This window comes from Haematobia irritans, chromosome 1 (assembly GCF_050003625.1).
Source record: "Haematobia irritans isolate KBUSLIRL chromosome 1, ASM5000362v1, whole genome shotgun sequence".
Classification (NCBI taxonomy): Eukaryota; Metazoa; Arthropoda; class Insecta; order Diptera; family Muscidae; genus Haematobia; species Haematobia irritans.
In genome coordinates this window covers 29316541-29388629 of record NC_134397.1, presented here as the reverse complement: position 1 = coordinate 29388629, position 72089 = coordinate 29316541, and the positions used below count along the sequence as shown (strand labels likewise).

The window sequence follows — 72089 nt, the reverse complement described above, 5'->3', positions numbered from 1 at the left end:
TTACTGCTGTATATACTTGTTTTTATTAACATTGTGGTCCGCCCCGGTCATTAACCAACTTAAGTTTTGAGTCTAGAGATTTTATAAAAGTTAAAAAAAATGTCCAAATTGCTTCATATTTAAATATTTGTATATGGGAATATAAAACTTTATATAGCTCCCAACAAATTTAAAGGTGTTAAGATGGTATCAAAAATTTTGGTAGACATAGTGGTGAAGGGTATAATATAGTCGGCCCCGCCCGACTTTAGACTTTCCACTTGTTAATTAATGAAATTTGTTCATACAATTTATGAATGTCACCATTGGAATTTTTTTATGAACACTATTCATAAAACAAATAAATAATTGTCACCATTTATATTTGTACCCTTTCGACATTCAATTCAATGGATGGACATATGTTCATAAGAAAAATCTCTTGTCATTACTTTCCAATGAACCATCGACTACGACAAATGACGCAAAAACCATCCTTATTTGAAATGTCTGTCCTAATTGTAGTCTATATTCGTACAACTTGTTACACAATGTGACTGAAATGCTTTATTGGGTTAATAGTAGTGAATTTTCGTATTTTTTTTTCCTTCCTTGAACCATGACAAATGTCTAACATTTTCTCTCTAACTAACAATAGTCGTGTGTGTTAGCCTATGAATGAATTAATTCTTGACTATGATTTAATGGTCTGCAAACAGATTAATATGTACTATGGTATGCTATATGTTATGTATATAATCTCATGCATACACACATATGGACAATATATGTGTGTGTGTATAGTTTATATGTCATCCTTTGAAGAAGATCTAATGAAAGAGGAAGAACAAAAATTTATTTGAAATGCCTCCTACTTTTGCGGTATGTTCTCCAATACTTTGACTCACACTTGAACTCGATGTCTGGCATTGTCACCAAAGTAGAAGTCAATGTTTTTGATATTTATTACGATATGCATATGTATGTGTGTGTGTATGAGTGAATATATTAGTGACAAAGAGTCTCCATGAAAATCAATTGAATATGAGAGTATGCATTTTAACATATGTATATTAGGGCGGGTCGATTGAAGACCGCAAACAATTAAATTAAAATTAAATTCTGAGTCGATTTAGCGATGTCCGTCTGTCTCGATTTATATTATATTTATATTCGATTTATATATTTTAGAAGTGTAAAAATTTTTGTGCAAATCACTTCAGATTTATATACTTGTATATTCCAATTTAGACCTTTATACATCTCCCAAAAAATTTTATGGATTTGACATGGTACCAAAATTGTTGGTCTACAGCGTCTATAGTCGGCCCTGTCCGACTTTTGACTTTACTTACTTTTTTACCACTACTGTTGTACATGGTATGAGAAGTTTGTACATTTGTATGTAACGCTAAAAAAAGGACCAGTTTTAGACAGATCATCTTAGAATTAAATTCTGAATCGAGTTAACGATGTCAGTCTATCTGTCTGTCCGCCTGTCTGTTTTTGTATTTTTGTGTCTAAAGTACAGCTCGCAGTTTAAGTCCGATCATTCTGAAAAAGGGCAGAGGGCCTTAATTTGACTGAAAGATCATCCCTGTTGAGTTTTAAAAAAATGTGTTCAGATTGAGATATATGTGCCATATATATTTATCACTGATGTGGTCATAATTGACGAGATTCGTCTTCAAAATTCATACATCCGAAAGTTTTGTGAGTCTCATAAAACATACTATGTATGTATGTATATAAGAGCCAAATCGGTTCAGATTTAGATATAGCTCCAAAATTTATCTTACTCCCGATATACACTTACATTGATCTTAGAGGCCAGATTTTCACCTTAGGTTAGGGTATAATGGCAGCCCTATATTTCAGGCTCACTTAGACTATTCAGTCCATTGTGATACCACAGTGGTGAACTTCTCTCTTATCACTGAGTGCTGCCCGATTCTATGTTAAGCTCAATGACAAGGGACCTTCTTTTTATAGCCGAGTCCGAACGGGGGTTCCACATTGCAGTGAAACCACTTTGAGAAGCTTTGAAATACTCAGAAATTTCACCAGCATTACTGAGGGAGGATATCCACCGCTGAAAAACCTTTTTGGAGTTTGGTCGAAACTGGGTTTGAACCCACGACCCTGTGTATGCAAGGCGGGCATGCTAACCATTGCACCACGGTGGCTCCCTTAATTTGGATTAAACTTTTGCACAAAGGGCTGGTATCGTCAATTATGTCAAATATTGATGAAATCGGCTCAGATTTAGATATAGTTCACATATGTATATATCTTACAGCCGATATAGATTTATATGACCACCGGAAGCCAAAATTTTAAATTTACTTGAAATTTGGCACTAAGAGTCCGAGCAAAAAATTGGGAAGTTGTTATACCCTCCACCATAGGATGGGGGTATATTAACTTTGTCATTCCGTTTAAAACACATCGAAATATTGCTCTAAGACCCCATAAAGTATACACAGTCTCACACAAGTTTACATATGATTAAAGAATTTGTATTTTATTTATATAATAAAATATTATAAACTATGCATATACATGCTTTAATTTTTGTAAAATAATTTGAAAAACAAAGTAGTTGTTAATTTTTAACAAAAATTGTTTAGTGTGGTTTATAAACAACAACAAGAAACATGTTTAGTTAGAAGGTTAAAAACTTAGGGGTATGTAAACTTGTGTAAGACTGTGTATATATTCTGGGTCGTGGTGAAATTCTGAGTCGATATGAGCATGTCCGTCCGTCTGTTGAAATCACGCTTACTTCCGAACGAAACAAGCTAACGACTTGAAACTTGGCACAAGTAGTTGTTATTAATGTAGGTCGGATGGTATTGCAAATGGGCCATATCGGTTCACTTTTACGTATAGCCCCCATATAAACGGACCCCCAAATTTGGCTTGCGATTACTCTAAGAGAAGAAAATTTCATCCGATCCGGCTGAAATTTGGTACATGGTGTTAGTATATAGTCTCTAACAACCATGCAAAAATTAGTCCATATCGGTCTACTTTTACGTATAGCCCCCTTATAAACGGACCCCAAATTTGGCTTGCGATTGCTCTAAGAGAAGCAAATTTCATTCGATCCGGCTGAAATTTGGTACATTGTGTTAGTATATGGTCTCTAACAACCATGCAAGAATTGGTCCATATCGGTCCATAATTATATATAGCTCCCCCGATTTGGCTTGCGGAGCCTCTAAGAGAACCAAATTTCATCCGATCCGGCTGAAATTTGGTATATGGTGTAAGTATATGGTCTCTAACAACCATGCAAAAATTGAAACACATCGGTCCATTATTATATATAGCCCCCATATAAACCGATCCCCAGATTTGACCTCCGGAGCTTCTTAGAGGAACAAAATTCATCCGATCCGGTTAAAATTTGGTACGTGGTGTTAGTATATGGTCTCTAACAACCATGCCAGCATTGGTCTATATCGGTCCATAATTATATATAGCCCCCATATAAATCGATCCCCAGATTTGACCTCCGGAGTCTCTTGGAGGAACAAAATTCATCCGATCCGGTTGAAATTTGGTACGTGGTGTTAGTATATGGTCTCTAACAACCATGCCAGCATTGGTCCATATCGGTCCATAATTATATATAACCCCCATATAAACCGTTCCCCAGATTTGATCTCCGGAGCCTCTTGGAGGAGCAAAATTCATCCGATCCGGTTGAAATTTGCAACGAGGTGTTAGTGTAAGGCCGCTAATAACCATGCCAAAATTTGTCCATATCGGTCTATAGTTATATATAGCCGATCCCCAATCACACAAAAATTGGTCCATATCGGTTCATAATCATGGTTGCCTAAAATTTGGTACATGGTGTTGGTATATGGTCTCCAACAACCATGCAAAAATTGGTCCACATCGGTCCATAATTATATATAGCTCCCATATAAAGCGATCCCCAGATTTGGCTTGCGGAGCCTAAAAGAGAAGCAAATTTCATCCGATCCGGCTGAAATTTGGTACATGGTGTTGGTATATGGTCTCTAACAACCATGCAAAAATTGGTCCACATCGGTCCATAATTATATATAGCCTCCATATAAATCGATCCCCAGATTTGGCTTGCGGAGCCTCAAAGAGAAGAAAATGTCGTCCGATCCGGCTGAAATTTGGTACATGATGTTGGTATATGGTCACTAACAAACATGCAAAAATTGGTCCATATCGGTCTTTAATTATATATAGCCCCATATAAACCGATCCCCAGATTTGGCTTGCGAAGTCTCCAAGAGAAGCAAATTTCATCCAACCCGGTTGTAATTTGGAACATGGTGTTAGTATATGATCTTTAACAACCGTGCCAGAATTGGTCCATATCGGTCCATAATTATATATAGCCCCCATATAAAACGTTCTCCAGATTTGACCTCCGGAGCCTCTTGGAGGAGCAAAATTCATCCAATCCGGTTCAAATTAGGAACGTTCAAATTTTTGTTCAAATTTTATTCGGTTCATAATCATGGTTGCCACTCGAGCCACAAATAATCTACCAAGATTTTATTTCTATAGAAAATTTTGTCAAAAGTTTATTTCTATAGAAAATTTTGTTAAAATTTTATTTCTGTAGAAATTTTTGTCAAAATTTCCTTTCTATAGAATATTTTGTCAAAAATTTTATTTCTATAGAAAATTTTGTGAAAATTTTATTTCTATAGAAAATTTTGTTAAAATTTTATTTCTGTAGAAAATTTTATGTCTACTTTTTTAAACTGAATTATATACGTATTGGATCGATCTTTTTGATTTAATATATACCACGTATGGACTTACATACAATTTAGAAGATGGTGTTAGGAGGTTTTAAGATACCTTGCCATCGGCAAGCGTTACCGCAACTTAAGTAATTCGATTGTGGATGGCAGTGTTTAGAAGAAGTTTCAACGCAATCCATGATGGAGGGTACATAAGCTTCGGCCTGGTCGAATTACGGCCGTATATACTTGTTTTAGTTTAATATATACCACGTATGTACTACGTGGTATATGTTACGGTGTTAGGAAGTTTTAAGATACCTTGCCATCGGTAAGTGTTACCGCAACCCAAGTAATTCGATTGTGGATGACAGTCTTCAGTAGAACTTTCTACGCAATCCATGGTGGAGGGTACATAAGCTTCGGCCTGGCCGAACTTACGGCCGTATATACTTGTTTTAAAGTCACACCTTTAAAAGCCCTTCCACGAATGTTCTCCCAAAAGATTCTTTGTTTTAACTACAGTGGAATTTTTTATACCCACCACCATAGAATGGTGATGGGGGTATAATAAGTTCGTCATTCCATTTGTAGCACATCGAAATATCGATTTCTGACTATATAAAGTATATATATTCTTGATCAGGGAGAAATTGTAAGACGATATAAGCATTTCTGTCTGGCCGTCTGTCCGTCTGTGTAATCAAGCTACAGTCTTCAATAATGGCGCTATCGTTCTGAAATTTGGCACGGATTCGTCTTTTATCTGCACGCAGGCCAAGTTCGATGATGGGCTATATCGGTCCAGGTTTTCCTATAGCTCCCCTGTAAACCGATCCCCCGATTTGGGGTTTAGGCTTCTAGAAATCGTAGTTTTTATTCGATTTGCCCAAAATTGGAAATCTAGAGGTATTTTAGGGTTATAGAAACCGTAGTTTTTATCCGATTTGTCTGAAATTGGAAACTTAAAAATATTTTGAGACCATAAATAGGTGTGCCGAAAATGGTGAGTATCGGTCCATGTTTTTGTATAGCCCCCATATAGACCGATCTCCCGATTTTTTTTCTTGGGCATCTGGAAACTGTATTTTATATCCGATTTGCTTGAAATTTGAAATCTAGATATATTTTAGGAATACAAATAGGTGTGCCGAATATGGTGTGATCTATGACTTGATATAGCTCACATATAGACCGATCTCAGGATTTTACTTCTTGAGTTTCTAGAAACCGTATTTTTTATCAAAAGGACTATAAATAGGTGTTCCGAATATATTGTGTATCGGTGCAGAATTTTATATATCCCCCTTATAAACCCGCCCTCCGATTTGGGGTCTAGATTCCGTAGGGTTTTCAGAACCGCAATTAGGTGTGCTGAATTTGGTGGGTATCTGATCTCCCGATTTAAGTCTTTGGATGTATATAAACCGTCGTTTTTGGTAAAGCAGATTTCACTTCTTGATGGTATTGAAGGCGCACATGAAAATTGCATGAAACTGAATGAAAAATTTCCATATTTAACTTCTCATAATCATTTGAATAATGGGGGTAAAATCTACAGATTTTAGATTTCATATCAAGGTGTCTTGCACTTAGACGAGATGTCATACAAGCGTTAAAATTTAAAATCATAAAAACTTATAAAAATTATTTATTTGGCAAAATATCACAAAATTTTGTAATTCACATTAAAAACACTGACTTCGGGTCATACCTTAAGAAGTGATGCAAATTCAGTGCAACGGCTGTTGAAATGGTGGACATCCATCCTATGACAAGCCCATGTTAAATTCATCGCTTCTGCGCCAATTTTGCACCACATACGGTTCCAAAAAGAATATTTTCACTACTTTTTTGTCGACGCATTTTTATACCCTGCACCATAGGATGGGGGGTATATTAACTTTGTCATTCCGTTTGTAACACATCGAAATATTGCTCTAAGACCCCATAAAGTATATATATTCACCCCGAAATTCTGAGTCGTTCTGAGCATGCCCGTCCGTCCGTCCGTTCGTCCGTTCGTCCGTCTGTTGAAATCACGCTAACTTCCGAACGAAACAAGCTATCAACTTGAAACTTGGCACAAGTAGTTGTTATTGATGTAGGTCGGATGGTATTGCAAATGGGCTAAATCGGTCCACTCTTACGTATAGCCCCCATATAATCGGACCCCCAAATTTGGATTGCGAATCCTCTAAGAGAAGCAAATTTCATCCGATCTGGCTGAAATTTGGTACATGGTGTTAGTATATGGTCTCTAATAACCATGCAAAAATTGGTCCACATCGGTCTATAATTATATATAGCCCCCATATAAACGGACCCCCAAATTTGGCTTGCGAATACTCTAACAGAAGCAAATTTCATCCGATCCGGCTGAAATTTGGTACATGGTGTCAGCATATGATCTTTAACAACCATGCAAAAATTGGTCCACATCGGTCTATAATTATATATAGTCCTCATATAAACCGATCCCCCGATTTGACTAGGGGAGCCTTTAAGAGAAGCAAATTTCATCCGATCTGGCTGAAATTTGGTACGTGGTGTTAGTATATGGCCTCTAATAACCATGCAAAAATTGGTCCACGTAATTAGATTGCGGATGACAGTCTTTCATAGAAATTTCTACGCAATCCATGGTGGAGGGTACATAAGATTCGGCCTGGCCGAACTTACGGCCCTATATACTTATTTTTTTTTTTTTTTTGCACATCACAAACACATCATTACATATGAATGCCCCCATCGACCCATCTTAATGCCCATTCATTTGAATATATCCTTGTACAATTTTCACATGTAAATGTGTTAAAGGAAAATTCACTTGAAAACAATTCATGTGTGAATTATTGTCTGTTATGCTGTTGCTGCTGCTGCTGCTGCTGCTACGGCGTTTCATTATAATTTCCTTTTATATTCTTCCTCTTCTTCGCATTTCTTATAATTTAATACACATCATAGATAATGGATGTGTTACAATTGTTTACAGATTTCCGGAATTTCCAGGACATAACTACTACAGATTTTCTCTTTTGTATTTGGGTAATGGTGAATTTGATATCTTCAATTGAGTGCTTCTTTTCAATATGTAATAAAAATCAATTCTTAATATATGTTACGAGTATATACTCGTATCTGATTGCATATGTATGTGTGTATGTGTAAGTGTATGTATGTATATGTGTGTATTCCGATACAAATAATCGTATTGACTTTATGAAGGGGAAATAATAAAGTATATTGTGAATAAAGTACCTAATGAACTAGATATTATAATAAATATATAATCGTAGATTAAGATGACACTCTAAAATGAATAATAAATATTTTTGTTCATTGACCAAATCTCTTATGGATTTTTATGGTCATTTATGGGACAAATTGAAATAGATTTAAAAGAATTAAAGAGGGATGGAATTTGTTGATTGGTCTTGCCTTTACGTTTCCTATTCAGGTATATCCCGGCATCCATATGATAAGGATCCTGCCATATTTTGAGTATTTATTGATTTTGTGGTATCGTGTTAATTTTAAGCCAATTAACACGTTCTGTTATGGTACGCACTTCTGCCTACAGGATGGGAGAGTGGTCCGATAATCGGAATAGGATCTCGGTGTCTGGGTCATCCACATCCAGTCCCATCCCCTCACCATCTTTGATCCATTGGTGTAGCAGTTATGTTCCTCTGGTATCTGTTCTTGAGTCCCATTTCCCCAGGACCATCTTACTGCCGTCAGAATGTGACACTCAGATGTTTTCAAAGCATGAAGGACCATCATCTCATCGCAGTCATGACGATTTCGCTTATGATCTGAACTTCTATAGGTCTCCCAAGGTTGACGTGGTCTTTATTGCCCCAGTTATGTCAAAACAATATGTTCGTTGGACCCGTTGAAAAAATTTCTATGTTGCACTTCCTCTCTATTGATGTCCACCAGATTATCGGCCCGTATGTTTGGATTGAGTGCCCATAGCTCTTCTGCACTGTGCCCAACATCTGTAGGTTTTCTCAGTCCTCTCTTTGATGTGGCTCTTCCAATTCTAAGGTTATGCTTAAGTACTTTATTTTATCAGACATTGGTATCGTTTTGCCCAAAAAACTAGGTTCGATATATTGGGACATTTTAGTCCTTCTAGTGAATAGGAATTATTTTGTCTTTTCCGGGTCTATAATCAGCGCCTGGATCATGTCCAGCCATATGCCATGTTAAGGTCTCTTTCTGCCATCCTGCAGAGGCTTTTAGGATCGGTTACTGCAGAATATTATAAATTTGCCGTTATACACAAAGAAAATGTCATTAAAAGTCAGCCAACGAAAAATTTTCATTGATATAACGAAACATTTTTATTAATACAATGAAAATATTCGTTAAGAATACGAAACGTTACGTTGACTTGCGGAAAATGCGTTATATTAACGAAAAAATTCGTTGTATCAACGAATTCGTTTCATTGGCTGACTTTTAGCGACACATTTCGTTAATATAACGAAACTTTTTCTATTAGTGTATGGTCGCATCATATAATCCACAGCTTAACCGTCCATTCTTTGGCCTATGGGCTACCAGAATTTTGAAGTGTATGAAAATCCTGGATACAAAAATTTTGGGAATGTGGCAATCTCTTTTGCAATATAGTTTTCTTGGACCAACTTGATCCTCTAACTTATATAACTCGTTTTAATGTTTTTCAAGGCCTTCAAAAGATCCCCACATGCTCGGTTGCCACAGTTGATAGAATTCTACCAAAAATAGTAGATTTTTTACTGTTTGGTACATTGGTAGAATTCATGGTGTTATGGTAGATTTTGCAAAATATTCCTCTCTATTTTGACAAAATTTTCTATAGGAATAAAACTTTGACAAATTTTTCTATAGGAAAAAAATGTTTACAAAATTTTCAATAGGAATTAAATGTTGACGAAATTTTCTATAGGAATAAAATTTTAATACAATTTTCTATAGGAATAAAATTTTGACAAAATTTTCTATAGGAATAAAATTTTGACAAAATTTTCTACAGAAATAAAACTTTGACAAAATTTTCTATAGGAATAAAATTTTGACAAAATTTTCAATAGGAATTAAATGTTGACAAAATTTTCTATAGGAATAAAATTTTTATAAAATTTTCTATAGGAATAAAATTTTGACAAAATTTTCTACAGAAATAAAACTTTGACAAAATTTTCTATAGCAATAAAAGTTTGACAAAATTTTCTATAGGAATAAAACTTTGCCAAATGTTCTATAGGAATAAAATTTTGACAAAATTTTCAATAGGAATTAAATGTTGACAAAATTTTCTATAGGAATAAAATTTTTATAAAATTTTCTATAGGAATAAAATTTTGACAAAATTTTCTACAGAAATAAAACTTTGACAAAATTTTCTATAGCAATAAAAGTTTGACAAAATTTTTTGACAAAATTTTGTACAGAAATAAAACTTTGACAAAATGTGTTATAGTAATGAAATTATGACTAAATTTTCTATAGAAATAAAATATTGACAAAATATTCAATAGGAATAAAATTTTGACAATATTTTCTATAACAATAAAATGTTGACAAGAATTTTCTATAGAAATAAAATGTTGACAAAATTTTCTACAGAAATAAAACTTTGACAAAATTTTCTATAGCAATAAAAGTTTGACAAAATTTTCTATAGAAATAAAATTTTGACAAAATTTTTTACAGAAATAAAACTTTGACAAAATTTTCTATAGCAATAAAAGTTTGACAAAATTTTCTATAGGAATAAAACTTTGCCAAATGTTCTATAGAAATAAAATTTTGACAAAATTTTCAATAGGAATTAAATGTTGACAAAATTTTCTATAGAAATAAAATTTTTATAAAATTTTCTATAGGAATAAAATTTTGACAAAATTTTCTACAGAAATAAAACTTTGACAAAATTTTCTATAGCAATAAAAGTTTGACAAAATTTTGTACAGAAATAAAACTTTGACAAAATGTTCTATAGCAATAAAATTTTGGCAAAATTTTTTATAGGAATAAAATTATGACAAAATTTTCCATAGAAATAAAATATTGACAAAATTTTCTATAGGAATAAAATTTTTATAAAATTTTCTATAGGAATAAAATTTTGACAAAATTTTCTACAGAAATAAAACTTTGACAAAATTTTCTATAGCAATAAAAGTTTGACAAAATTTTCTGTACGAATAAAATTTTGACAAAATTTTGTACAGAAATAAAACTTTGACAAAATGTTCTATAGCAATAAAATTTTGACAAAATTTTTTATAGGAATAAAATTATGACAAAATTTTCTATAGAAATAAAATATTGACAAAATTTTCTATCGGAATAAAGTTTTGACAATATTTTCTATAGGAATAAAATGTTGACAAAATTTTCTATAGAAATAAAATGTTGACAAAATTTTCTATACAAATAAAATTATGACAAAAATTTTCTATACAAATAAAATTTTGACAAAAATTTTCTGTACGAATTAAATTTTTTATATTTAATTATTAATTTTTTTTTAAATTTTAACAACATTTTCAATAACAATAAAATTTTGACAATATTTTCTGACGCAATAAAATTTTGACAAAATTTTCTATAGGAATAAAATTTTGACAAAAGTTTCTATAGAAATAAAATTTTGCCAAAAGTTTCTATAGAAATAAAATATTGACAAAATTTTCTATACAAATAAAATTATGACAAAAATTTTCTGTAGGAATTAATTTTTTTATAGGAATAAAATTTTGACAAAAGTTTCTACAGAAATAAAATTTTGACAAAATGTTCAATAGAAATAAAATTTTGACAATATTTTCTATAGGAATAAAATGTTGACAAAACTTTCTATAGGAATAAAATTTTTATAAAATTTTCTATAGGAATTAAATTTGTTATAGGAATAACGTTTTGACAAAATTTTCTATAGGAATAACATTTTGACAACATTTTCTATGGGAATAAAATTTTCATAAAATTTTCTATAGGAATAAAATTTTGAAAAAAATTTCTATAGAAATAAAATTTATATGGGAATAAAATTTTCACAAAATTTTCTATAGGTATAAAGTTGAAAAAATTTTCTATAGAAATAAAATTTTGAAAAAAAAAAATTCTATAGGAATAAAATTTTGACAATATTTTCTATACCAATAAAATTTTGACAATGTTTTGTATAGAAATAAAATTTTAACAAAATTTTCTATAGAAATAAAATGTTTACACAATTTTTTATAGGAATAAAATGTTGACAATATTATCTATAGAAATAAAATTTTGAAAACATTTTCTATAGGAAAAATTTTTTTACAAAATTTTCTATATTAATAATAGGGATGAAATTTTGAAAAAATTTTCTTCAAGATTTGGTAGATTATTTTTGGATGGAGTGACAACTGTGCCCACATGGTGGTAATGACTTCCACGATTGAGTTATGTTCCCTGCAAATAATTTTGTTTTTCAATTGGGAAAAATATTTAAATCCAAAAGAAAAGCGTTTTTTCGATTCGATCTTTTACATTGTTTCTATTATTTCGTAGTTTTTTTCCTGCTAAAAATTATGTGACTATTGTTATCGATTGTTTAAATTTTACTGCCATAAGAAATATTAAGAAAAACTGTATTATTGACATACAACACGAATTTTCACCGAATCTGCATAGGGCTTAAGAAAAAGACTTTACCGACTAATCCATTAAACAGAAGGTGGTTGAATCGACTAAGAGTTAGTGCGCACAGACACCAAATCGCAATATAAATGTTTGTAACCGGACGTTTAGCTAACCACCGTGAGATGGCGCTGCTATATTTGCTAGATGTAACGATAAATAATTTTAACAACCCTGTGTTATTATGTTAGCTAAATTAAAACGCAAGTCAAGAAAACGTAATCAGTGTAACGAATATTATTTTATTTATATCCAGTACCCAAATAAAAAAAACTTTTGTAGTTAGAAGGAAAAATTTGGAATTAAAAATCGCAAGAATATCTTTAGCGCCATACAAAGTTCTAGATGGGCGCATTTGTTATAAAATTTTAGAAATTCTGGACTATTTTGTGGGAAGTACGAAATTTCTATAGGAATAAAATGTTGACAATATTTTCTATATCAATAACATTTTCTATAAAAATAAAATTTGACAAAATTTTCGATCGGAATAAAATTTAGATAATATTTTCTATAGGAATAAAATGTTGACAAAATTTTCTATAGAAATAAAATGTTGACAAAATTTTCTATAGGAATAAAATGTTGACAAAATTTTGTTAATCTTTATGCTTCATTTGTGTTTTTTTGCCCCTTTTAATTATTATTAGAATTCCATGAACCAAAATAGAGTTAAATTGGCCTTAGTTCATTATTTTGGATTTTTATACCCTCCACCATAGGATAGAGGGTATATTAACTTTGTCATTCAGTTTGTACCACATCAAAATATTGTTTATATATCTTGGGTCGTAGTGAAATTCTGAGTCGATCTAACGGTGCCCGTTTGTCTGAAACTTCGCACAAGAAGTTTTTATTGGCGACGGTCGGATGGTATTGCAAATAGAACATATCAGACCACTATTAAGTATATCTCCCACATAAACCGACTATTAAGTATATCTCCCACATAAACCATGTGCCTTGCGGAGCCTGTAAGAGCAAATCTCATTCCATCCCGTTGAAATTTGGGACGTGGTGTTAGTATATTGGTGTTAGTATATAATAGCCCTGCAAAAATTGGTCCATATCGATACCTTGCCATCGGGAACTTACAGTTCTTAGTAGAACTTTATACGCAATTCATGGTGAAGGGTATATACGATTTGGCCTGTGCGAACTTACAGCCGTATATACTTGTTATTCATTGGTGTCTTACCATCAGCGAGGTAGAAAGCGAACAAGAAGGTGTTGTTTTCATGAAAACATATAGGTGCATTAATGATTGATTTTTGAAATAAATCACTTTGTCTAAAGGCATCGGGTCTGTATGACTCTAGTTTTTCTTCATTGTGGTGCAATGGTTAGCATGCCCGCCTTGTATACATAAGGTCGTAGTTCCGATTCCTGCTTCGACCGAACACCAAAAAGTTTTTCAGCGGTGGATTATCCCACCGGTGACATTTCTGAGGGTTTCAAAGCTTCTCTAAGTGGTTTCACTGCAATGTGGAACGCCGTTCGGAGTATTACTGAGGTGGGATAATCCACCGCTGAAAAACTTTTAGGTGTTCGGTCGAAGCAGGAATCGAACCCACGACCTTGTGTATGCAAGGCGGGCATGCTAACCATTGTACCACGGTGAGCCTCTAAGAGAATCATGTTTCATCCGATCCGGCTGAAATTTGATACATAGAGTTGGTATATGGTCTCTAACAACCATGCAAAAATTGGTCCACATCGGCCCACTTTTACGTATAGCCCCCATATAAACGGACCCTCAGATATGGCTTGCGGAGCCTCTAAGAGAAGCATATTTCATCCGATTCGGCTGAAATTTGGTACATGGAGTTGGTATATGGTCTCTAACAACCATGCAAAAATTGGTCCACATCGGTCCATAATTATATATAGCCCCATATAAACCGATCCCCAGATTTGGCTTGCGGAGCCTCAAAGAAATACAAAGTTCATCCGATGTTGCTGAAATTTGGTACATGGTGTTGGTATATGGTCTCTAACAACCATGCATAAATTGGTCCACATCGGTCTATAATTATATATAGCCCCATATAAACCGATCCCCAGATTTGGCTTGCGGAGGCTCTTAGAGGAGCCAAATTCATCCGATCCAGTTTAAATTTGAAACGTGGTGCTAGTATGTGGTCTCTAACAAACACGCAAGAATTGGTTCATATCGGTGCATAATTATATATAGCCCCCATATTAATCGATCCCCAGATTTGACCTCCGTAACCTCTTGGAGGAGCAATATTCATCCGATTCGGTTGAAATTTGGTACGTGATGTTAGTATATGGCCGCTAATAACCGTGCCAAAATTGATCCATATCGGTCTATAATTATATATAGCCGATCCCCAATCACACAAAAATTGGTCCATATCGGTTCATAATCATGGTTGCCACACGAAAAAAATAGAAAATTTTGTCAAAATTTTATTTCTATTGAAAATTATGTCAAAATTTTATTCCTATAGAAAATGTAAAATTTTATTTCTGTAGAAAATTTTGGCAAAATTTCATTTCTATTGAAAATTTTGTCAAAATTTTATTTCTGTAGAGAATGTTGTCAAAATTTTTAATCTAGATTTTACTTCTATAGAAAACTGCTGTCAAAATTTTATTTCTACAGAAAATTTTGTCAAACTTACTACGGAATCAATGGTGGAGTGTACATAAGTTTCGGCCTGGCCGAACTTACGGCCTTATATACTTGTTTTAATCTGTTGTAATTAAAGATAATATTTGTTTTAAAACTTTCCATTCAACTCACTTCCAAATATTTTGCGTGAATTGGGTTTGAATTTAACTTCAAGGCCCCCTGTTCTGAACCAAAAACAGTCATTGTCTTCATCCATAAAATTGAATACGTTAGTAAATATTTTTTAATTCACTAATTTCTAAAATTGAAATTTATTACTTTCTTTGAAACATATGTTGAATTCATGTTGAAACTCGTCTTTAGTCTCAAAATGATATGGCTGTGCATTTGAAATATTCTCATGCAGTCCTTGCTATATTGTTAGAATTAAACTTGAACTTAGCAAATACAAGAACCTACATGTGACCTAGAATATAAAATGCTTTGAATTCAAATAAGTTTAAAATAATAATTTGTTTATAATATGAGTTGCATTTGTTGTAAAGACATCGCAGACACTACTAATTGTATTTGAGTTTATGTTTTAGATTATAGAGCTTTTCACCTCTATGGAAACGGGTAGACTTCAATATTTATGATTTATTCATATGCAGCGGTTATACTAAAGTGGAGAATATAAATAAACGAAATTCAACTTTCCTTAAAATTCTCTTATTTGGGAACCTAGTTTATCCTTCAAAGACATTTTAGAATTTGAAGGTGCCAGCCCCTTGGGAAATAATTGGCCTTCAAGTAAAATTCTTATATAAAATTCAAATTTAATTTCAAATGCTTTTCATGTATTTTAAATTTATTTCGGAATATCGATTTTATAGAAAATTATAAATTATTATTTATTCGCCTAAATGGATTCTGCTTTTTGTTAGATACTACAACATTTATTTCGTTAGACTTAACATTAAAAAAGGGTTTTATTTTTAATCATATTTCAGAGATAAGAATATTTACGTTTCGTATGTGTTACGTTTTTTTCTGACACATTATACTAATCAGTACATACATATTCTTCTTACATATCTAATAAATACTTAGAAGTAAGGAAATAATTTAAATAAATTAAATAATACAATAAGTAATCGTTTATCGTATTTCTTATTAATAATAAAAATACGAAAGAAAATAAATTAAATAGAAATTCCCAATGACACATGAAAATTTGAAAAGTGTTTGAATACGAAATCGTTCGGAATTCAAATAATTTTCAAATGTATGCATTTATTGGGTTAATTATATAAATAAATTAAAAATAAATAAATAAATACAGTGAAAATTTAAACCAGTCCTAAAGTTCAAATAGTTTAGCGGGTATGAGTAGAAGATTCCTGGGTATTTTTAGGTGTCAAACGACTTAAACTTCATTGCACTCCAAATACAGTTGCGAACAATCGAAACCGGAACGCCCTCTGCGGCCAGCATCATACATTTGTTCGAAATTACCTCCGCCATTGGTGCGGTCCAATAAGTAGCTGGTGGCATAGCTATATGGGATAAAATAAATTGTATAAATTAATGAGTTATATATAGCCAGCAAAATTCTTATAGACATTTGAGAAAAAGAAACCAATGGAAATAATATTCTCTATAAGTCTTTAAGATCTAAGTCTTGAATTGTGGAACCCAAGAACTGATGTCCTTAATGCAATACCACATTTATTGCCTTGGATATAAAGTGAAAAATCTCTGATGCCAAAGTCAATGGGATACAATAGTCGTGAAACCACTTTAAGGAAGCCTACTGTGGTGGATGGTTTACGGAACAACAACCGGAAATTATACAAATAAAATTTTGACAAAATTTTCTATTGAAATAAAATTTTGACAATTTTTTTTTTATATAAATAAAATTTTGACAAAATTTTTTATAGAAATAAAATTTTGACAAAATTTTCTATAGAAGTAAAATTTTGACAAAACTTTCTATATATTAAAATTTTTGACAAAATTTTCTATAGAAATAAACCTTTGACAAAAGTGTCTATAGAAATAAAATTTTGGCACAATTTTTTATAGACAAAAACAATTTTAGAAATAAAATTTTGACAAAATTTTCTATAGAAATAAAAATTTGACACAATTTACAAAATTTTTTATAGCAATAAAATTTTGACAAAATTTTCTACAGAAATAAAATTTTGACAACATTTTCTATAGGAATAACATTTTGATAAAATTTTTTATAGACAAAAAAACAATTGACAAACTTTTTTATAAACATAAAATTTTGACAAAATTATCTATAGATAAAAATGTTGACAAAATTTTCTATAGAAATTAAATTTTGACACAATGTTTTGTAGACAAAAAAAAAATTACAAAATTTTCCTTAGTAATAAAATTTCGATAAAATTTTCTATAGAAATGAAATGTTGGTAACATTTTCTATATAAACAAAAATTTAATAAGATATTCTATTGAAATAAAATTTTGACAAAATTTTCTATAGAAATAAAATTTTGACACAATTTTTTTAGACAAAAAAATTAACAAATCTTCTTTAGACATAAAATTTTGATAAAATTTTCTATAGAAATAAAATTTTGATAAAATTTTCTATAGAAATAAAATTTTGATAAAATTTTCTATAGAAATGAAATATTGTTAAAATTTTCTATAGAAATAAAATTTTGACAAAATATTCTATAGAAATAAAATTTTGATAAAATTTTCTATAGAAATGAAATATTGTTAAAATTTTCTATAGAATTAAAATTTTGACAAAATATTCTATAGAAATAAAATTTTGACAATATTTTATATAGAAATAAAATTTTGACAAAATTTTGATAAAATTTTCTATAGAAATGAAATTTTGTTAAAATTTTCTATAGAAATAAAATTTTGACAAAATTTTCTATTGAAAAAAAATTGACAAGATTTTCTATAGATATAGAATTTTGACAACATTTTCTATAGAAATAGAATTTTGATAAAATTTTATATAAAAATAAAATTTTGACAAAAAAAAAATTTTCAAAAATTTCTATAGAAATAAAATTTTGACAAAATTTTTATGGTAACAAAATTGTGCAAAATTTTCTATGACAATAAAATTTTGACAAAATTTTCTATAGAAATAAAATTCTGACAAAATTTTCTATAGAAATAAAATGTTGACAAAATTTTCTATAGAAATTAAATGTTGACAAAATTTTCTATAGAAATTAAATTTTGACACAATGTTTTATAGACAAAAAAAATTGACAAAATTTTCCTTAGGAATAAAATCTCGATAAAATTGACTATAGAAATAAAATTTCGATAAAATTGACTATAGAAATAAAATTTTGATAAAATTGACTATAGAAATAAAATTTGGACAAAATTTTCTACAGAAATAAAATTTGACAAAATTTTCTACAGAAATAAAATTTTGACACAATTTTTTTAGACAAAAAATTTAACAAAATCTTCTTTAGAAATAAAATGTTGATAAAATTTTCCACAGAATTTTGACAAAATTTATATTAAAAAAATTTAACAAAATCTTCTTTAGAAATAAAATTTTGATAAAATTTTCCACAGAAATAAAATTTTGATAAAATTTTCTATAGAAATGAAATTTTGTTAAAATTTTCCATAGAAATAAAATTTTGACAAAATTTTCTATAGAAATAAAATTTTGACAATATTTGCTAACTATAGAAATAAAATTTTATATAGAAATAAAATTTGACAAAATTGTCTATATAAATAAAATTCTTACAAAATTTCCTATAGAAATAAAATTTTGACAAAATTTTTTTTGAAATCAAATTTTGCAGAATAAGATTCTTTTGTTTGGTAGTTTGTTGGAATTTTTTTTTCCAAATTTTGGTAGATTATGTTGAGCTCGACATAGTCTTAAACCTGCTGTTGTGCAGTTCAGTCCAACTATCTTATATCACTTTCATAATCATTCCAAAATCTTCTTAAGAAATAAAATTTTAATAAAATTTTCTATACAAATAAAGTTTTGATAAAATTTTTTATAAAAATAAAATTTTGATTAAATTTTCTATAAAAAGAAAATTTTAACAAAATTTTCTAAACAAATAAAATGTTGACAACATTTTCTACAGAAATAAAATTTTGCCAAATTTTTCTACAGAAATAAAATTTTGACAATATTTTCTAAAGAAATAAAATTTTGACAAAATTTCTTATAGAAGTAAAATGTTGACAAAATTTTCTATAGAAATAAAATATGAACATTTTTTTTTTTGTTTTTTTGAGAAATAAAATTTTGCAGAATAAGATTCTTTTGTTTGGTAGTTTGTTGGTAAATTTTTTTCCAAATTTCGGTAGATTATGTTGAGCTCGACATAGTCTTAAACCTGCTGTTGTGCAGTTCAGCCCAAATATCTTATATCACTCTCATAATCATTCCAATCATCTTGAGTCCTGCATTATTGCCTTACAGCAAACAGTCCTTTGATATTTCTCTTTAGCGTTACCACTATAATTTCCATAGTCTTTTTGTCACCACAAATTCTCTTTGACGCCATCAAGTCGCAAGAACCTTAACAACAGTAATAAAATTTAAACACAATTTCATTTAAATTTCAACATTCACAGCCAATCAATAACATATATAGCCAATATCTACATTATATAAAATTGGAAAAAAATATTAAGTCATTTATGAAATTCAGACCTCCTCTCCATGGTAAAATTGTTAACCAATTTAATCACTTAAGTTTCTGTTAAATCCTTATTTTGGGTATATATATATTTTTTTTAATCATAATTGCATGGCTTTCGTTCGATGTTGTTAAAAAGTTTTCCTCTTCCCCTTTTCAGCAAATTAAATTTCCTCCCCATTACAGATTAAAAATCACTACTGGAGACAGGCAATCAAGACACACTTGTTTCGGTTTTACTCTCTTTACCCCCCCCTCCACTCGTTCACATACAAATCAAATTAAAATACTTACGATCCCAATTGGCAGAAAATGCTGGTGCCTCCGATTTCCCGAGTACATTCTGTATTAGCCTCGCACATATAACGTTGCAAGCACTTGTCATCTGAGTTGCGGTAGGTGCGTACGTAACCCTTCAACATGGAAATACTGGCAACAGCAGCATCACTGACAGAATCACGTTTACCCAAGGAGCGAGCAGACAGCGACCGGTGAGAGAATGAAGTCTTCAGGGCATCCAATAGATTCATAACAATTTGTATAAACTAAAAAGAAAATTTTCAAACAAAAGGAGAAAAAAAGGCCCGAAAGAAGGATGCCATCATTTCAAGTACATTTACGCAAAAACAAAACAAAAAAGGAGAATGTCACACTCCACTACACTCCATAGGCCAACTAGCTCAAGCAGGCAATGACTGAACTAATTAACATATTGATGCTTGTCTGGTTCACTCCCTCGCTTGTTGGCTGATAAGCTGCTCTATGGTCGCATAGTGGATGATGGTCTATTGAAGGGGAAGGGGGGGTTGGTTGGTTAACAGAAAGATAATCAAATGTAAATTTCTAAAGTGTTTGTTGTGGCGGGGGTGTTAGTGGAAAATGAAAGAATAAAAACAAAAAATAAATTCAAAGAAAGCTATTGAGGAAAAGCATTTGGTGAATGAAGATAGAGAAATGGAAATGTACAGTAAAGCTTATAACTACATGTTAAATTTTATTACTTTAAAAATAACACTGAAAGAAAATAAATAGCAAATATAGATCAAGAACATTGGTAGAATCTCATTTAGCATCGAAGCCAAATTTTAAAAAAATAACAATATTGGAACTTTTTTTCAATTTTGTTTTAAATTATAATAATCATAATATATAATTTTTTTGTTTATTTTATCTTATTTTTCTTTCAGTGCTATTTGTTTTGTTTCGATTTTATGTGGTTACTATTTGATGAAAAACTTTCTTAAGTTTTATTTTTTGTATATCTATAGATATTTTTATTCGTTACCTCTCCAGCTTGTTTGGCCATTGAGTTGACTTGTTCTGGATCTTTTGTACCAAGTACCGATGATAACACAGCCGCCAAGATGCCCTGTTTATTATTTTAATTTTTTTGCAAGCATTGTAACCACCATTTTTTTTTTCATTTTTTTATTGTATAGCATAAATCCAACCATAACCACATTAACCAGTAGTATTGTTTTAAAAAATTGTATTTTCAGTTTAAACATGAGTATGTATGTTTGTATGTTCAATAAAAGAAGCAAAAATACATTTTTGTTTTTTTTTTTTGGTATTATTGTCAATACAGCAATATCAACAACATGAAAATAAACGGAAAACATTTTTTTTTTGTTTTTTTTTTTTTTGGAAAAAAAGAAATAAAAATAGAATTTTTTAATTTAATAATATATGTGTGTGGATATTTTTATTTATATAGTAAATATAATATCATAGACTATGTATAGCAAAAACATATGTGCTTCCCAAAATGCTTCTTTACTATCAACATCCAGCTATCTTTAAGAAATTGTTGAATATCCTTGTCTATGGAGCTTTAGACTGTCTGAGTGAATGAATAATTGAAAGAGACACATACATATATGAATATGGGAATTTGTGAAATTGTCTATGTGTCTGTGGGTGATATAAATGTGTCAACATCTTCAGTTTTGTTGAAATTAAATCTTTATGTGGATTATTTCAATTTAAAATTCAAATAGCTTAAGTGCGAAAAAAGTTTCGTAATTGATTTATGAAGATTCATTTAAAGGATTTTTTATATGGAAATGTTTTCACAAATGACATTTATTTGTATATGCTTAACTAAAACAGAATATGGTATAAAAAAATAGAGTGCATATTTTTGCAATCAGAAAGAAAAATGTAGACCAGGATGTGTGATTGGTGGATGGTTCGATGGTAAATTCGATACATCATAATACCAACCGATGTATGTCGATGAAAGCAAATTGGTTTATAGATCTAACAAAACACTAAGTTAAAAATTTTGACCATTATCCGGCAAATTTTTAGCAGACAATTATTGAGCTATGATTCTTTGCCTTCTGCCGGGTCAATTTCGAAGATAGCTTATACGAATACATTTACCGGCTCCCGTATAAATATATCTCTTAATTTTACTCCTTGATGGAGACTGATGGAAATGAAATATTTCTCAATTTTACCCTGTGGTGGAAACCTTGTTCCGATTTGAGCAGCATTCTGTATATGGTGTGTCTTAGATCAGTTCCGGAAAGCGAATATTTTTTTATAATTTAGTTGCAACGGGCTCCAAGGTAAGATTTTTGAATTTGTAGACTTTATGAATAAAAAGCAAATCAAGGTCGCTACGAAGCTGAATGACAACTGTAGCTAGCGCCATTGTGATAGATTCAATGTGCTACATAAGGATCACACACGCAGTGAAGGTGGAAGCCTGGCTTTCATATTACACCGTTAAGTGCAGTATAGACCTATCACGCCTGTGCCAGACACTAGTGGACCCTACATGGAAAGGAGGGTAGCAGTCAACACTGGAGCTGTCGAAATAGAGTTACACAATGTATACATGTCGCCAGTTGGTAGCTGTACTCTAGGTCCACACCTTGAGTGGCTGTTATGTGGGCATAACCGATTGATTGAGAAGACCATGACTTTTGGCATTATCTCATAGAGGGATAGCTTTGGCGGAGTTAATCCATGACTCCACATTTTGCACATTTTGCACGTTGAACAAAGAGAGCACCCACGAGGATTATGGGTGATTACCGTAGATCGTTGGACATTTCCTAAGCGTCGTCTGATAAATGACGTGTCGTTATTTCACTGGGATCAAATCATTGACCAACCCTCCGATTTCCCTGAGTAATGCTGGTGACAATTCTGAGTGTTTCAAAGCTTCTCTAAGAGGTTTCACTGCAATGTGGAACGCCGTTCGGACTCGGTCATAAAAGGGAGGCCCCTTGTTATTGAGCTTAACATAGAATCGGGCAGTAGTCAGTGATAAGACAGAAGTTCACCACTGAGGTATCACAATGTCAATATACCTAACCTATGCTAAACCTCCGATTTCATAAACTCCGAACACCGGACGTTTATCTACCAAAGGAAAGCCAATTGGAAAGGCTTCAGAGAATACACAGACCGTCGCTGCAGTAATCTTCCGTAGTTCGCCAGATATTTTCTTAGCATCGATAAATGTCGTGTTCTGGCAACCCGTCATTTCACTGGAATCAGACCAGATTTCATAACCTCTGAACGCCGGATTAGGAATGCTTCAGAGAATACAAATATTTCCGCTTTATCTTCCGTTCCCCTCCGACACTCAGAGATGGAATATGGTCCAGAGGGTAGAGGTGTACACGTGACACGAAATTGGTGCCTTTGGAACAACATCCAATTTTTTTTTTGCTGGGTTACTTCAAAGCATACAGGGGAGGAACGGACGGAGGGATTTCAAAAATATTTATCCTAAATTTTATGAAACAAATTGACAAATAAATTTTTAAATATAATTTGTTTATATTAAAGAAATTTGTTCTTTCACACATTATGTGGGAATTTTTTTCAGTGTAGTATTAATAACAATTGTTAAAAATTTATATATTTTTTCTCAAGAGTATGTCTCTTTTAAAAATATTCAACGGAATGTGAAGATATCATGACGGGATTTGGGATTTCAAAGTATTGAATTCCGGGATCTCGGGATTTTTTCAGCAACCCGAAGGTTTTTTAATGCCATATGGAACTTTTATCATTGCTTTTTATTTCATGTGGGACGAATTCCATTTCACTGAAAGAAATTTCCAATTTATAAATTAAAAATTCTAGAAAGCCACTTAACCAACTGGTAGTATATATTCGGGATCCCGAAAAATACCGGGATTCAAAATAAAAAACCCTTTCCCGAAAATCCCGGAATTACGGGATATACTGAATGGAGGTGTGCACGTGACACGAAAGTGTGCGTGAGCGTGACTAACAAACCAAAATGTCGTGCGTGAGCGTGAGTCACGAAAATAATATCTTCGTGAGTGTGCGTGAATAACGAACTACGCTCACGAAAATAATCCCGCTCACCAACATAAAACGCTCAAGAGTTACATTCATTTACAATTTTAGTGACACCTACGATGTTAAGAGTTTAATAACGCTCTCGATTTTAATCGTGTTTTAATCGATTTTAATCAGACACGCCCCTCAGGCAAATTACACATAAAATTATTCGTGATTCACAACATTTTTCGTGAGTCACAATATTTTTCGTGAGTCATGATATTTTTCGTGAGTCACGACATTTTTGTGCGTGAGTACGAATTTTCTTTCCGTTCGTGAGACCTACCAAACAAAATCGTGCGTGAGTAGGATTTTTCCGTCATGAGTGTGCGTGAGTAAAATATTACTCACGTGCACACCTCTACCAGAGGGTCTTCCGGGGCTTCATGATTGCAGCAGCCGCTCGCTACATACCCATTGGTCGAATTGCCCAAGTGAGACCCCACTTCCCAGTAGACGATAGTGATGAAGGCCGTCGTGCTTACTCTGCTGATCCCAGAATCAGGGAACTGAATCTAGACGTTAGTAAGGTAGTCGACGGGCACAAGCGGATGATAGGGTTGGAGCACCTGAAGAAATGTAACCTATGCACCGGAACAGGTAAGTTGTGGTCAACAGTGAGAGTCCTCTCGAATTCCGCCACAAAGGAGTGATGGGATTATATTCACCTTTGGTGGTGACTGATCCGAAGAGGTGTGCGAGATTTTTCAACCGACATTTTGTAAAGCATCCAGAAAGTGATAAAACGAAAAGGATAACCATTCGGCTAATTTGTGGTCTTCATTGAAAAGCCGAAATTACCAATGCCATCAGCAGCGGGATTCAAGGCGCTGGGCCACGACAGAATCTCTGTGCTAATTGTGAAGCATATTGGAATACTGGGAGTTGATTACATGACTAGACTCCTCAATTTGTCCTTGGAATCGCTCATTATATCCGATGTCGGGAAAATGGGTAGAGTGATTCCACTACTAAAACTAGGCAAACAATGAAGCAACTGGAAATACTGGGAGTTGAGTAATTGACTAGACCCGTAAATTTATCATTTTACCCGATGTCTTGAAAATGGGTAGGGTTATTCTACTACTGAAACCAGACAAAGACTCGAGTAAGGGTGATCTACATACAGTTTTCCCTTCTCTCACCATTAGCCAAGACAAGGAGACACTACTCCTCCCCATCCGTGTAGAAACATTTCCAGCTGTCATTCATCATAATGGATTCCATAAAGTGCATAGCACCACGACAGCTTTGCATGCTATTTCAACATATATAAATAGAGGGCTCAATCAGGCTTTAACCTTAACCACCCCGTGTTGTAGAAGATTGTCATAAAGCTATGGTCGAAAATTCAGGTACATCTGACTCGTTTTTTTCCACCTTGTATTGTATTAAGGCTTTAAGCGAATTCTAAAAAATTGAGGAAGAACAATATGGGCCGGTAAAACAATTTTTAATTTAGGAAAGTAAATTGTACATTAAACTCAAAAAGGATTTGAATGCTGCGTACGGTGACTCTTCTCGGATAAATTTGACAAAGTGAAATCTTCAATTGGCAGAGCGCCGATTGAAAGTGAGACACCAGACTTTTCAAAAAATTGTATAGACTTTAACCGATTCGCATTGAAGATCAAGAAATATACAAACGTGCTCCGAAAAATTTGCAGATAGTCCAATCAGCCGGAAAGGTATTCTGGTATTCACAAGGTGTATACGACTACGTTTATATATCGAATTTTTAGTCTATTCGACGTTAAATGAAAGAAATGTAGCCTATGTTACATGGCAAATAAAAATGTAATCTTTCACAATGATAACGTATCACTATAAAATAATCTCGCATCACTTTGACCCTGGTACCGGTATAGTTGGTCGAATTGCGGACCCCTCCAATGAATAATCTATGTTGACTAGTAAGACTTTTATTGTCCAAGTTTAAAATCAAAACCACAACTCGTCGTCAGACAATGTGAATATCGGATGATATTAACATTTGACTTTTATTCCTCTGGCAATTATAAAAATTGGTCCACAATTAGGTAGAGTTATTTCAGGCTTACTAAGGCTGTTTATACCATAGTTATGTTATATCTCAATTCCTATTCTATGTTGAATTGAATGACAAGACACCTTCTTTTTATAGCCGAGACCAAACGGCATTTCACTTTATGGTGAAACCACCTAGAGAAATGTTTTCTGTCACTTGCATTAATGAGAGGGGACTACGGAATAATTTACTGCTGTTCGGCTGAAACTGGGATTAAACCCATTACCCTTTGTATGCAAAGCAGACATGATAACAATTGCACCACGGTGGCTCTCATCAGTTTATCTTATTTCACAAAATAGTTTTTCTTCAAATCTTATAACTTCTAGTGAAACTTAAAGTAGCATTTTGAAGCACATATGGAAGTTAGTTTACCAAAAAGATATATATACAACCAATATATAAAGAATATGGTGCACACTACTTAGAATTTTGAGAAAAAAGCGTCAAAAAGAAATAAAACATAATTTTTTCTAAAATAAATAAATTAATTTACCTGCATAGGGGAGCCACCATTATCGACCTTATCGATACCATCACTGGGAGCACCACCACCCAATAAAGTGTTGATGATTTTCAAACCTGGCAAAAAATATGAAAACAAAAATTAAATACCAAGTTTTCTACGATTCTAAAAATTTTCAACAAACCCATTGAAATAACATTAGCCCATGGAGAACCACCAAAGCCAATATTGTCCACATCATCTGACTTTGTAGGAGAATTAGCACCACCATTGAAGAACATAGTCAATACTGTGGACAACATATTTGACCATGAGAAACCGTTGGGAGCTTCTTGTATTTGATTTGTTTCAATGTCATCTTCAACAGCATCTAGAGCAACTTTTTTAGAGGCATTTGGTTTTACAGCATATTTACGAGCCTCCTCGGCAGCTGGATTATATACAGGTGATTGTAACTGTTGTGATCTACTGGTCAAGAGACGTCTGTGGGCAATTTCACTTTGGGGATAAGCATATGTCAGCAATATACAATTTGTGGCCACTATGGCCAAAACGAAGTAGGCATTCATTCTGCTTTGTTGGATCATGACTGTCTGAAATGATTGAGAAGAGAGGAAATAAATATTAAAGTTTGTTGCTTAAATCTTTTCCATGGTAGGTCAAGCAAGTTTGTTGCCTAAGTCTTTTGTTTTAAAGGTAATAATTATCTTTCACCATAGCCATTGAAAATTAAATTAATCAAATCTATATTCTTTTCATCTTTAATTAGCTTCAGTTTTGCATTTGCATGCTATTTAAGTTTAAACAGAACAAAAAAAAAAGATACTCTCAGTCATTCTTTGTGATCTTTTTGGTCTAAGCCACTAAGAAAAATTTTTGCACAAGTAATTTTCAATAGCATTTCTTGTTTTATATAATACCGTTGTAGCAACAATAATTTAGTAGCTTTTTTCTGCTCCTCTTTTCTACTTTCATTTGCCTTGCTAAGAAAATTTCATTGGTTGTATTATCACATGGTAAGTTAGCCAAACACTTGCCTCACACTAGAATCCAATCCTCTATGGTCCCATATAAAAGCAACTGTATTTAGAGGCAATTGCACATTGAACTTGGATATAAAACAAAATAAAATAAAAATTCTTTGAAGCAACGCGCAAATATGTAACCTGCTTAAAATGAATAGAATCATCAAAGTCATGTTGTCTAATTTTTCTTCTGGTTTCGTGAGAGCACTTCTTCTTTTCGACGCTTACTAGACTGGTTTGTTTTGATACGAACTACTGATGCAGCTCAATTTTTTTGTGCTTCATTTAAACATGCTTGTGTGACACAATTTACATTTTATTAGCCTGTAGTCTTGACCACACTTGTTTAAATGTCGGCCAAATGCAAGATATTTCAATTATTAAAACCATGTAAATTTAGAAAGCCGTTTCTTATGGTTGTGGAAAAATGTGGAAGAACCCAGATTTATATGGAGATGGAGTAATTTTTTGTTTGGTGTTTTTTTTTTGGACCTGTTAAGCATACAATTTTGGGTGGGAAATGGGGAAATTCGTTTCTTAAATGGGTTAAATTTTGGAGATATGTAAATCAAATCCATGACAGGAATTCTTGAGGTATTTGATTATTTGAAATTACTTATTGGAAACGATATAAATATGTTTGCAGTACTCATTAATTTTTCAGGCATATTTACTGTATAATTATTTTTATTAGATTATGGTGATTTTGATATGGTTGCTGATATCAGATACACAATTTCCAAGAAAATAAAGTGGTCTGGTACCGTAAATGGATCAATATAAATTATCGTATTTATTTATGTGTACAAAAAAGATCTTAATTTCAGATCTGATGCCAAATTTAAGGCAATGTCGGTCCTATGTTTAATAAATAAAATAATTATATACCCATCACAATATGAGCAGATACCAACAGTCTCCAGTATATGTATATAAGTAAAGAAAGTTCAAAGTCGGACGGGGCTCATTGTATTCCCATATACATGAATTTGAATCTGAATCGATACTAAATTGTATATACATCTACAAAATCTATGTACTTAAAATTTAAATTAAAATTAAAAATTTAAATCTAAAGTTATGGAACGAAACACATTTTTAGTAAAAAAACAAATCAGGAAAGTCTGTAGTCGGGCGGGGCCGACTATAATATACTCTGCACAACTTTGTATTTAGATCTACATTTCGATAAAATCTCAAATCCTTCAAATTTAATGAGTGCTTTATATAAAGGTTTATGTTCCCATTAACCAATATTTAAAACTGACCGGATGTGGACAATATATTTATAATTTTTTAGGCAATTTAGCTAAAACAAATGTATGATTCATCAGTCGCTATATATATATTGGAGGTATAGGAAAATTTGAGTGATTTTTACGAGTTTTCGACTTAGAAGTGAGTATCAGTTAGCATCAGTAAGAAATAAAATATTGAGAAATTTTGCTATAGAAACAAAATTTGGAGAAAATTGTCTATATAAATAAAATTTGGAGAAAATTGTCTATAGAAATAAAATATTGACAAAATTTTCTATAGAAATAAAATTTTGACAAAATTCTTTGTAGAAATAAAATGTTGACAAAATTTTCTATAGAAATAAAATTTTTAAAAACTTTTCTATAGAAATAAAATTTTGACAAAATTTTCTATAGAAATAAATTTTTGACAAAATTTTCTATAGAAATAAATTTTTGACAAAATTTTCTATAGAAATAATATCTTGACAAAATTTTCTATAGAAATAAAATTTTGACAACATTTTCTATAGCAATAAAATTTTGACAAAATTTTCTATAGAAATAAAATTTTAACAAAATTTTCTATAGAAATAAAATTTTAACAAAATTTTCTATAGAAATAAAATTTTGACAAAATTTTCTATAAAATAAAATTTTAACAAAATTTTCTATAGAAATAAAATTTTAACAAAATTTTCTATAGAAATAAAATTTTGACAAAATTTTTTATAGACAAAAAAAAATTGACAAAATTTTTTATAGAAATACATTTTGAAAAAAAAAAAATTCTGCCAATATCCACATATGTATATAGATAGGGATATGGTCTCAAAATAAAATTAAAAAAATAAAATCTATTGTTCGAAATATTTCAAATAACTTGTTATGGTAGTGGGCATTAAAATGGATCGATTCAGCCCATCTGCTGACGTAGTCTAACATTCTATGAAACATAAAATGATCTTCGTAATTGGAAGTTGCTTTTAATTTACAGTCATACCGTACATTGATCGAGTGAATAAGGCAATGGAAACTAATTTGCGTAAAATTTGTTTAATTACAACAATGTGAAGTGTTTTAAAAAAATTTAATTTAGCCGGTATCGGAGTCGAGCTAAATTTTTGCGACTCTGACTCCAGAAAAATCTTCAGACTCCGACTCCACATCCCTGGTCAGTACAAGGATTTCTTGCCGAATGCGGTTTTTTAGCATAAAAGACGCTTTTCCCTGATAGAAAATATTTCTCCTTGACAAAAAGTAGATATGAGGATTGCCTTTTATATTTCGAGATTAGAAAACAAAAACAAATATTAATCATCGAAAACGGCTTAATTGTTTTTCATCATATATTCCCATTAAGATTTATATACATTTGCATGCGTTTGAAACAATTTTGGCACTCTAATTAAAGTATCTCTTAAAACATGCATCCTGAACGCATCAAACGTTGACGTAGAAGGAATACACGGCGGATGACCGACCAAATCGATGTTCTGAACTCAAAACTGCAGTTGTTTGAGCTGATGTTTGAGACTGCGCATTGATGTGGTGAAGTGTGAAACATCATCGGTGGTTGGTTTTCCTGATTTCTTAGAAGACAACTGGCAAACAAACCCAGCAAAAAAATTTGGAAGTGCTTCCAAAGGCACAACTTTAAAATCAATTCCAGAAGATGCACTCCCATTGATGTTCTTTATTTTAATTACCCAGGAAGTTCTTTTGATTAAATTTTTATATCTTGGTTTTTTCATACTTTTCATGGGTAATTTTAACTTTTCTTGTTTCAAATAGGTTAAAAACATGGTAAAAAATCATAAAATGGTACAAATCATTTAAATTTTGTCGAAAAAATGCTAAATCCAATCTGAAAAAATTGTGAGTTTTTGAAAATATTTGAGGTCAAACGTTTCCGACAGGCGTTACAATCCATTAAAAATTAAAAAGAATTATAAAAATTATTTATTTGACAAAATATCACAGAATTTTTTAATTTACATCCAAAACATTCAATTCGGATCACACCTAAAGAAGTGATGCGAATTCAGTGCAACGGCTGTTGAAATGGAGGACTTCCGTCCTATGATAAGCCCATGTTAATTCATCGCTTCTGCGTCAATTTTGCACCACTTCCGGATCCAAAAAGAACATTTTCATTACTTTTTTGCCGACGCTTTTTTGCTGGGAAATGGTTCTGTACCATTCAAAATTGACTGATCTGCATTGTTTTGGTGGTAAGATTGTGACATATCCGGTTTTCCAAAAAAAAAAAAAAAAAAAAAAAAAAAAACAGACGATCATTTCCTTGTAAGTGCTTCGTGCGAGAGCAACTTTTGTTGGATTTTAATCAGAGCTGTGCAATAGAGAAAACTAATGAGAGCAGTGATGCTTCACTAGCTCTAATAAGAATTTTTTTGTATGGTAATTGTCTTATGTATCATGTACCCCGCAAAAAAATTTGGAAGTTCTTCCAAAGGCACAACTTTAAAAGCACTTGCAAAAGATGTTCTTTATTTTAACTACACAGGAAGTTCTTTTAATTCAATTATTTATAACTCGATTTTTCTTATTTTTAATACGAAAATTAAATTTTTTGATTGAAAAAGGTTAAAAACAGAGTAAGCATTAATAAAATGTTACCAATTATGACATTTTGTCGAAAAAAAATCTAAATCCATTCAATAAATTTTTCAAAATATTTTAATTCAAACGTTTCAGAAAATCATTCGAATGTATTAAAAATCATAAAAAATATATAAAAATTATTTATTTAGCAAAATATCGCAAATTCACATCCAAAACAATGAATTCGGTTAAAACCTTAAGAAGTGATGCAAATTCAGTGCAACGGCTGTTGAAATGGTGGACATCCGTCCTATGCCAAGCCCATGTTGAATTCATTGCTTCTTCGCCAATTTTGCACTAATTCCGCTTCCAAAAATAACATTTTCACTACTTTTTTGGCGACGCTTTTTTTGCTGGATACCTCTGAGGAAGCTAGTCAGCGAAAATTGCGAAATTTTTGGATGAATTATGAATAAATAAAAACTAAAACAAAAAGATGTCAAGCTTGAACTAAAAATGAGAAAAAATGTTATACAAATTAAGTACACAATTTTTCTAAATATGAAAATAGTTCAAATTAAGTACACAATTTTTTTAAATATAAATATAGTTTTTTAATTAAATAAATATAGTTCATTTTTTTCCTAAAATAGGTGTAGTTTGCTGAAAATGTTTTCATAAATTTCTCAAACGATTAAATTTTACTTAAATTGTGTCTGTCTAGAGTTTCATATGGCGCTACGTTCATTTTAACAATTTTTAATACCAACTTTTTCTTCCAAAATATTAAATTTTATTAAACAACAAACAAATTTTATTTTTATCCAATTTAACAAAAATTATGAACTAATTTTCTAATATAAACCTAAACCTATTTCATGGTGGGTTCACTTTTTTATGGATGTAGGAGATTCAACTCAAAAATTGATATCTTTGCATAAAAGGAAATTCTATAAAACTGTGACAAATTGTCCGTTAAAATTGGAAAAAAAATGCTGAAACTGTGTTCATAAGTTTCTCAAACGATTAAATTTTACTTAAAATATTCTGTGTAGAACTTCAAATAGCTCTACTGAGACAAATTGTCCATTAAAATTGGAAAAAATTCTTCAAAACTATTGAAATAGTCAAGAAATTCGATGCTCTTTTTTTAAATAAATATAAAGCCAAAACCTATTCAGAAACATTGTATAATTTATACCTGTAACCGAATTCGAAAAATTTGGCCGTAGACTCCATTAAATATCCATCCATCATCATTTGAATTCTACCTCGTAAGTTCGAATAATCAATCGGCACAGTTCACACTTCATGCTAAATTTCATTTTATATATTTTGTGAAATCATTTATAAATAACTGAAGTCATTAATTTTCGCATTATCAAAAACAAAAATAATATATATTTCACATAAACAAACGATGCTTGTTTTTTTATTTAATATTGCGTGATCTTTCTATAGAGAGTCATCGTAATTGTATTATAGCATATTAAATATCATGTTTGTTTCTTAAGTCTTTCGTTTTAACAGCACAACCATAGCACAATTAAGTACCTTCCCATGGCCAAAAGCCTAAAGACATTGGTAAACATGTTTAACAAAATACAAACATAACCAATAAAAATTTCTTTTTCTTATGAAAGAAGATCGAAATAAAAACTTTCGTAAAATTTTTTTGTTTTATTTTTTTTTCTTCTCAATATTACTCATTTTTAAACTCTCACTTTCAACGGAAATTTTGATATAGAAAAAGAAAACAACGTAAAAAATCATAATAAAAAAATACAAACAAGTTACAAAACGAACTTGGTAACTAATTAAATTCATTAAAGACCACTTTTGTTAATGTAACTTCATTGACGTTGCCTTCATTCACAAAAGAAGATAAGATATAAATACCTCATTGAGATAAGATGGGCTCTAAATGAAAGAGAAATGCTAAGGAAAATCAAACCAAAAAAAAAAAGCAAAAGCAAAAATCACATCACTTCATTTGCTATCATCCATGCTGAAGAAGCCTCTTCTCTGCGAAACAACAATAGCGGGTGAGGCAGATAATAAGCAACCAGCCAGCCAGCCATTTAGTTAACCATGATACAAAGCTATGCCATCATCGTATTTACGATACAGATGAATAAATTTGTATGACTAATTTAGGGTTAATGAAATCTCAAAGTGGCAGTCCAAGGAATTCTCAAGAAATTATAGTGAAATTTTTGAAACTAAAAGTGAAACAAATGTAAATTGCCTTAATGATTAATGATTGAGTGTGGTCACTGGGATTTTGTAGAGGACAAAACTTAAAGAGAATAAATAAAAGAAAAGCAAAATTCAAAAAAAAATTAAATTAATATCAATTTCACTTTCTTTGAGGCTTAATATGGTAATAAAAAGAAATTCCAAAACATGATTAAAGAAATTCAAAAAAAAAAGATTAAGTTAGCAATGGAAGTCAACTTTTCCATAACCTAGATCAACTTTTTTCAATAATAAATTCATTCAAACCCAAAATTCCCAAATTAAAATTTTATATTGGAATATTTACAATTTTATATTTTTATTGGTCAAAGATCATACCATACTCTATTATGGTCATTTAGATTTTGTAGAGGATAATCACTAAAAAATAACTTCAAAATTTTTTAAGTTATTATAAATTTCTTTGAGGCTTAATTTGTCAATAAAAAGAAATTCAAAAACAACATTAAGGTAGCAGTAGCATATTTGTTGTAAGGCAAATTTTCTATAAACTAGATCAATGTTTTATTTACAAATTAAAAAAAAAAGAAAAAAAAACCCGAAAATTCCCTAATTAAAATTTTATGTGGGAATATATACAATTTTATATTTTTATTGGTCAAAGACCTATGGACTTTATTGCTATCTCTAATAAATTCATTTGTATTTAGTTGACAGTTTTTTATTGACGTGCTTTGAAAATTATTGTTAATTTTATGTAGTTTTTTGTTTCTTTATTGGTTGAAAACACATTAACTATACGCATGTGCCACATAGTTTTTTATGTCGTGGTTATACGCTGGCGGCATTTTAAATCGATTCCTTGTGATGCAACTTTGTTAGTTGTTTTTTTTTTTTTTTTGTCACTTAGTATTGTAACATCAAACATTTCGTTTGGCAGTTGCAATTTTTAATCGTAATACCGTTTATTACGTTGAACTTAGTTTTAGATATTACATTGAAATTTTATATAAATATAATGAACATATATTCATAATAACTCAGAAAATTGTAAACTACTGAAAGCAGGATAAATTTCTAGAGAGATCCACTATTTTCGAGAATATGTTACATTTATACCATTTACAAGGAAGAAAATTTTAGATAAATTTTTATATGTGATCACGTGAATTTGTTATGAAATTTTTGATTATTTTAAATTTATTTTAGATGGACCAAAAAACAAATACTTTTCCCCGAGCCGAAAATTGAGATCTTATGTCTCACTTCTATGTCAAATTCACCTGAACACGATTTTATGACTACCGACTAAAATGAAAATTATTAACAACGATATAATCGGACAATTCTGACTCGAGATATAATTTATTTAGTGAAAAAAGAGCGAAAAACTAAAAATAACAGGATATTTCAAAAACTGTTCCATAAAAAAATTTTTAGCATTTTTTTCGAATTCAGCAGATTAAAATATATAAACAAAGTCACCTCCCATCAAATGTACATTTTCAGTGTAAACTAGTGTAATCTACCAAAATTTGGAGAAAATTCTACCACAAAACTACCAAACAAAAAAAATTTATTGAATTTTATTGCTATAGAATATGTTGTCAAAATTTTATTTCTATAGCAAATATTCTCAAAATTTTATTTCTATAGAAAATTTTCTTAAAATAAAATTTTTCTTAAAATAAAATTTAAAAATATACAGGAATTTTTTTAAAAATTTTATGTTTATAGAAAATGTTGTCAAAATTGTATTTCCATAGAAAATGTTGTCAAAATTATATTTCCATAGAAAATGTTGTCAAAATTTTATTTCTATAGAAAATTTTGTTAAAATTTTATTTCTATAGAAAATTTTGTCAAACTTTTATTTCTAAAGAAAATGTTGTCAAAATTTTATTTCAATAGAAAATTTTGTCAAAATTATATTTCTATAGAAAATTTGGTTAAAATTTTATTTCTATAAAAAATTTTGTCAAAATTTTATTTCTATAAAAAATTTTGTCAAAATTTTATTTCTATAAAAAATTTTGTCTAAATTTTATTTTGTTATAGAAAATTTTGTCAAAAATTTTTTTCTATCGAAAATATAGAATATAGAAAAATTTTATTTCTAGAGAAAATTTTATTTCTATAGCAAATATTCTCAAAATTTTATTTCTATAGAAAATTTTCTTAAAATTTTATTTATACAGGAAATTTTTTAAAAATTTTATTTTTATAGAAATTGTTTTCAAAATTATATTTCTATAGAAAATGTTGTCAAAATTTTATTTCTATGGAAAATTTTGTTAAAATTTTATTTCTATAGAAAATTTTGTCAAAATTTTATTTCTAAAGAAAATTTTATTTCTATAGCAAATATTCTCAAAATTTTATTTCTATAGAAAATTTTCTTAATATTTTATTTATACAGGAAATTTTTTAAAAATTTTATTTTTATAGAAAATGTTGTCAAAATTATATTTCTATAGAAAGTGTTGTCAAAATTTTATTTCTATGGAAAATTTTGTTAAAATTTTATTTCGATAGAAAATTTTTTCAAAATTTTATTTCTATAGAAAATTTGGTCAAAATTTTATTTCTATAGAAAATTTGGTTAAATTTTTTTTTTCTATAGAAAATGTTGTTAAAATTTTATTTCTATAGAAAATTTTGTCAAAATTTTATTTCTATAAAAAATTTTGTCAAAATTTTATTTTGTTATAGAAAATTTTGTCAAAATATTATTTCTATAGAAAATCTTTTAAAAATTTTATTTCTATGGAAAATTTTGTCAAAAATGTTTTTGTATAGAAAGTTTCAAACGTTTTTACTATAGAAAATTTTGTCAAAATTTTATTTCTATCGAATTTTTTTCAAATTTTTTTTCTATTATAGAAAATTTTGTCAATTTATTTTCTATAGCAATTTTGTCAAAAATTTTGTTTCTACAGAAAATTTTCTCAAAATTTTATTTCTATAGAAACTGTTGTCAAAATTTTATTTCTATAAAAATTTTTGTCAAAATTTTATTTTATTATGAAAATTTTATCACTTTTTTTCTATAGAAAATTTTGTCAAAAGTTTTTTCTACAGAAAATTTTGTCAAAATATTATTTCTATAGAAAATTTTCTCAAAATTTTAGTTCTATAGAAAATTTTGTCAAAATTTTATTTCTATAGAAAATTTTGTCAAAATTTTATTTCTATAGAAAATTTTCTCAAAATTTTGTTTCCATAGAAAATTTTGTCAAAATTTTGTTTCCATAGAAAATTTTATCAAAATATTATTTCTATAGAAAATCTTTTCAAATATTTATTTCTATAGAAAATTTTGTAAAATTTTATTTCTACACACAATTTGGTAAAAATTTTATTTCTATGGAAAATTTTGTCAAAATTCTATTTCTATAAAAAACTAAGAATATTTCTATAAAAAATAGAAAATTTTGCCAAAATTTAATTTCTATAGAAAATTTTGTCAAAAATTTATTTCTATATAAAGTTTTGTCAAAATTTTATTTTATTATCGAAAATTTTGTCAATATTTTATTTTTTTTATAGAAAATTGTGTCAAAATGTGTTTTCTATAGAAAATTTTGTAATTTTTTTTGTCTATGGAAAAATTTTTCAAAATTTTATTTCTATAGAAAATTTTCTCAAAATTGTTTTCTCTAGAAAGTTTTATCAAAATTTTATTGCTATTACAAAATTTGTGAAATGCCTCTTATTTGGAGAGAAATATTGTGCAAAATCTACTAAAATATCAAGTATTCTACCAATCTACCAAACAGTATAAAATCTACAAATCCCCCAGATTTGACTTGCGGACACGGTTGCCACTCAAGCCAAAAATAATCTACCAAAATTTGGAGAAAACTCTAACGAAAAACCACAAAAAAAAAAAATATAGAATTTTATTGTTATTGTCAAAATTTTATTTCTATAAAAATTTTTCTCAAAGTTTATTTCTATAGAAAATTTTCTCAAAATGTTATTTCTACAGAAAATTTTCTCAAAATTTTATTTCTATAGAAAATTTTGTCAAAATTTTATTTCTATAGAAAATTTTCTCAAAATTTAATTTTATAGTAAATTTTGTCAAAATTTTATTTTTATAGTAAATTTTGTCAACATTTTATTTCTATAGAAAATTTTGTCCAAATTTTATTTCTATAGAAAATATTGTCAAAATTTTATTTTATTATAGAAAATTTTATCAATTTTTTTCTATAGAAAATTTTGTCAAAAGTTTTTTCTACAGAAAATTTTGTCAAAATTTAATTTCTATAGAAAATCTTGTCAAAATTTTATTTCTATAGAAAATTTTGTCAAAATTTTATTTCTATATAAAATTTTCTCAAAATTTTATTTTTATAGAAAAAAAAAACTTTCTCCCAATAACTTTATCCCAATTTTCCGCCCGACAAGCAAAGGAACATTCTCGCTGATTTTAATTGAAGTTCCTTGTGCAACACCATCATAAAACATAAGCCTTGCACTTAATAGAGCAATCACTTGAATTACACGTTTCACCACTTTGATGGGCGCTCTTCGGTTATGGAATGATTTCAACAACCTATAGAGACATGTTCACAATAATAAAAAAAAATAGGAAATCCCTTTTGGCTTCGGTTATGTTCAATTATTTTTGTTGTCTTTTGCTTCTGCCATTACCTGTACACAAGCATCTGTGTAGCTTTAGTTGATTTTCGTTATGTTCGTATTTCTTAGCAATTGTTTTTATTTTGATTTTTTGGGATTTCGTTTGCAATAATTTTGAATATCGGGGGGATTAAGAAATCCTTAAATTGTGATATGGTCGATATATCTACAGCAGAAGAATATCTCACTCAATCCATCAATTGCTCAAAAAAAGCTCGGTTCGATTTTCTATTTGTTACTTTATGTTCATATAGGGCGATTCCTTAATTTGTTTTCTATTTGGAAATTCTGATTTTATTCGCTTGAAATAAGAAATTTTGCCAAAATTGCTTTTCAAATCACCAAATGCCATCCCTAACAATTGCTGAATGAATTTCAGTTTAAAATTTTTCTTTGATGTTGCTGTTGTAGTTGCATTTGGTTGTGCTATTTCTCTTACTACAAATCGTGACTTTCATTCATATCTTCATAGTCATCGTCGTTGTATCTGACAAATATAATTGTGTGGTGGTGTCGGTGTTATGGCCTTTTTAGTATTTTGGATTTTTCGTATTTCAGTTTATTCCTCTGTATCTACGATTTACTCGCATTTTCTATTGGCTTATCGTCTTGGATTTGATGGAGAAAGTTTGTTGTTTTTTGTTGTTATGGTACATGTACCTGATACTCGTATATGTTAATACTATAGTATAGGTGTCATTGTACTTTATATGTTTCCATATTGTTTTTGCAAAACGACAGTTTATTGCATGTCCAGTCCAGTTAAATTCTCAATTTTTTCAATTGTTCTAATGTTAACCAAGATTTTAGAAATTTTATCATTTATAATGAAAAAATTCAGAGAATGGAATTACATATGGTATTGGATGATATAAATCTCTGTAACTATTGAAATTGGTGATGAATTGCTAACAAGTACAAATAAGTACATAATAGGGACTGACATCCGAAAGTCGAGTTTTCGAGTTCTTAAAAATTTGAAAAAATTGTTTTTCGAACTTTCGACTTTTGCAGAAGTAACATATGCTGAAAATAACTTTGTTCTTAAACTGATGCTAAAACTAACTTACACTGAAAAGTTTACTTGGATCCAAAGATTTTGACCAAAATCATTAAGAGAAGATTTTGGTATTGATTCCGAGCCAAAGATGCGGCTTCTTTAAAATAAAGACATTTTTACGGACCTCCCTAGCTTTAAACCTAGAATCAATGAAATTAAAATTGGATACAGATCTCATTCATCGAGTTTTTATTTTCTTTTTGCGATATATTAATAAAGGTATTTATGTACAAACAAATTCCAATTTCAAAATTCAAATTATGTCAGGTACTTCAAAGTAAAAACAGTTTTCTTAATGCTAAAAAAAACTTTAAACCAAAGATGCAAGTCCTTAAAATAAGTCTTAGCCTATATTTGAAGCGCTTTTATCTTAAATTTAAAAATTCAATATGTCAGTTGTATTAAAGACGATTTCTTTAAATTAAAAATGTTTTTCTTTATTTTAAGGAAAATTTGCCTTACTTCAAAGATCTAAAACTTCAGCAGACAGACGCAAAATTTCAAGATTTGTGTCCTATATTTAATGAAAAAAATTGAAGCTAGGATTATAAACTTTCTTTTAATTAAAATGTCACTGTTTTAAAGAATATTGTATAGCCCCCATATAGACCGATCTCCCGATTTTACTTCTTGGGCTTATAAAAATCGTAGTTTTTATCGAATTTGCCTGAAATTGTAAATATATAGGTGTCCTAAGATACAAAGAGGTGTGCCAAAAATGATGAGTATCTATCCATATTTTGGTATAGCCCCCATATAGACCGATCACCCGATTTTACTTCTTGGGCTTCTAGAATCCGTAGTTTTTATCCAATTTCATTATTTCTTTAAATTTGTAAATTTTACTACAAATGCGACCATCTTGAATTTCGTATGACAGTAAAGACATTCATGAAATTTTGAACTCTAATTTTTTCCTTCACACTACAAAATTTTCGGCCATGCCGAAGCTTATGTACCCTCCACCATGGATTGCGTAGAAACTCCTACTGAAGACTGTCATCCACAATCTAATTACTTGGGTTGCGGTAAAACTTGCCGATGGTAAGGTATCTTAAAACTTCCTAACACCGTCTTCTAAATTCCAAGGTAGTCCATACATGGTATATATTAAACTAAAAGAGGCCGATTATATACGTATATAATTAAGTTTGACAAAATTTTCTATAGAAATAAAATTTTGACAATATGAAATTTTGACAACATTTTCTGTAGAAGTAAAATGTGGACAAAATTTTCGACAAAATGTTTTATAGAAATACAATTTTTAAAAAATTTTCTACAGGAATAAAACTTTGACAAAATTGTCTATAGAAATAAAATTTCGACAAAATGTTCCATAGAAATAAAATTTCGGTAGATTATTTTTGGCTCGAATGGCAACCATGATTATGAACCGATATGGACCAATTTTTGTGTGATTGGGGATCGTCTATATATAACTATAGACCGATATGGACCAATTTTGGCAGGGTTATTAGAGGCCATATACTAACACCACGTTCCAAATTTCAAACGGATCGGATGAATTTTGCTCCTCCAAGAGGCTGCGGAGATCAAATCTGGGGAAAGGTTTATATGGGGGCTATATATAATTGTGGACCTATATTGACCAATTCTTGCGTGATTGTTAGAGACCACATACTAACACCACGTTCCAAATTTCAACCGGATGGGATGAATTTTGCTCCTGCAAGAGGCTCCGGAGGTCAAATCTGAGGATCGGTTTATATGGGAGCTATATATAATTTTGGACCGATATGGACCAATTTTTGCATGGTTGTTAGAGACAATATAATAATACCATGTACCAAATTACAGCCGGATGGGATGAAATTTGCTTCTCTTAGAGGATCCGCAAACCAAATCTGGAGATCGGTTTATATGGGGACTATATATAATTATCGACCTATATGGACCAATTTTTGCATGGTTGCTAGAGACCTTATACTTACACCGTGTACCAAATTTCAGCCAGATCGGATGAAATATGCTACTCTTAGAGGCTCCGCAAGCCAAATCTGGGGGTTCGTTTATATGGGGGCTATACGTAAAAGTGGACCAATATGGAACATTTACAATACCACCCGACCTACATCAATAAAAACTACTTGTGCCAAGTTTCACGTCGATAACTTGTTTCGTTCGGAAGTTAGCGTGATTTCAACAGACGGACGGACGGACATGCTTAGATCTACTCAGAATTTCACCACGACCCAGAATACATGGGGTCTTAGAGCAATATTTCGATGTGTTACAAACGGAATGACAAAGTTACACTCAAAAAAAAGTGAACTCTTTATCACACTAAAGCTAATTTAACTATATTTTAGTTCATGAAATTATTATATTTGGAGAAAGTTTCAGTTACTCTAATAAAAATTATACTCGTATTAAGCATAGAGATTTACTAATTTCGTATTTCTCAGAAAATAGTTCACAATTTCTTCAAATTTGTAAATTTTACTACAAAAGCGTTCTTCATTTTTTTTATTGAAATGTCTTCAATCATAGAAATGATTAATTAATACTAATAATCTAATTGACGGTCAATTAAAAAAATAATTTGTCCAATAAAAAAATTAATTGATACTATTAATTTTTGTGATTGATTTTTGTTTCAATTAAAAAATTTGTTGAATCAATTAAATTTGTAATTGATTATTTTTTAAAACTCAATTAAAATTTTAATTGGAAACATTTTCGTGAAATTTTTTTCTGTGTATGTCACTAAAGACATTCTTGCAGTTTTGAACTCCAATTTTTTCTTTCAAACTACAAAATTTTCTTTAAAAAGTGAAAAAAAATATATTTATGTCTACTAAAATTTTCTTGAATTTTTCGAAAAATATTTACTTATTTTTGTGATATCGGCGTGATGCCAGCGCTTGTAATACTGCTTAGTTAAAAATTTCTAAAAATATTCAAAATTTTCTAAACTCAATCAAAAGTTTTCTTCCTGATGGGTTCACTGTTTTTTCAGTGTAATATACCCCCCATCCTATGGTGGAGGATATAAAAAATAATTATGTCTAATAAATTTTCTTGAATTTGTCGAAAAAAAATTATATCGAAAAACATTTATATCGTCGTAATGTCAGCGTCAGTAATATTGTTTAGGTTAAAATTTTCTAAAACTAATTTAAATTTTCTACAATAGACCAAAATTTTTCTTCTTGGTGGGTTCGCTGTTTTTTCAGTAAGCCAGTTTTTTTTAATGTACTAAATTGTAGAACAGTTTTTGCTTTGGAAAAAATTACCCAAAAAAAAACCTGTGTTACATTATCTATCAGCCACCCTGTACTTGGAAAAAATTTCTAAAAATTTTAAAAATAAAGTTATTTTTTTTTTTGCAATACAAAAACTTCATTTTAGCATCAGGTTTACACCGAACATTTTTTCTGAGCTACTTCACAATACCCGTTTCTTTAATATGCGATTTCAATATTTTGTGAAATTTCGATTTGATCACTATAGACATTTTCATTTTATTATATTCTCTATCATAGGAATGTGCTACTATTTTTTTTTATATCTATCATTTTACAATATTTAAAATAATCGAAACAAATATTTTATCAGAGCTTTATTCAAAGAATTTTATTTAAATTTGTTTTCATATAAAATATTATATTAAAAAAAAAAAAAAAAAAAAAAAAAAAAAACAAATTCCTCTCCCTTATATAGTATGCATAAGGTTCAATATTATTTTTGTTTGGGTAGGGCCAAACAATCCTAAAAAAAAAACACGACACATTTAAATGAAACTGAAATTACTTTTAAGTTAACATCGTTCAATCAAATAAAAAAGAAGAGAAATTCTTAAAATCACAACCGTTAACACTGCACACAGTAAGTAAGCAAGTGTTGGTATGGCATAGCATGGCATGGTAAGCTATTCAATTTCAATTTGTTTATCGAATGAATTCGAATGAATGTGACATACATTCCAATATAGCCAAGCACTGGTGCTTCTACAGCTGCTGCTGCTGCTTCTGCTGTTAACAACGCCATCAGGCACATGCTATGCTCATTGATTCGTCCATTCACACAGAATTGGGTTAGTAGTGTCATAGGCAAAAAACCATCGTACAGTAAATAAAACCTCCCCATTCATATTCATATGACGATGATAGAATCATGAAGATGGAAATATGTATTCAAAGAAACTTGGAAATTTTGTTAATTGAATGTATCCACTGAACATTCATGAAATGGCAATAAAAAGCTGGATATTGATATGGTTAGTGAGGGGATATTAGGGTGGAAATTAGGCATGTGAAATGTTGACTTAAACTCATTCTGGAGGGAATTTTGGGGTGGAAATTGGGCATTATAAAATTCCTTTATGATTTATTTGCTTAAAAAAAACCAAGCTTACCAATAAAATAAATTGCGTTGATTTAAAGATTTTTTTTGTGTATACAATGATATGTAGGTATTTTTGTTTCAACTTTTCAGATTTCTTTCGAATCACCCTAATAAAAATTTTCTTTTTCAAATTCAAAGCACATGGAAGTGACTGCAATAAAACTTTTTTTTTGTTAGTTTCCTATCGTCTTCAATTAGTACGCCATAATCCACCAGTTAAACATCACAACCTATCAGCTAAGCAATACATCTACATTAACCACTTCACCAGCTCGGAGCTCATGGTTTCAAGGGGCCTATTTTCTGTACTCCTCTTGGTATATTGGAGAGTGTAAATCATAGCGTATTTATGTTTTATGATTTCGTTAGTCTTATAATGTCACATAGAGATTGTTGTTGTCATTACTTCAGTGTAAACTTGGGTAGTGTTGTCAATTGTTATTCATGCACACCGGTTTTTTATGCATTGTCTTATTGTTAACCAAACCATCACGACTGTTAGGTGATATTCTGCATTGTCTTTCCTCTCTCTCTCTCTCTCTCTGTCTGTCTTTCTTTCTTTTGACCCATTTGTGGTTAATATCAGGTGTTAAGTTATCGTTTCGTTATTGTAAAGCAATGATGTTTTGATTTTTTTGTTTGTTTGTTTGTTATTGTGAAGGAATTCTTAACTTTCTCTTTCGTTGGCTTGTTTACATAGCCTGAGAGCAGGCGTTTTACTATGCTATCATGAAATTGTTGACACATGATGTAGATCGATCAAGTGAAATCGTTCAGAATCCATTTCAAGAATGTTAATTAGAAATTGTTATCACAAAGAAGTTAATAGTAAGTGCAATATTTTGATTACTGCTTGTAGAAATTATATCAATATTTTCCAGTTTCCTTTTTTTTCTGCTATTATACTAATCAATCTCCATCAAAGAAGGTGAGGTTATCTATGTTAGACAAGATGAGTTATGTGATCATAACTTTATACAATTGGAATTTCAATTTCACTTCCAGCGGAAGTTTTTCTAGCAATTAGAAAACACTTTCTTCAGGAAAAGTTGAGATTTTAATAATTACTATAAGAGTATTTGTATTTTCTTTTAAGAATTGTAATACTAGAGATACGAAATTAGAAAATCTACTTTGCCAAAAATTTAATTTTGACGTGGACTAATCCACTTTTAACGAAATTTTGAAATGGGCGAAATATAACCTTTTCCAAATTTTAATAAATACGAAAAACATATGCTGTGATTCTATTAACAAAAAGTGGATTTTTTTAGGAATGGTAAAATCAAATGTTTAGTTTTCGATCACCTTTGCAAAAGCCAAAAGACTTTATTTTCAAATTTTTGCTTTTTACTTTAAAATCGCTACAGTTTGTATCTTATCATAAACCCCCTATTTAATTAATAAACGTATATATTTGAGGAGTTTTATTAAAATGATTTTGGAAGAAACATATTTATGGAAGATTAAGTTAAATTTTAAACAATGGTTTGCTTTAATGCCTTGAACTTTAAAGCTTTATTTAAATAAAAACATGACAAATATTATGAAGACATATCCAAATCCGAACTGATATGCGCACAATTGTTCAAGCTCAAGAGGTACCGAAAAATATTACCTTTCGACCAAATTCTATACTTTATGGATGATATTTTCGTAAGGTATACTGAAAGAAATATTGTCGTGAGGCCAAAGATTTCATGTCCTTAAAATACGAATGCAAATTTTGCTTAGCGTAGAAGACGCATTAAGTGATTTAACTTAAAAGTGGGTATCGTAACATGAAGGAAAAAATGTTTGGGCTAAGGTCAACTTGACTTTAATAATTCAGAAAAATTCTTTAAATTTAATCAAATTGTCTTTAAATTTGTTGTCTTTTTGCATCTTGACAACAAAGCAAAAAATCGTTCAAATATAGGACATGTTTTCAACACTTTCGTTTAAAGACTTTTTTACTTGAAACATAGCATAATTTCTAATGGAAGACTCGACGTCTTAATTTGTAAAATAAAGGTGTCGTTAACTTGATTTTAAAGGACTTTGATAACATATGAAGAAAAAATCTGAAAAAACGAAAAATTAAAATTTGCTTCCTAGAATCAAGTACACAAACCCCAAATTTAACAGAGAATTTTGTCTTAAAAGTATCCTTACTTGAATTCTCCGCTTCTTTGGCTCGGAATCAATACCACAATTGTTAAAGTAAAGACAAAATCTTTGGAATCGGGCATGCTTTTTTCAGTGTAATTTAAGGAACCATAACTAAATCAATTAAATCGATTTTTCCAAGGTCAATAAGGTTTCTTATTGTACTAAAAAATTGCGACTTGTATGTTGTGATTTTTGAATTGTGACATGTATGTTGCGAAAAAACAAATACATGGACAGAAAGGCGGACAGACAGACAGACGATTATGTCGGGTATAGTTCTGATCAAAACTTCTTTCTTTATTAGAAATTTGTTAACATTGGTCTTGGAGGAAGTTTGGATTATTCCCCTGACTTTGGGTGGCATTTTACTCCAACACCAAAAACATACACGCAGAGAAGGAAAATGATCACCTCAAACATGTTTCAAAAGTACTAACAGCATGTAGAGCAAAAATTGTCATTTTGAGAACCTACCTCAATTACTTCAAGAGCTATATCAGCTTGTTCTGAAAACTTGATTCTTGAATTGTGACCAAATGGCCTTACGAAAATAAGCGCTATTTGGCCTATAATATCTATCAAAGTGTGAGAAAAAATCAAAAAAAAAAAAAAAAAACCCGAAAAATTATCAGCATAAGTTTTTGTATGAATGTCCATTTACTAGAAACATACAGTAGAAAAATTGTCTCAAATTTTCATATTTTTTGTTTATTATTAAAGAAGTTTATAAAACTATATTTTAGTGCTCACCAATATGGAAAATATTTATTAAATCCTCTACTTTAAAATAACATCGAGACATAACTCTAAACTAAGTGGGAAAATAGAATTTGGTGACTTTTTCGAATGTCCTTCTAAGTGGACATCGGTAGTGAAAGGGTTTATACGTAGGGCCTTAATTCGGACTGTGCTGTAAGAAGATATTCTCTTGTTAAGGAGGCTATACTTGCAACTTAATACAAGTAAACAAATAATTCATTCCTCCAAAAGAAATTTTAGATAACCAAGTATCGTTTCCCATTTGCTTTTCTCTATACACACAAAAAAACTAATTTTTGTCTTCAATCACGAATTCAATTAATTTTTAATTGAAATGTCTTCAAACACAGTCATATCTGTAGTATGAATAAAAGGGAGCCACCGTGGTGCAATGGTAAGAATGCCCGCCTTGCATACACAAGGTCGTGGGTTCGATTCCTGCTACGACGGAACACCAAAAAGTTTTTCAGCGGTGGATTATCCCACCTCAGTAATGCTGGTGACATTTCTGAGGGTTTCAAAGCTTCTTTAAGAGGTTTCACTGGAATGTGGAACGCCGTTCAGACTCGGCTATAAAAAAGAGGTCCCTTGTCATTGAGCTTAACATGGAATCCTGCAGCACTCAGTGATAAGAGAGAAGTTCACCAATGTGGTATCACAATGGACTGAATAGTCTAAGTGAGCTTGATACATCGGGCCGCCATTTTGACAGGGAAAAATTTCTTTAAAAAAATCGGAGATGGGTGCTATATCACAAAACTGGCCGGTATGACCCATCTTCGAACTCGACATGACTGCCAAAAATTCAGAACGTTAGGTTCTACTGCTATATTGCCTTAAAATTGTACCTTTATCAAGAGTATATATAGGATTAAAAATCGATATTTCAATATGTTAAAAATTCAGCCCATATTCTGGTAAAACCTGCTTTTGATATCACAGTGACATTTCACCAATATAAATATACTTTGAATAGCCTGAAATCCAGTACTTCGTTTTTCGTTGTTCGATTAAAAACCCTAATGGAATCTAATTTGTCGAAATATGTTTTTATTTATAATGATATGAATTGTTTTTCAAATTATGTTTGGCCGGAGTTGGAGTCGAGCAAATTTTCTACGACTCCGACTCCAGCAAAATCTTCAGACTCCGACTCCAAGACTTCGACTCCACAGCCCTGTATACTACTATATTTAATGTTTACTATGAAACTTAAAAATGTGTCTTATTAAAAACTTAAAGTCAAAAAAGAGCTGTACTTGCTATAAAAGAAATCGACTGTGTTTTTGTATAAAAAAACTATGTATAAACCAGTAAGGAAAGTCTAAAGTCGGGCGGGGCCGACTATATTATACCCTGCACCACTTTGTAGATCTAAATTTTCGATACCATATCACATCCTCTGTGGGCAAATGAGTGTAAATCGGGCGAAAGCTATATATGGGAGCAATATCTAAATCTGAACCGATTTTGCTGATATTTTGCAAGTTTTTCGAGACTCATAAAATATTCGGATGTACGGAATTTGAGGAAGATCGGTTGATATACACGCCAATTATGATCAGATCGGTGAAAAATATATATGGCAGCTATATCTAAATCTGAACCGATTTTTTCCAAAATCAATAGGGATCGTCTTTGAGCCGAAACAGGACCCCATACCAAATCGCACTAAAACTGCGAGCTGTACTTTGCACACAAAAATACATCAACAGACAGACAGACAGACAGACGGACATCGCTAAATCGACTCAGAATTTAATTCTAAGCCGATCCGTATACTAAAAGGTTGGTCTATGATTACTCCTTCTTGGCGTTACATACAAATGCACAAACTTATTATACCCTGTACCACAGTAGTGGTGAAGGGTATAAAAACTAGTTGTTGCCAAAATAAAAATTTTGTAACAAAAAATTTTTTCTGGTGATAAAAATTTGAAATTATGGAAGATATTCAAAAAAGTCTAACAAACTAAAAACGTTTTCGGTACAAGTTTTCCACCCGGCCATATTTTTTAATAAGGATTATTATTTTAATAATTTATTTATTATTAAGCGTTGCCTGTGCGAAACAATTTGTCTTAAAATACCCGAATTACATACATAAAGAATTCTTTACTGAGGAATGAAATTTTCTTTTGATAAAATAATAATTAACAAAAATAGTTGTGTCATTTGTTATTAATTAGGGTTTATTTGCTCTCAAAGAAAATACTTTGTAACAAGGAAAATTTGGTTTGGTTCTATCAATATCGCTCTGAAACGACGATATTTTTTATAGATCTGGGAAATGAAATTTTAATTTTTTCCCCAAAAATTTTCTTTCAGGCTGAACAAAGTTAGTTTTGTGCAAATATAGTAACGTTTGCAAAAGAAACCCTAGTTTCTTTACTGAAGCAGAGGTGCGTGGTATGTATAAAAATTCACTTTAGAAAATAAATTTTCAAAATTTTTTTTATCATATCATATAATATGTAAATGATTACACTTTCTTTCGCTTCATTTTTTTTGCATATTTTAATTGCCTTGTGGTAAGGTTGAGTGACATTTTTCATATGCATGCTTTCACAATATTAGGTAACGATCATTCAATATTAGAATTTCAAATAACAAACGATATATTTTATTTCTATTTTGCATTGTTTTCCAGTCTGTCTCTCTCTCCCTTTTACTTACGCCTTTTTCGCATCATAATTTTACACTTCATTTAAAGTTTGAACCATAGATTTTTTTTAACGTCTCACAAACCAAGTTTGTGTCTTAAGTCTTTTGTTTTATCATTTTTATATTGATTGATCGTTGACATGAGCAGCCAGTCCCCCACACATAATCATAGTAATTCGATTATATGAATAAACAAATCACCAGGTATGAAGAGCAAAGAAACTCAAATATTTCACTAATCACCATATTAGGGGAAGTATACATATATGAATAATTACACACATTTGAACACATAGAAAGGGGGGAACTAAGGCCAAAACTTTCTCTTTTAACCGTTAAACATTGTCCAATGAGTTTAATATCCATACGTTGTTGTCATAGCCGAAGAAATCTTACCTGTTTATTATTACTGTGTAGTTAATGTTTGTTTTAGTTTAGCAACAAATTTGTAATTCTTTCCAGTTTGCAATTGTCGAAAACACAATTGCTATGGTCTGGATAAATGGGAACAAACAGCACACTTAATCACACTTGACTTCTTGTAACCCAACTTTGCGAAATGTTATCTTTTTTGCTTTTGATATTAATATAGATGTCATACACTTTAAAAGTTAATCCACAAAAAAAATTTAAATCTTCTTAGATATTTTCCCTTTGCATGGGAGAGTGATGTGTATTAACACGGCTAAGTATTTCTTGTAACTGAAACTGCCATCGCCTTGAACTTGGCTTTATATATGCTGACCTATTTTCTTGGTTTCGACTAGAGTTTGTTTGATAAACCGGCTCGAAGAAATGCACAAGCAACATTTCTTGAGCAAGCTTCTCAACAGCTGCTAACTAACCTTACCTACTATGGCTTATGAGTTAAGACAGAAAAACGATCGTGTTGGAGCCTCAACATGTTGGAGTTGGAATGCTTGCTAATACGTTACCAAAAGATCATATTCAGTGGTTGGCATGCAACCAGCAGGAATACACAAAAACAAAAATCAATAACAACGGCAAGTGCTAGTGGCGCATGCGCACCATCAACAGATACATCTGTAGCTTGTTGGTATGTTGTCTTGGCCATGTGAACAAAAACCTTTGTTATTGCAGCGGCTTTATGAAGCTACATCTTCTGTTTATTACCGCTTTCGCTGAGTTGTACGTTTCAGGGCCACAATCATAGTAATGATTTTAAATTGCTTCAACTATTCTCTCCAACCCTCTTTCTTCTTTCACGGCAGATTGTACTGTTATGAGTCTGAGCGCGTGCGTAATTATTGCGCGCTAATGTGTTCATTTGGCTTTGTTCAAGTATCTGTATCTTTTCTGCAATTGCACTTGCAATTCTTTTGTTAATGTCTTTGTTTCAGGTTGTTGCACTGCAAGAAGCTCTTTGCGGTCTATTTTTCGATGAATAATAAAATGCAACATATATTTTATTCAGTGCTTATGAGTCTTAGTCATTAAAATCTTGGAAAACTCATGTAACCTTGAACGAGGAAATTTAGGGTTTAACAGTTTGGTTTGTAGTTTAGAGTAAGTGTAAATAAATTTGTAGCCTCTTATCTGTTTGTCATATCATTTATTGATTTATTTCATGATAATGGCAAAAGTTGAAAGTGTAGCAGGGCGCATTTTTTGAAGACTTTTGGTGAAATTGTCGAATTAGAAATTTTTAGAGAAATCTGTGTGTGTCAAACGAACTTTTATAGATCCTGTTTGGTGAAATTTGCTTATCCCATGACGGTTTCTAAATGTTGTATAGTACAAAATTACCCTTATGTATGGAGAATTCCCAAATGTTAATTGTATAGGGTGCAACTAAAGTTACTATATGATGTAAAACAATTGTAACTTCTTTGCTTGCGTGTATTTAACTTTTTCTTTTTTCCTATTTCAGAAACTAAACTTGGTAGAATATTTAAAAATGGAACGCTATACAATTGCGCAAAGAACTAAGATTGTTTTCTATTCATTGAAAATCATCGTGCGATAATTAATACTCAACGAGCATACAGAAGATTTCATGGGGTAAGAACTGCTCCAACGGGTCCAACCATTCGTTCGTTGGTGAATAATTTTGCTGAATATGGGACTGTCGGAGATTCAAGACGTACAGGCAGACCTCGAATTGGCAGATCGGCCGAAAATATTGATGCTGTGCGACGAAGGCGTCGAAGAAAATCCGGAGACATCAACGAGAAGACGATCTTCCCAGTTGCAGCTTTCTGACCGCACTCTCCGGCGAATTTTAAAACACTATTTGCACCTCTTCCCTTACAAAATCCAACTAGTCCAAAAACTAAATCTTGAGGACTTCGTATTGCGCTTGGAATATGCTAGAGCAGTTTTAAATCTCGTTGATCAAAATGAAAATTTTTTGTCAAATTTGAGATGGCCACCACGATTTGACTGCACCGGATTTTTTCTTGTGGGGCTATCTCAAAGACAAAGTTTATGTGAATAAGCCCCAAACCTTGCAGCAACTAAAGGACAACATTCAAGAAGAAATTGATCGTATACCACAAGAAACACTCAACAAAGTTATGGAAATGCCATAAAAAGATCACATTTTTGCGTTGGAGGAAACGGTTCTCATTAGGGATGCCAGATGTGCTCTTTTTTACAAAATGTGCTCTTAAAACAAGACAGGCCAAAAGAGCACGCGAAGTGCTCTTTTTTTGCATCACAACAAATATTAATCAAATGGTAAAAGTAAACTGAAAATATGTAAATGTCGCACTAAGAGATTTTCCTACCGTTATTTTCTAATTAAATAGTGTGTTACTTTATATATCAGAGTCGTAGAAGAGCATGCCGATGTTGCTTCTTCACTTTGTACTGTGTTCTAAATGTAAACAAACTTCTTCAATAACGTTTTTTTTTCACAAAAACACCAAAAAATGACTTACAAAATATTGTAAGAAAATCAGCTTAAAGTTGAAAGTGGCTTATTTTATGTTTATGGTATGTACTTTTTGCTTTGTTTAAATGAATTATATTTCAATTAAATTAGATGATTTTCTTTTATTTGAAAAAGTGTGCTCTATTCTTTTCGTATGTGCTCTTTTTATAAGCTAAATGTGCTCTTTTTGCCTCTTCAAAATCTGGCATCCCTAGTTCTCATTTAACTGATATTATTTTCATAATTAATGTAAAAAATAGAAAGGAATATAATCTTCATTTATACTCAATGCAAATATTACCAGGATCCAAATATTTTGTCTCTTACTATTGATTTTGGCATTAATGCGAGGCAAAGAACTCACTTTTGGATTTAAGTTTAGGATACAAATATTAATTTCTCATGCAGAAAATTGGTAGATCTAATTATATATGAACGGTTCTCAAAATTTGCCATTTTCGATCTAACCAGATTCGATCTTACCAGAGATAATAAAATGTAACTACATATAATCCCACATATGACAAAATCTAATACCAGATCTATCTACATATAGGGCTATATAATTATATATAGTCCTAGGCCAATATTGGCATCTGATTAGATATAATTCTATAGTAATTAAAATATCTTTTAAAATCAATCATATCTCTTCAAATTTCGGATCTGCTCTCATCTAATTACATCTTTCAAGTTTTACTCGGGTTATTCGTTTTTATACCCTTATTATTCGTTTTTATACCCTTCACCATAGGATGGGGTATACTAAATTTGCAATTTCGTTTGTACCACATCCATACACAGAAAAAAAAATTCACGAAAATTTTTCGAATTAATATTTTAATTGAATTTTAAAAAATATTCAATTAAAAATTTAATTGATTCAACAAATTTTTTAATTGAAACAAAAACCAATTACAACAAGTATATACGGCCGTAAGTTCGGCCAGGCCGAAGCTTATGTACCCTCCACCATGGATTGCGTTGAAACTTCTACTGAAGACTGTCATCCACAATCGAATTACTTGGGTTGCGGTAACTTTTGCCGATAACAAGGTATCTTAAAACTTTCTAATACCGTAATATATACCATCATTTTCTATAGAAGTAAAATTTGGACAAAATTTTCTATAGAAATACGATTTTAACAAAATTTTCTATAGAAATAGCATTTTGACAAAAATTTCAAAAGATTTAAAATTTTGACAACATCTCTATAGAATTAAAATTTTTACAACATTTTCTACAGAAATAAAATTTTGCCAAAATTTTCTATAGAAATAAAATTTGACAAAATTTTCTATAGGAATAAAATTCCGACAAAATTTTCTGTAGAAATAAAATTTTGACAAAATTTTCTATAGAAATAAAATTTTGCTAGATTATTTTTGCTCGAGTGATTATGAACCGATATGGACCAATTTTTGTGTGATTGGGGATCGGCTATATATAACTATAGACCGATATGGACCAATTTTGGCACGGTTATTAGCGGCCATATATTAACACCACGTTGCAAATTTCAACCGGATCGGATGAATTTTGCTCGTACAAGTGACTCCGGAGTTCACATCTGGGGATCGGCTTATATGGGGGCTATATATAATTATGGACCGATATGAACCAATTTTTGTATGGTTGTTAGAGACCTAATACTAACACCACGTACCAAATATCAGCCGGATCGGATGAAATTTGCTTCTCTTAGAGCAATCGCAAGCCAAATTTGGGGGTCCATTTATATGGGGGCTACATATAATTATGAACCGATGTGAACCAATTTTTGCATGGTTGTTAGAGACCATATACTAACACCATGCACCAAATTTCAGCCGGATCGGATGAAATTTGCTTCTCTTAGAGCAATCGCAAGCCAAATTTGGGGGTCCGTTTATATGGGGGCTATACGTAAAAGTGGACCGATATGGCCCATTTTTAATACCATCCGACTTACATCAATAACAACTACTTGTTCCAAGTTTCAAGTCGATAGCTTGTTTCGTTCGGAAGTTAGCGTGATTTCAACAGACGGACGGACGGACATGCTCAGATCGACTCAGAATTTCACCACGACCCAGAATATATATACTTTATGGGGTCTTAGAGCAATACTTCGATGTGTTACAAACGGAATGACAAAGTTAATATACCCCCATCCTATGGTGGAGGGTATAAAAAAATAATAGTATCAATTAATTTTTTAATTGTATCAATTAATTATACCCTCCACCATAGGATGGGGGTATATTGACTTTGTCATTCCGTTTGTAACACATCGAAATATTGCTCTAAGACCCCATAAAGTATGTATATTCTGGGTCGTGGTGAAATTCTGAGTCGATCTAAGATTGTCAATCCGTCCGTTCGTCCGTCTGTTGAAATCACACTAACTTCCGAACGAAACAAGCTATCGACTTGAAACTTGGCACAAGTAGACGTTATTGATGTAGGTCGGATGGTATTGCAAATGGGCCATTCACTTTTACGTATAGCACTCACACTGAAAAAAATATTTACGTGATTAAAGATTACGCAACCTAAATTTTAGGATGCGAAGTTTACCAAATATGAAGGACAAATTTCTTTAAAATAATGAAATTTTATTACAATAACTTTCAAAAAATTTTTCCATAAAATTTAGGACACAAATTTTATAAATTTGCTTCCCTCCGTTAAAGTCGCATGTCTTTGAACAAGGGCTAATATTCCTTAAAGAAACACATTTTTGATTTAAAGAAATTGTCCTTAAATTAACTGAAATATTGAAATAGATTTAAGATAGAAACGCTTCAAATATAGGCTAAGACTTATTGTGAGAATTTAGCGTCTTTGGTTTAAAGTTTTTTTTTTTTTTTTGAATTAAGAAAATATTTTTTACTTTGAAGTATCCGTTTTAATTTGAATTTTTGAACGGGCATTTGTTTGCACATGAGTACTTTTATTAATAAACCGCGAAAAGAGAATGAAAATTTGATAAATGCGGTTTGTATCCTAATTTTAATTTTATTAATCCTAGATTTAGAGCCAGATAGGCCGCCAAAAAAATTCTTTATTTTAAAGAAGCCGCATCTTTGGCTCGGAATCAATACCAGAATCCTTAAGTGAAGCTGAAAATCTTTGGATCCAAGTAAACTTTTGTTTTGAGTGCATACAAACACCCATATTTGGCTTGCGGAGTCTCTAAGAGAAGCATATTTCATCCGACCTCGCTGAAATTTGGTACATGGTGTTGGTATATGGTCTCTATCAACCATGCAAAAATTGGTCCACATCCGTTCATAATTATATAGACCTTATATAAACCGATCCCCAGATTTGCAAATGTCATCCGATCCGGCTGAAATTTGGAACATGGTGTTGGTATAGATAACAACCATGCCAGAATTGGTCCATATCGTTCCATAATTATATATAGCCTCCATATAAACCGATCCCCAGATTTGAACTCCGGAGCCTTTTGGAGGAGCAAAATTCATTCGATCCGATTGAAACTTAGTACGTGGTGTAAGTATATGGTCTCTAACAACCTTGCAAAAATTGGTCCATATCGGTTCATAATTATATATAGCCCCCATATAAACCGATCCCCAGATTTGATCTCCGGATCCTCTTGAAGGAGCTTCCGGAACAATAACTGATTTTGGACGACTTTCACGAAATTCGTCTTGGACTGAACTACGAAGTCGGTTGAATTCACAATGCCATCGAGAAACAGTGGTCCTCGACGGAGCTTTATCGCCAAAAATTGACTAAAGTTCAACGTTGCACTGTTGACGTCGATAGTTCTGAAATATAATCGCACGAAAATGTTAACGATTTAATCCAGTTTTTTTGGGCGAGATGAATCTGTTCAGTTGCTCTAAAAGCGCTTTTGTGTGAAAACGTTCTGAGTACGTATAACCTCAATAGTGTCAAGCTTTAGGAGTTGCCCAGTCCTGCCAAATAAAAGACAACTCTTGTATATGTCAAAATACCAATATATTATTTATTTATTGTTTATTTTAATCATACATTAAAGTTTTTTTCCTTGTCCAAAAAAGTTTTTTTTTCCTTGTCCAAAAGTCGATTAACTTTTCAATGAAGTCGTATTGTCCTTATAATTAAGTGATTTGACTTAAAAATGGGTATCATAATATGGAAGAAAAAATGTCTTGACTAACTTGACTTTAATACTTCAGAAAAATTCTTTAAATTTAATGAAATTGTCTTTAAATTTGTTGTCTTTTTGCATCTTGACTACAAAGCAAAAAATCGTTCAAATATAGGACATGTTTTTCAAAATTTTATTTTAAAGAGGTTTTTTTACTTGAAACATAGCATAATTTCTACTGGAAGTCGAGTCTTAATTTGGAAAATGAAGTTGTTGTTAACACGCTTTTAAAGGACTTTGATAGCATATGAAGAAAAAAGCTGAGAAAGCGAAAAACTAAAATTTGCTTCCTAGAAGCAAGTGCACAAAACCCAAATTTAAAAGATAATTGTGTCTTAAAAGTATCCTTACTTGTATTCTCCGCTTCTTTGGCTCGGAACCAATACCAAAATTTTTAAAGTTAAGACAAAATCTTTGGAAACGAGCATGCTTTTTCTCAGTCTACGGACACTAGCAACTAGAGGCTATCGCCCTAATATTCCTATATGCATAAATATTCAAAGTACACCTAGACCTCGCTTTGCGTCGTTTTGCGTTGTTTTGAAGTTGCGTCGCTGCTGAATTAGTACTAGTTTTCTCTTTGCGTCGTTAGTTTTTCGAAGTTGCGTTCTTATCGTTTTTATCTGTCTCCAATCTTTGCATGGTTTGCCATAGAAACAAATAATTAACATTGCGTCGTGTTTTTTTCTTTTAGGAACGTATCTGCGACGCAAAGCAAGGTCTAGGTGTATTGTTAAAATCTTAGTCATAATTGCCATCAGCATATTCCTAAATAATATTGCAACACTGTATCTTTTAACTGATAAAACCCCTGACTAAGCTTAACTCCAACTAGCTTTTGAATTTAATCATTTTATTTAAATTGATAGCCATCAAAATGTTGTTAATGTCATTTCATGAATATGCTGACATTAGACAACGTTAGATATAGCATGTATCATGCAACTGTATCTTTGCTCTTGTACATCAATATTTTTCTTTGAAACTTTAAATCATTATTCAGATGAAATGGTTAAGAGTACAATTTTGTGTTTTCTCAAAAGTTTAAAGTTTAAATTGCATTTTATGGTCCATAGACATTAACACTCGCCTCACATACCAATACACATGGTAAACACTAATTATGATAATTATAAAGAAATGTGTTTGTTTTAAATTTAATCGGGTGGAAAAAGAAAGTGTTAACAAATATCCAAATTGTTAGCATATATGTAGGTTACTCTATATTGGATTATGGTGGTAATCGTGTTTGGTTAATATATACATTGTTTTTTTTTTTGAAGTTTAACAACAGAATGATTTTGTGTGCTCAAGAACTTTCCACGCACTTAAATCATGTGGGGGACCAGGTCCCCTTTGCATACACTCAAGAAAATGTTTAGTTCGATGCAAAGATTTACAGCTTCCATTAAGGATTTTTGTATCGATTCCGAGCTAAAGATGAGGGTTCTTCAAAATAAAGACATTTTTAATCTCGGATCAATAAATAAAACAAGTAAGGAAAGTCTAAAGTCGGGCGGGGCCGACTATCTTATACCCTTCACCACTTTGTAAATCCACATTTTCGATACCATATCAAATCCGTCCAATGTGTTGGATGCTATACACATATATTCTGTATATCTGACCAGATCTGGACGGAGTTCTACAAAACTTATAGATTTTACATTTAAGTCGGCTAATGTGCTGAGGTGGAACACAATGTTAGTAAAAAACAAGTATATACAGCAGTAAGTTCGGCCGGACCGAATCTTAAACACCCACCACCATGAATCAAATATTAGGGTTTCCTTTGACATTTCAGAGGGTTTGTGGACAGATCAAGCAGAGCAGTTCAACCAGTACACTTCACGAAGGTAAATTTAAAGATTTTACCTATGAAGACTATATTAGATTCTGGATTTATAAGAACCATTTTTGTTTGAGTTTTAGAGGAATCATTAACATCTCTTGTAAGTGTGCAAGAAAACTATAAAATAACGTCTTGATTTGAAATATTAAATCTGTAGATATTCGCCCGAGAAATAAAATCTGGAAATTTTACATTGAGTTTCAAGCAATTTTCGTGATCAGTGCGCCTTCTAAACTCTCAAGAAATGAAATCGGTCTATATTGAGGCATTACCAAATGGACCGATAAAAACTTAATCCGATACACGTTTTTGTGAGCCTTAAATATCAGAATATTTACAATTTCAGGCAAATCGGACAAAAACTACGGTTTCTAGAAACCCAAGGAGTTAAATCGGGAGATCGTTATTATGGGGGCTATACTAAAATATGGACCGATACTCACCGTTTTCGGCACACCTCTTTATGACCCGAAAATACGTCTAGATTTCAAATTTCAGGCAAATTGGATAAAAACTTCGGATTCTAGAAGCCCAAGAAATAAAATGGGGAAATCGGTCTATATGGGGGCTATACCAAAATATGGACGGATACTCACCATTTTCGGCACACCTCTTTATGGTTCAAAAATACCTCTAGATTTCCAATTTCAGACAAATTGGATAAAAACTACGGTTTCTATAAGCCCAAGACGTCGTTTTATATAGGCACCATACCAAAACATGGACCGATACTCACAATTTTTGGCACACGTATTTCTGGTCCTACAATATCTCTAGATTTTCAATTTCAGGTAAATTGAATGAAAAATGCGGTTTCTATAAGCCCAAGAATACCTCTAGATTTCCAATTTTAGGTAAATTGAATAAAAACGGCGGTTTCTATAAGCCCAAGAAGTAAAATCGGGAGATCGGTCTATATGGGGGCTATACCAAAACATGGACCGATACTCACCATTTTTGACACACCTCTTTATGGTCATAAAATACTTCTAGATTTCAAACTTCAAGCAAATTGGATAAAAACTACGATTTCTATAAGCCCAAGACCCCTAATCGGGAGGTCGGTTTATATGGGGACTATATCAAAACCTGGACTGATATAGCCCATCTTCGAAGTTGACCTGCCTGTAGACAAAAGACGAGTTTGTACAAAATTTCAGCACGATTGCTTCATTATTGAAGACTGTAGCGTGATTACAACAGACAGACAGACAGGCAGACAGACGGACGGACATCGTTATAGAATTTGGAAGAATTTCTCCCTGATCAAGAATATATATAGTTTATATAGTCGGAAATCGATATTTCGATGTGTTACAAACGGAATGACAAACTTATTATACACCCGTCAACATTCTATGGTGGTGGGTATAAAAATGTGTGAAGTACCTTTAGTTGGAGAGGAATACGAGTATTTTGAAAAAATCTACCAAATCATCAGAAATTCTACCAATCTACCATACAGTAAAAAATCTACCAGTTTTTAGAACCGTGCCAAACATACGTTTATATTCTTAAATTCTAGTAAATCCGATGAATATGAGGGCTTATGGGGAAACAGGGATTAATATATATATAAAATTTGGCATTACTCTTATGAATCTAAAATATGTTACCTTTAGATTTCCAATTTCAGGGAAATCGGATAAAAATAGTGGTGTCTATATGCTCAAGAAGTCGAATCGTAGGATCGATTTTTACGGGGACTATAACAAAGCATGGAGCGATATAGCCCATTTTTTAGAACGAATTTGTGTCAAACTTCAGCACTATAGTTTCATTACACATGATTGTACGTAATTACTACAGAGATAATGGGATAAGGATGTGATCGAATCCTCTCATAATTCAACCTTGATCAAGAATATATATACTATATAGGGTAGGAAATTTCGATGTGTTACAATGACAAACTTATTATACACCCATCCTATGGTGGTCAGTATAAAAGTGGTGCCTATTTATAGAGGTATAAAAGATGAGAAAATGATAAGAACCCTGCCTTTTAAAATAATTTTGGAAATAAAATTTAATTTTGCCTCGATCCCATCAACTATCCTCACCTTCCTTTATTCATAACTAAATCTTCTATGCAAGAATTATTCCTTGAAATTGTATATGTTATTTTCTACTGACATAAGAATCACAATAAAATTTCCCATTTCTCTTTAGGAAAATAATGGATGTCTGATAGAAAAATTACAGTTTTATATAATACAAGACCCCCTGTGATTCAAATTATACCCCCTGGTCCATGTGTCTAGACGTTAATTTTAGCTCTTTTTATACGCAAATTATTCTTAGATAATCACTTTGAATTGTGAATTCTTTTGTAGGATATCACCCATAAATCAGCATTTCATTGTACCAATTACACCAGCCATGAATATGTAGATTTATTCCATTTTTTGGGTTGTTTTTATACCCTCCACCATAGGATGGGGGTATATTAACTTTGTCATTCCGTTTGTAACACATCGAAATATTGCTCTAAGACCCCATAAAGTATATATATTCTGGGTCGTGGTGAAATTCTGAGTCGATCTAAGCATGTCCGTCCGTCCGTCCGTCTGTCGGTCTGTCCGGCTGTCCGTCCGTCTGTGGAAATCACGCTAACTTCCGAACGAAACTAGCTATCGACTTGAAACTTGGCACAAGTAGTTGTTATTGATGTAGGTCGGATGGTATTGAAAATGGGCCATATCGGCCCACGTTTACGTATAGCCCCCATATAAACCGATCCCCAAATTTGGCTTGCGGAGCCTTCCGGGGCAGCAAAATTCATCCGATCCGGTTGAAATTTGGTACGTGGTCTAAGTATACGGTCTCTAACAACCATGCCAAAATTGGTCCATATCGGTCCATAATTAATATAGCCCCCATATAAACCGATCCCCAGATTTGACCTCCGGAGCCTCTTGGAGGGGCAAAATTCATCCGATCCGGTTGAAATTTGGTACCTGATGTTAGTATACCGTCTCTAACAACCATGCAAAAATTGGTCCATATCGGTCCATAAATATATATAGCTCCCATATAAACCGATCCCCAGATTTGACCTCCGGAGCCTCTTGGAGGAGCAAACTTCATCCTACCCGATTGAAATTTGGTACGTGGTGTTAGTATATGGTCTCTAACAACCATGCAAAAACTGGTCCATATCGGTCCATAATTATATATAGCTCCCATATAAACCGATCCCCAGATTTGACTTCCGGAGCCTCTTGGAGGGGTAAAATTCATCCGACCCGTTTGAAATTGGGTACCTGATGTTAGTATACGGTATCTAACAAGCATGCAAAAATTGGTCCATATCGGTCCATAATTATATATAGCTCCCATATAAACCGATCCCCAGATTTGAACTCTGGAGCCTCTTGGATGAGCAAAATTCATCCGATCCAATTGAAATTTAGTACGTGGTGTTAGAATATGGTCTCTAACAACCATGCAAAAATTGGTCCATATCGGTCCATAATTATATATAGCTCCCATATAAACCGATCCCCAGATTTGACCTCCGGAGCCTCTTGGAGGAGCAAAAGTCATCCGATGCGGTTGAAATTTGGTACATTTCGTTAGTATATGGCCTCTAACAGCCATGTAAAAATTGTCAAATTTTATTACTATAGAAAGTTTTGTCCAAATTTCATTTCTATAGAATGTTTTGTAAAAAGTTTATTTCTATAGCAATGTTTGTCAACATTTTATTTCCATAGAAAATTTTGTCAAAATTTTATTTCTATAGAAAATTTTGTAAAAAATTTATTTCTGTAGAAAATTTTGTCAACATTTTATTTCTATAGACAATTTTGTCAACATTTTATTTCTATAGAAAATTTTGTCAACATTTTATTTCTATAGGAAATTTTGTCAACATTTTATTTTTATAGAAAATTTTGTCAAAATTTTATTGCTATATAAAATTTTGTCAACATTTTACTTCCATAGAAAATTTTGTCAACATTTTATTTCTATAGAAAATTTTGTCAAGTTTTTATTTCTATAGAAAATTTTGTCAAAATTTTATTTCTATAGAAAATTTTGTCAAACTGAATTATATACGTATTTAATCGGCCTTTTTTTTTTGTTTAATATATACCCCTTATGGACTAACTTACAATTTAGAAGACAGTGTTAAAAAGTTTTACGATACCTTGCCATCGTCAAGTGTTATCGCAACCCAAGTAATTCGATTGTGGATGACAGCCTTTAGTAGAAGTTCCTACGCAATCCATGGTGGAGGGTACATAAGATTCGGCCTGGCCGAACTTACGGCCGTATATACTTGTTTTTTATTAAATTGTTCCATGTTTCTTTAAATGACAAACAATTTCTATGAAATATTCAAGCTTTTTTCTTACACATGCACAATCTTTCCTTCACATGTAGAATAAGAAATATTCTTTCCTTTATCATCACGAACAATTTGAGCCCACACGAGAGTTTGTTATGAATTGGCCTAAAGTCACAATGTAATTCAATTTCACAGACAATTCTTATTTATTATTAAACTAATTTCAAGTACATGAATCACATTGTGAATATTTTATTGCAATTGATGTGTCTCAAGAAATTCCAGGATATTGTTTATTTTAAGGAAAATCAAAAGAATGAGAAATCTTTTAGAAATTGTGAAGCATAGAAATTCTATGTGTGAAAATGTGGCCACAATATAGTCATATTTTAAACTTCACAGGAAAAAATCATATACAGTTTTTTTTTGTTTTATTTTTTTACAAAATCAAAGTTTTGTACAAGCGATGCACTAACAAATTTTGACGATTTATAAAGTAGTATTCAACCAGAATTCTTTACACGTAATTTTCACTATATTAAAGACAAATCGATTTAAAATAAACAAAGAAAGATATTTTAATTAAAAGAAAGTTTACGATCTTTACTTTAATTTGTTTTCTTAAATTAAGGACACGAATCCTTGAAATGTTCGTCCCTATGTGTCCTATGTCTTTGAAGTAAGGAAAGTTTTCTTAAAGGTGAAGAATAAATAACACTTTTACAGAACTAATCTTTAAATTAACAGAGATATCGATTCGTTGGAATAATAATAAAAGAGCTTTGATTGTGACATAATACTTAGTTTAGGGATTTTGCATCTTTAATTGAAGAAAATGTTTTTTTGTGTTTGTGTTTTTTATGCCCTCGACCACAGAATATGAGGTGATATAACATTGTCATTCTGGCCCCCAGCGACTTTTTCTTGTTGTCAGACTTCAAAAGGATGCTCGCAGGGAAAAAATTTGGCTGCAATGAAGAGGTGATCGCCGAAACTGAGGCCTACTTTGAGGCAAAACCGAAGGAGTACTACCAAAATGGTATCAAAAAATTGGAAGGTCGTTATAATCGTTGTATCGCTCTTGAAGGGAACTATGTTGAATAATAAAAACGAATTTTGACAAAAAAAATGTGTTTTTATTTGTTAGACCGGGGACTTATCAGCCAACCTGTTAAATGTTAAAAAAAAAATTCTCGTACACTGAAAAAAAAGCATACTCGGTTCCAAAGATTTTGTTTTTACTTTAAAAAATTTGGTATTCATTCCGAGCCAAAGAAGCGGAGAATACAAGTAAGGATACTTTTAAGACACAATTCTCTTTTAAATTTAGGTTTTGGGTACTTGCTTCTAGGAAGCAAACTTTAATTTTTCGCTTTCTCAGCTTTTTTTCTTCATATGCTATCAAAGTCCTTTAAAAACGAGTTAACGGCAAACTTTATTTTCCAAATTAGGACTCGACTTCCAGTAGAAATTTTGTTATGTTTCAATTAAAAAACTTCTTTAAAATAAAGTTTTGAAAAACGTGTCCTATATTTGAACGATTTTTTGCTTTGTAGTCAAGATGCAAAAAGACAACAAATTTAAAGACAATTTCATTAAATTTAAAGAATTTTTCTGAATTATTAAAGTCAAGTTGACCTTAGCATATAATTTTTTTCTTTCGTGTTAAGATACCAATTTTTAAGTCAAGTCACTTAATTATAAGGACAAAACGACTTCATTGAAAAGTTTATCGACTTTTGGACAAGGAAAATAACTTTATTTTAGAGAAATGCGTCTTCTATGCTAAGCAAAATTTGTATTCGTGTTTAAAAGACATGAAATTTTTGACCTCACGACAATATTTTTTTCAGTGTACCATCGCTCATTACGCGGTTGGAAGTATTATATCGCGTCGAAAACATGGACGCAACAATCGGTAGCAACACCAGAACTTATCCGAAAAGTGAAAGACAGATTTGATCTAAGTTCATGCTGCAGAGGTAGAAAACTTACTCATGAGCCGAACATATCACGAGTACAGATCCATCTTTTATTGACAGCACTCAGTGATAAACAAGTTCTGAATGGGCTGAATAGTGTAAGTGAGTCTGAAATAACGGGCTGCCATTAACCTAAAGCCATTGAAGTTTCAAAAAGTGCAAGAGCTCGTTTGCACCGATGGTAATGGTGTGGGTCGCCGTAATGGCCGATGTTCGCACCTTTTTCATATTCATCGGACGTGCACCTACGAAAAAGACAGTTTTTCATATGTTTGGGTGTAAAAATTATATGTTTGGAACTCAAATTTTTTAACACAAAATTTTTAAGTGCATGTTAGAACATCTTATGTTTGGGACATAAAATTTTTGTAAATGTAATATGCTTAGATACAAACATATATTATTTCGGAAATATCCTATAAATATATATGGTTAGGTTGCAGCCCGATGTATCAGGCTCACTTAGACTATTCAGTCCATTGTGATACCACATTGGTGAACTTCTCTCTTATCACTGAGTGCTGCCCGATTCCATGTTAAGCTCAATGACAAGGGACCTCCTTTTTATAGCCGAGTCCGAACGGTGTTCCACATTGCAGTGAAACCACTTAGAGAAGCTTTGAAACACTCAGAAATGTCACCAGCATTACTGAGGTGGGATAATCCACTGCTGAAAAACTTTTTGGTGTTCGGTCGAAGCAGGAATCGAACCCACGACCTTGTGTATGCAAGGCGGGCATGCTAACCATTGCACCACGGTGGCTCCCTATAAACATATATGGGTTTAGAATCATATATGTGTTTAGAAAGAGAGACCTAGAGAGTATGGTACAAGTAAAATAATGGAAATAACCAATTGGCGCCTTGAAAATGTATTCATTAAAATTTTTTTATTATCAATATTGAACAATACAAACAATATTTTTTTTGGACCAATCCTGAAAATATATATGCTTGCAACAAAATGTGTTTGGGGTATATGTTAAAGAAGCAATTTTTTTAGGGTGTGGGATCAAAATAAATGCCGAATATTATCGGAAAAAAGTCCAAAAGACAGTATTGAAGCCCTGGACAGATAAACATTTTGGCAGAAGATCATGGACATTCCATTAGGATTGAGCTCCCATCAACCAAGAATGGCTTAAAAAGGACGTTACTCACTTCATTTCTACCGCATTAAGTCCACCAAAATCTCTGAATCTCAATTGACACACAACAAAATGCTAAAGTGTCGATCTGAGGACGGAGATTCGTCGGGAATAGGCAATTTCAGTGCAGTGATGGGTTTCTCGGCCGTTTGAAGGCTATAATTGGGGCAAATGCGAAAATATCTTAAAAAATTCCTAAATTCGATAATATTTGCGAATTTGTTTGCTTTTGAAAAATAAACATGAATATACGGCCGTAAGTTCGACCAGGCCGAATCTTATGTACCCTCCATAATGGATTGTGTAGAATTTTCTACTAGACTGTCATCCACAATCGAATTACTTGGGTTGTGGTAATATTTACCGATGACAAGGTATCTTAAAACTTATTAACATCATCTTCTAAATTATAAGTTATTATATACGTGGTATATATTAGACTAAAAAGTAGATTACATACGTATATAATTCAGTTCTTGACAGGTATATATAGGGAATTCTACAAATAATTACGATCCGATATGAACTTTTGCGCGGTAATTAGAGATCCAGAATTGAAATATGGGGTTCGCTTTATATGGGGGCTATATACAATTATGAACCGATATGGACAAATTTTTGTGTGATTGGGGATCGGTTTAGACACCGATTTGGACCAAGTTTTGATTAAGTATTATCGAACATATACTAGCACAATGTACCAAATTTCAACCGGATCGGATAAAATTTTCTCCTCCAAGAGGCTTCGGATTTCAAATTTGGGGATCGGTTTATATGGGACCGATATGAATAAATTTTTGCATGGTTGTTAGAGACCAAATACTAACAACACGTACCAAATTTCAATCGGATCGAATGAATTTTGCTCCTCCAAGAAGCTCCGCAAGCCAAATCGGGGGTCGGTTTATATGGGGGGCTATACGTAAAAATGGTCCGATATGTCCCATTTGCAATACAATCAGACCTACAACAATAACAACTACTTGTGCCAAGTTTCATGTCGATAGCTTATTTCGTTCGGAAGTTAGCGTGATTTCAACAGACGGACGTAGCTAGATCGACTCAGAATATCACCACGACCAGAATATATATACTACGATGTTATACTACGTTATAAACGGATTGACATAGTTAATATACCCCCCCCCATTATAAGTTGGAGGGTATAAAAAATATATAACTTTTCTATGTTTCCAACCTATTAATTATTGGTCGTGGTGAATTTCTGAGTCGATATAGCTCAATGATAAGCGACCTCTTTTTGATAGCCAAGTCCAAATGGCATTTCACTTTACGATGAAAGCATGATAGTGGGGATATACCACTTTGTCTTGCACGACTGGCATGCTAACCATGGCAGCACTGTAGCTTGATCTATAGACTTTCGATCTAGCGATGTCCGTCCGTCTGTTGAAATTACGCTAAATTCCGAACGACAAGATATCAGGTTGTATTGCAAATAAACCCTATGGGACCACTTTTATAAAAGAGGTCCAATACACCTATAGGTGTAGCCATCACATAAACAAATACGCATATTTGATTTCTGTTGCAAATTTTGTTTGTGATGTTAGTATAGACCCTCTAAGTATAGGCGCTCCGGAGTCTCTTGGACGAGAAAATTTCATACGATCCAGTTGAAATTCGGTTCGTGATCTCAATACGTCTCTCTATTAATGTCATATAGTAAGCTGCTCCCGATTGTTGTCTTTACTCTCTGGTATGTAGCAAATAAATCTTTAATAGCAAATTTATTCTCCACCTTAAATTTAGCATTTTTACTCTTTTGTTCATATCTCAGAACTTAGGTAACATTTTCATTTAATTTCTTCTATTGTATGGATTAGATAAGTTTTTCTCTGAAATTTTCTTAGGCACGTATCACATTAGAGTGAACTTCAAATATTTGTTATACAAATGCACGTCAGATGACAGTCTAAGACCTCAGATTCATTAAGGAAATCATACAGTCTTCGTCCTATAAAATGCTTGAATATGGTAGTATAGGATTGAGTAAAAAATTTTAGTTCATATAAAAATGTCGAAAAAAACGCTAGGTCTACAATTCGACTTTTCCAAAAATTTTAAAAGTTTTTCAAATTGGAAGTCGACTTGGAAGCACTCAATAATTGCAAAATAAAAAAAAAAAACAAGTAAGTAAAGAGAAAGTCGGGCGGGCTGACTATATCGTACCCTAAACCACCCTTACTGAATTAGTAATCATAAGCATTTGTGGGGTAACATTGATATAGGTCTGGGGACCGCAGCTACATATTTAATAAAATTAAGGGGTACATGTTTATGGGTGCTTTGTCTCAATCTGTCATAGTCAGTGCCTCATAGTCAGTGCTGCCAGGAAAAATGTTCGGTTTACCCTACAAGGACAAAAAAGTTCCCCACTTTCCCATACATTCCCAAACAATTTTCCCTACAATATTTTCGTTAAATTTAAACAAATTTTACAAAACAAAAATGGTTCTAAGTACTTTATTATCTTAAAACATGAAAATGCAACGTATATAACCTAGAAAATAAATTTGTATTACCACCACAGTTGGTAGAATTCTACCAAAAAAAAATTTTTTTTTGTTAAATCTCTATATAAATAAAATTTTGGAAAAAGTTTCTATAAACAAATTTTTTTTAAGAAATTTTTCTATAGAAATAAAATTTTGATAATAAATTCTATAGAAATAAAATTTTGAGAAAAAATTCCATAGAAATAAAATGTTGAGAAAAATTTTTATAGAAATAATATTTTGAAAACAATTTCTATAGAAATACAATTTTGACAAAATTTTCTATAGAAATAAAATGTTGACAAAATTTTCTACAGGAATAAAGTTTTGACAAAAATTTCTATAGAAATATTTGTTTGGTAGATTTGTGGTAATTTGTGGTAATCTTTAAATTTTTTTAATTTTTTTTGGCACGAGTGGTAAATGTTGTTAAAGACCAAGCCTTGCCGGCTTCTAATTTCCTCCTCTAGAGCCAGCAAAATGTAAAAATTATTACAAATTGTATTGAGTGAAAATGCCCCTACATTGTGGCCCTATGACCCTACAAGGCGCTACATATTAGAAAAACCCTACATATAGGGAATTTCCCCTACTTCTAGCAACACTGGCTGTAGTTGGTATTGCACCTACGGAGTTAGTATGCCACTAATATTGAATATTAAAAAAAAGAGAAAATCGTTCAATTAGTGTTGGTAATAAATCCAAATTTGTAAAAATCGAGCAATATTCTTATGTAAGAGCTACGATCGGCCAGTACATCAAAATACGATCGGCCAGTACATCAAAATTTGAATTTTGAGTAACATTGGTTAATAAATTTGGGAAAATCGAGCGATGCATATATATGGAAGCTATATCTAAATCTGAACCAATCTGCATAATATTTTGCGGGTTTGATTAATACCACAAAAGGTTACCTTGAGCACAATTTGATCAGTTAAGAAATTAGTTAATTATGGTCAAACATAAGGTTATTAGGGGCAAATTTTTCAAAATAGGGCGATACATATATGGAAGCTATATCTACATCTTAACCGATTTCGGTGAAATTTTGCACATACCGTTAGTACTATAGAGGGCTGGATCTAGCCAACTTTGTGTAAGATCGGTTAATAAATAAGGGTTCTATGGCCAAATTTGGGAAAATCGGGCTATACATATATATGGAAGCTATAGCTAAATCTGAACCGATTTCGTAGAAATTTTTCACATACAGTTTGTGCTATAGATGATTATATTTGGCAAACTTTGAATTCTATCGGTTGACAAATAAGGGTTTTTAAGCCAAATCTAGAAAAATCGGGCGGTACATATAACATATATGGGAGCTATAACTAAATCTGAACCGATTTCGATGATTTTTTGCACATCTAGTTAGTGCTTTAAAAGATTTCATTTAGCCAACTTTGAGTAAGATGGGTTGATAAATAAGGGTTTTGTGGCCAAATTTGGGAAAATGGGGCGATACATATATATGGGAACTATATCGAAATTCAATAGCTTTCGTCCTTGTGCCCAAAAAACACTCTGTAGCAAATTTCATCAAAATCGGTTAATAATTATGACCGGAATCCTGCGAACAACAAATATATGGACAGACGGACGGACGGACACCAAGCGCTAAATGGACTCAGGAGGTGATTCTGAGTCGATCGGTATATATTTTATGGGGTCTAAAATCAATATTTCTGGTAGGCACATTTTTTGGCAGATCAAACTTATTATAAATCAAAATTTGTGAAACTTGGGAAATATATTTATGTAAGAGCTACCCAGCAAAAACTCTCATTACCCGATAATCTTGTAGGTAAGCCTATTTAAAAATTAATAACCACTTATTAATTGACATCGCTTCGGATTACATTTACATACGCATGTCCTAGAAGGAAAGTACTTCTCCCCAGGCATACTTTCGGCCATAAAATAAGTAGTGCATTTAAAGCATATAATCACCTAATATGTAATGACTTATTCGTAGATACGCCAAAGCTTGCAAAATAGCCACTTATTGTCTCAGGCAACCAAATCTCGAAAATATTGATTTCTATCGCCGATTACAATGGATCAAAATATGGCGAGTGATGCTGTAATAGGAGAACTACTTGAATAGAAACGAATATTGTAATAAACAAAAAATCTAATAAATAATCTAAATAAGATAAAAATTATTTCACACTTAAAATAGAAATAAATGTAGGCTGTTTAAGGGAGTTAGATTCGTGAATTACGTTAAAATATATGCAATAGCCAATTCACATAAGGTTCAAAATCTACTAAAAGTGGATTTTAAGTCTCTTTTTTATAAGGCAAATGGCATTTGAAATTTAGTTTAAGCGCATTTTGGAAGTGTAATAGAAAGCATTTATTTAAAACATAATATGATAATGTCATTAAACACAATTATTATGAAATATTTGTGATAAAAATTTCTTAACGGAAAAATTTTCATAATTACCGTTACATTACATATTCTTTTTGATTTTTTATGTAAGTGCTCGATTATGTGAATAATTATACCTAATGGTACCATCATTTATTCTATTTTATTAATTCGTTAACTAGAACTGCCTAAAAATTTGAGAATAACAATTCGAAAATTACCGAGAAGTATTTATTTTTGTCATTACAAGTTAGTCATTATAACTCGCCGCAATGTAATGCAACGTGTAATGACAGCTTTACTCCTGGTAATGTCAATTGTAATGAGATGTGGTTACCTAGTTTTTGCTGGGTACATGTAAGTCTACCTATGATCGGCTAATACTTCAATATTAGAAATTTGAGTAGCATTAGTTAATAAATATGTGTCATAGGCCAAAATTTGGGAAAATCGAGCGATGTACATATATGGCAGCTAAATCTACATCTGAACCTATTTGGATGAAATTTTCCAGGTTTGGTTAATACCGCAGAAGGTTACCTTGTGCTAAATTTGAGAATGATCGGATAATAAATGAAGCCGAAAATGATGATCAAAATAGGTTATTAGAGGCAATTTTTACATAATACATAATACGCGAAGTACATCTAAATCTGAACCGATTCGGATGATATTTTGCAGTTTTGGTTGGTACCTTAGAAATTACTTTGTGCTTAATTTCAGTATGATCGGTTAATAAATATGACTATTATGACCACATTTTAGAAAATCAGGCGATGCATATATATGGGAGCTACATCTAAATCTGAACCGATTTCCATGATTTTTGACACATATAATTAGTACTAAAGAATATTAGAGTGGGCCAACTTTGAGTAAGATCGGTTTATAAATAAGGGATTTATGGTCAAATTTGGGAATATCGGTCGATGGATATATATGGGAGCTATATCTAAATCTGAACCGATTTCGATGATTTTTTTCCCATATAGCAAGTACCATAGAAGATTAGGTTTGGCCAACTTTGAGTAAGATCGGTTTATAAATTAGGGATTTATGGCCAAATTTGGCAAAATCGGTTAATACTATATCTAAATCGAAACCGATTTCAATGATTTTTTTTTTTGCACATATAGTATGTGCTATAAAAAAAATTTGATTTGGCCAACTTTGAGTCAGATCGGTTGATAGATAAGGGACTTGTGGCCAAATTTGGAAAAATCGGGCGATACATATATATGTGAGCTATATCTAAATCTGAACCGATTTCGATGAAATTTGGCACAAATAAAGGGTAGTCAATTGGATTACTTTGTGACCAATTTGACGCCGTTCGGTTTGTAAGTTAGCGCAATCTGACTCCATTTATCGAAATCGGGCGATACATATATATGGGAGCTATATTTAAATTTGATCTGCATACAATTCAATAGCGTTCGTCCTTGTGCCAAAAAAGCGCCACACACCAATTTTCATAAAAAACGGTTAATAATTGCGACCGGAATCCTGCGAACAATAAATACATGGGCGGACGGACTGACGGACGGACACCAAGGGTTAGATCGACTCAGGAGGTGATTCTAAATCGATCGGTATATATTTTATTGGGTCTAAAATCAATATTTGTGATAGGCACATTTTTGGGAAGATCAAAGT

General features: G+C 31.4%; 1 protein-coding gene across 2 annotated transcripts; it reads right to left on the bottom strand.

Moving 5' to 3' along the window:
- Positions 1 to 15823: 15823 nt before the first annotated feature.
- Positions 15824 to 49899, bottom strand: LOC142220531 (uncharacterized). 2 transcript variants are annotated; one of them, XM_075289713.1, is made up of 6 exons: positions 49606 to 49899; positions 26712 to 27120; positions 26558 to 26643; positions 20965 to 21048; positions 19974 to 20224; positions 15824 to 16538 (listed from the first exon to the last, which is right to left on the bottom strand). In XM_075289713.1, the coding sequence occupies exons 2-6, from the start codon at positions 27112 to 27114 to the stop codon at positions 16409 to 16411; spliced, it is 954 nt and encodes a 317-aa protein (XP_075145828.1). In that variant the 5' UTR covers positions 27115 to 27120; positions 49606 to 49899; the 3' UTR covers positions 15824 to 16408. The 2 variants fall into 2 exon arrangements, with proteins under 2 accessions (XP_075145828.1, XP_075145830.1); XM_075289715.1 differs by lacking the exon at positions 20965 to 21048.
- Positions 49900 to 72089: the final 22190 nt, after the last annotated feature.

Bases quoted from the DNA above. Each gene is read 5' to 3' on its own strand.
- LOC142220531 (XM_075289713.1), bottom strand. From the start codon at position 27,114: ATGATCCAACAAAGCAGAATGAATGCCTACTTCGTTTTGGCCATAGTG. The intron at 26,644-26,711 runs GTTTGTTGAAAA...ATTTTTTGCCAG, and splicing joins GGCTAATGTTATTTCAATGG to GTTTGAAAATCATCAACACT. The intron at 16,539-19,973 runs GTAAGTATTTTA...TATCCCATATAG, and splicing joins ATTTTCTGCCAATTGGGATC to CTATGCCACCAGCTACTTAT.